This window comes from Dysidea avara, chromosome 6, assembly GCF_963678975.1.
Source record: "Dysidea avara chromosome 6, odDysAvar1.4, whole genome shotgun sequence".
In the NCBI taxonomy this organism is placed as follows: domain Eukaryota; kingdom Metazoa; phylum Porifera; class Demospongiae; order Dictyoceratida; family Dysideidae; genus Dysidea; species Dysidea avara.
Window position 1 is genome coordinate 20,776,813 of NC_089277.1, and position 72,089 is coordinate 20,848,901.

At 37.7% G+C, this 72,089-nt stretch overlaps 2 protein-coding genes and 1 pseudogene across 2 annotated transcripts; all 3 read right to left on the reverse strand.

Annotated features, from left to right (window-relative positions):
- Positions 1-21,731: 21,731 nt before the first annotated feature.
- Positions 21,732-26,807, reverse strand: LOC136259324 (uncharacterized). The gene is made up of 2 exons (XM_066052819.1): positions 26,132-26,807; positions 21,732-21,886 (listed from the first exon to the last, which is right to left on the reverse strand). The coding sequence occupies exons 1-2, from the start codon at positions 26,805-26,807 to the stop codon at positions 21,732-21,734; spliced, it is 831 nt and encodes a 276-aa protein (XP_065908891.1).
- A 5,203-nt stretch (positions 26,808-32,010) lies between these two features.
- Positions 32,011-54,617, reverse strand: LOC136258303 (mitogen-activated protein kinase kinase kinase 5-like). Its single transcript, XM_066051630.1, is given in 8 exon segments — positions 32,011-32,117; positions 33,937-34,055; positions 36,260-36,389; positions 36,391-36,503; positions 38,671-38,698; positions 38,700-38,799; positions 38,877-39,004; positions 54,531-54,617. Coding segments are annotated over 7 exon segments (528 nt in total). The 5' UTR covers positions 38,906-39,004; positions 54,531-54,617; the 3' UTR covers positions 32,011-32,108.
- Positions 54,618-60,406: 5,789 nt separating this feature from the next.
- Positions 60,407-65,835, reverse strand: LOC136259325 (mitogen-activated protein kinase kinase kinase 15-like; annotated as a pseudogene).
- Positions 65,836-72,089: the final 6,254 nt, after the last annotated feature.

Sequence of the window (72,089 nt, forward strand, 5' to 3'; positions counted from 1 at the left end):
AGAAGCATACAATGAGTTGTGATACAAGAAAGTTTACATTACAGCAACAAAGAATAAAATCATTTGTCTTATTTTAAGCTTGACCATTTACTGTATTACTTTCAACATGTCTCACATCTGAGTGCTACAAGGCCTTAAGCCTATAGTAATTTAGCCTATATAGAAACATGCATGAATCACAATTATACACAAATGTCATATTTATCCTCCCAAATGTGTTTGGAGTCTCTTGTTTGCTGGTGGCGTGGCAATCATCTAATATAGATCCATTGTCAGTTGAGAAATTAAGTTGATAAGTAGCTTAATAATGACTATTGCAGTGTAAAGTGTGGTGTGTTGTCACGTTGTCTGTATTATTTAATAATAATATGTAAAAGAAAAGTGTTTCATACTCTGTATAATTTAATTCTCTGTCCAAAAGTGTGAAGGCATAAATAATAACAGTGTACTAATCGCATAGAAAAGAATGCACAGTTTTACTAACTAGCTAACAGAATATCAAGAGCCCAAATCAAAACACACGGTAGTGTGTCGTGTGGCACAAAAAGGCGGCGCGCCACACAGTGAGTATATAACAGGAAGAAAGAAAACGGAGTTTTCACACCTATGTAACTCTGTGATCCCTAATCCGATTGAAACCAAATTTGCTGGAGAAGTGTCGGCTAGTCAGGGGAGTCTACATACCAAATTTGAAGAAAATCGCTCCAGCCAATTCCGAGATAGGAGCGAACAAAATTTCTTCGTTTTTTTCTTCATCTCCTTAATTTCGCACACTTCGCAAAATCCGTCATAAATAGGGTCCGCAAACCAAAATATCGACTTACAAACTATAGTCATGTGTAGGGGTAGGTCTAATCAAGAAAACACTAGGGTGGCAGCAAAATTCGTCCATGTCTTCTAGTGAAAATAACGCGAAATACCTTGAATTCGATCGATTTTTCGCCGTCGTAATCTACAAGGTTATTCTTTTGGGCCAAAACTCTCTCTTAAGCTTTGAGAGGTTGTCCACTCTTACTTTGGAGTATAGGTAGTTTCATATAATTAATTATTATTTGGTAGTGGCGTCGCGTACATCGCCGATCGGCAAAAAAAAAAGACGTTTGGTGATCTGGAGCACAGCAGACTTGCAGGAAATACTGCAACATTTACTGCAGTGATCACCTCCAAGTCAAGTACCTGTGTGCAGATTATGGTGTGGATTGAAGTTTATTGACCATCTGGCTGAGACCAGCCTTGCCCGATTTAGCGAAAATTTCCTCCACGATCCAACAAATACTGCAGTTTCGTGGAAATTAACACCTTTAGGTGTGCTGAAGTAAGGAAATGATTTAATTTAATTTAATATAATTTAATAATTGCTTTACAGAATTGGAATTACATACAGTAAAGGCTATAGTGATTACAGAGACATACAATTCTGAAGGACTACCAGTGTCCTGCACTGGTAGCCTAGAGCACTAACTACTTAACTACAAATACTATACATGCATACATTTATATAATAGTTACAAATAATTATAGTTGGTTGGTGCAGGAGTCTTGGAGCAGCGGGTACAAGGACACAGGTAATGAAAAGTACAGGGGGTATTATCAAAGTTAGCTAAAAAATTATTCCATAAAAATGCTTTCAACTTTGGTTTGATTACATCTAGTGATTGAGATAGGTCAATTATTGGTAAAGAGTTCCATAATCTTGGTAAACGATAAAAATATGATGGGTTGATATGGGCTGTCTTGGGGTATTGCTCAGAGCAAGTATAAACTAACAGCAATGGCTTGATAACTGACGGAAAATTTTACAGTTAGCTGATAACGCAATTTGTTAAACTAAAACTCCCTTGTAATGAAAGTTCTACAGAATTCAGCATAATGTTACTGACTTGATATGATTATAAATCACTGTGAGCACAGTAAGATGATCATTTCTGTAGCAAGGATGGAGTCCAGAGATCTTGAGTGCATGGCCAGATCTAATGGGCAACTAAGTGGCAATTAAGATTCAATGTAACCAAATGTACTATTATGCGGTTTACCAGATTATTATCACCAATCATTTTCAACTACAAGCTAAACAATCACAACTTGGGTACATCAAACCAACACTCCTACCTTGGTGTTATATTGGATAACAAACTATCATGGTCTCCACATATTAGTAATATAGCTGCTAAGGCCAATAGAACATTAAACTTCTTGAAACGCAATCTGAGTTGCTGCTCGTCTAACATCAAAGCAACAGCCTACCTTACGATAGTACGACCGTCAATGGAATACGCTGCAGTCATCTGGGACCCATACCACCATAACAATATTCAACAGCTAGAGAAAGTACAGCGTAGGGCAGCTAGATGGGTCCTAAATGATTTCAATCGATTCAGTTCAGTCACAGCTATGTTACAGCATCTTTCTTGGCCAAGCCTTCAGCTGAGACGTAAAATATCCAGATTACAAGCACTTTTTAAAATTATACATCAAGATTATTCACTGTCAATTCCTCCTCATTTTATTTCAATGACAAGATCCACCAGACTATATCACCCACATCGTTTTATTCTACCAAATTCATCTACCTATTCATACCAACAGAGCTTTTTCTCCAGATCAATTAAAGATTGGAACAACTTACCATCTTCCATCATTGAGAGCAACAATATTGACTCTTTTTCAGCGGAACTGCAAACATTGTATGGAACCCAATAACTGTAATCTTTGTAACTACGTAGCTAAATTCATTTTATGATTGCTTCTTTTTTTTTCCTGAGCATATCAGCTGTGCTGTCTGCTCAGTAACAATAATAATAATAATAATAATAATAATAATAATCTATATAGCTATAGCTATGTAGGTCATGCAGCATAGCTATAATCATGCACACCTTTTTGATAGTTAAATTAGAGCTTATAATTATCTGATCATCTATTTTTATGTGATACTCAGATGCAGTAGCATGCAAGGTCAAATGGTATGCTCCCCAGACAAGTTTTACATGCCTTGAAATCACATCTGCATGGAAAACTATCATACAAAGCCTTGATATTTCCTGGTAGCTAATTTTGTACCAAAGTACCAATTGCAACTTATTCAGTCTCAATCATGTCTATCCTGTGCAAGACATTAAAACATAGTGTTACTTCCATGACACAAAATCTCTAAAAATGAAGTTTAGTTATTTGTGATTTGGAAGAAATTTTAATTGTTATAATGAGATGCCAATCGGATGATTTACTGGAACTTAAAAATTGACATAGTTATAATGGATTAGATCAACATTTAATAAGAGCAGTAGTCATATGTCACTGAATTTAGAGTAATTATCACAATGACTTTGTCATACTAATATAGATCTGTTCACAAAATTCAAATAGTTGAAAATTTGTTCTGGGCTGGGTCCTGATTTTGAAGTTTTTGAGGTAGAATTTTAGTAGTTTGGAACATTACATGGAATGTATAAGAGTGGCCCACACAGATAGGATATACAAATATGTACGTACATTAAACTGTTGTCTTGAAGATTGCTTTTAGGCATACATCTCAACTTTAGATTTTATTTTACATATCCTTACAGTAGTCAGCAGAGCTACTCTTCCCTACCATCAACTATGGAATTGGAGCAAACCCTTGGTTTCTGCTTTTGATACTATAATTATTGCTAATACTGCCCCCATACATATGTATAGGATCAGTATTATACATACCAAATAGTACATTGCATATCAAAATGAAAATGCAGATGCTATGTCTAGACTATACCTTTAACCCTGTTGAGTATATAAATTATGAGGAAGAAGATTTTCAGAAAAAGGCACAATGATTTTACTATACAATGCAATATGCTATCATTAAAATTAATTATATACGTCAATTTACACCAACGCCACATAGCTACAATATGTATAACTTGCATGAAGGAAACTCTCCAATAGAGCAGTCAAATATTCCTATAGAACAGTCAGAAATTGATTTTTTATACATAATGTCACTGACAATCACAAACATGTTTATTTAACTGCACTCAGAGTAGTTGTCAAGTATATATTTCACAACATTTTTGTAAAATTATATTAGTTACGAGAGCCTTGGTTTTGTGCAATAAATCGCGTTTCGCATGCCGTAATTGATTAAAGTGCTCGTAATCTAGCCTTCGCTGGAAGTTTGTACTTGTACTGAGTAATCATTTCCATAATTCAACACACTTAAAGGTGCTTATGTGCACGAGACTGCAGTATTTGTTGGATCGCGGAGGAATTTTTGCTAAATCAATTCAATGTTTGTATCGAATTTTTACCAACTCTCTGGAATGCCATGCCCAGGGGCGGATCCAGAGTCTGGAAAGAGGGGGGAACCTTGCTGAAAAAAGTTAAAGCGCAAAAAAAAAAAAAAGGTCACAACAATAATAGTCAGTTATCCTTTACCAAATATATTATATCACGTATGTTATGTAAAATAAAATCCTATTTATAGCTTCATAAGTAAGCTGCACTGCCTCATGAACATTGTGACTGCTTTATTAGAGTAATTGACTGCTCTATTAGAGTATCTCGATCTTGTATGCAATTTCTTGAAGGGGGGGGGGGGGGCATTTGCCCCAAATGCCCCATCCTGGATCCGCCATTGATGCCTATCCTTAACTTGGATCTAACGTTTCCTCTGCTAAAATCAAAACTAAAAACTTTTCTCTGGGATCATTTTATAACTAACTTTGAAGATAACAACAATTGCTCATTACACTATCTCTGTCCTTGCTCAAGATGCCACCAGTCACGTCCACCCACCTCAAACCTGAACTACTTGTAGAATCTGTATGTATGTGTGTATATAAGTAAGTAAGTAAGTAGGTAAATAAGTAATGTAATGTAATGTACTTTCGCGGCTGTTGGTACATGTTACCAACAGACCTTTGGTGTGTTTACACCATAAAGCAATAATAATAATAATAAATCAGGAGAGGCTGGTCTCAGCCAGATGGTCAACAAACTTCAATCCACACCATATTCTGCACACAGGTACTTGACTTGGAGGTGATCACTACAGCAAATGTTGCAGTATTTCCTGCAAGTCTTCTGTGCTCCAGATCACGAAACGTCTTTTTTTCGTCGATCTGCGATGCGCGCGACGCCACTACAAAATATTAATTAATTATATTAAACTACCTATACTCCAAAGTAAGAGTGGACAACCTCTCAATGCTTGAGAGAGAGTTTTGGCCCAAAAGAATTACATTGTAAATTACGATGGCGAAAAATCGATCGAATTCAAGGTATTTCGCGTTATTTTCACTAGAAGACATGGACAAAATTTGATTTTACTCTAGGCCGTCCTGCTTAGTTTGACCTCTCCGTCAGGTGCACAACTCAGCCTTCCTTTATTTTCGCTGCTGCATCTAAGGCTGGGGTAGCTGCTGCTGCCGGTGAGGAGGCTAAGGATGACCATTATTTGGAAACTGTTGACAACCATGGTGGTGAATTTTATCCCCTGGTTTGCGAGTCGTTTGGTATTTGGACACCCTTTGCTTTATCAACCTTATCCACGATTGCCGACCGTACCACTGTTAAAAGTGGCCAGACAGTTAGCAAGGAAACAATTGCTTCAGCGCTTGTCAGTTACTCTCTGGCGATATAGCTAATGCCAAAATGATCCTGAGGCATTATGGCTTATGCCTAGAAGATGGCATAGACTTGTTGAACTAAGTTATTAATTAAGGTTGTTTTGTAGTTAAGGTAGCTAGTTTTGTAGTTAAAGTAATTAGTTTGGTAGTTAAGCTAGTTAGAATTTTGTATAGCATATTTGTAATAATAATCCATTTCTCCACTACAAACAAATCACCCTGTAGAGAGTTCAGCTACAAACAAATCAACCTGCAGAGAGATCAGCTACAAACAAATCACCTTATAGAGAGTTCAGCTACAAACAAATCAACCTGTAGAGAGATCAGGTAGAAACAAATCACCCTGTAGAGAGTTCAGCTACAAACAAATCAACCTGCAGAGAGATCAGCTACAAACAAATCACCTTGTATAGATCGGCTACAAACAAATCACCCTGTAGAGAGATCAGCTAGTAGCTAGAAACTAGACACAATGTAAGGGGTTCAGCTACAAGCAAATTGAGTTCAGCTACAAACAAATCAACCTGCAGTGAGATCACCTACAAAAAAGCACCTTGTACAGACTTCAGTTACAAACAAATTGCCCTGTAGAGAAATCAGCTAGAAGAATTCACCTTGTAGAGAGTTCAGCAACAAAGAAACCACCATGTATAGAGAGTTCATGCAGCTGCAAACAAATCAGCCTGTAGAAAATTCAGTTACAAACAAATCGCCCAGTAGAAAGATCAGCTAGAAGAAGTTACCTTGTATAGAGTTCAGCTACAAAGAAACCATTCTGTAAAGAGTTCAGCTGCAAACAAATCACCTGTACAGAATTCAGCTACAAACAAATCACCCTGTAGAGAGATCAGCTAGAAGAAGTTACCTTGTAGACAGTTCAGCCACAAACAATTCACCCTGTACAGAGATCAGTTAGAAGAAGTTTCCTTGTAGAAAATTCAGCTACAAACAAATCACCCTGTAGAAAGATCAGCTAGAAGAATTCACCTTGTAGAGATTTCAGCTACAAAGAAATCACCATGTAGAGAGTTCAGCTGCAAACAAGTCACCCTGTGGAAAATGCTAGAAGAAGTTATCTTGTAGAGAGTTCAGCTACAAAGAAATCATTCTGTAAAGAGCTCAGCTGCAAACAAATCACCTGTACAGAATTCAGCTACAAACAAATCACCCTGTAGAGAGATCAGCTAGAAGAAGTTACCTTGTAGATAGTTCAGCTACAAACAAATTACCCTGTTGAGAGATCAGCTAGAAGAAGAGTTACCTTGTAGATAGTTCAGCTACAAACAAATCATTCTGTTGAGAGATCAGCTAGAAGAAGAGTTACCTTGTAGATAGTTCTGTTGCAAACAATTCACCCTGTAGAGAGATCAGCTAGAAGAAGTCACCTTGTAGAGTGTTAAGTTACAAAGAAACCGCCATGCAGAGAGTTCTGTAATAAATATATGTATTATATATATATAAATTGTATATACATTTACTGATAAATTCAGAAATATTTAAAGTATTTAACATCTACTTCATCTTTTCTTCTTCCTGTGGTAAAGGAAAAAGATAGGTTTAAAAAGCGCCAAAAGCCAGCCATAGGCCAGCTTTGGGGTATACAAATACAAAAAGAAGTGAAATCTAATCCAAAACAGCCAAGCTGTTAAAAAAGTGTGCGGCCCTCAAAAGGGCTATGGTGAAAAAAGATGTGAAATCCAAGGTGGCGGCCAAGAAATGGCTGTGATGGTAGGTTAATGGTAAAAATTTTAATAATGACAATTCAGGTGAATTTTGTGCCAAGACCAAGCGTCACCAAAATTCACCTGAATTGTCATTATTAAAATTTTTACCATTAACCTACCATCACAGCCATTTCTTGGCCGCCACCTTGGATTCCACATTTTTTCACCATAACCTTTTGGAGGGCCGCACACTATTTTTACAGCTTGGCTGTTTTGGATTAGATTTGATTAACAGCTAAAACCGCCGAAAATGCCTCCAAATTCAATCTCCTGACACCTAATTTTCGGGGGGTGCATGCCCTAGACCCCCTAGAATCAGCATGCTCGAAGCATGCTTGGTGTGCTTCGCACACTTACTACTATACCACCATAAATTTTGGGCACCCCCAATTGTAACATCCGTCCGCCTCCTATGCAGTGGATATGTGCGCCTTCTAAACTGGAAACCCCCTTTATATATTCCTAGATCCGCCACTGGTAGAGAGTTCAGCTACAAAGAAACTACCATGTAGAGAGTTCAGCTGCGAATTCAGCTACAAACAAATCGCCCTGTAGAAAGATCAGCTAGAAGAAGTTACCTTGTAAAGAGTTCAGCTACAAACAAATCACCCTGTAGAGAGTTCAGCTAGAAACAAGTCGTCCTATAGAGAGATCAGCTAGAGGATCACCTTGTAGAGAGTTCAGCTACAAAGAAATCACCGTGCAGATAGTTCAGCTACAAACAAGTCATCCTGTAGTGAGATCAGCTAGAAGGATCACCCTGCAGAGAGTTCAGTTACAAAAACAAATCACCCTTTAGAGAGATAAGCCAGACAAAGTAACCCTGTTGAGATATCAGTAAGAAACAAATCACCTTGTAGAGAATTCAGCTACAAAAAAACCACCCTGTACAAGTTCAGCTACATTTCAAGTCACCCAGTAGAGAGATCAGTTGCAAACAAGTTATCCATAGGAAGTAACTGACATGTAATAAATGTATGTATTTGTATTATTATATATATATAATTTGTACATTAATTTTACTGATAAAATCTGTATTAGTTAAAGTATTTGAAATCTGCTTCATCTTGTTCTTCTTCCTATGGTAAAGAAAAAATGATAGGTTAAAAAGCCCTAAAGCCAGCCATAGGCCGGCTTTGGGGTATACAAATACAAAAAGATGTGAAATCTAATCCAAAACAGCCAAGCTGTAAAACAAGAGTGCAGCCTTCAGAAAGGCTATGGTGAAAAAAGATGTGAAATCCAAGGTGGCGGCCAAGAAATGGCTGTGATGGTAGGTTAATGGTAAAAATTTTAATAACGACAATTCAGGTGAATTTTGTGCCAAGACCAAGCGACACCAAATTCACCTGAATTGTCATTATTAAAATTTTTATCATTAACCTACCATCACAGCCATTTCTTGGCCGCCACCTTGGATTTCAAATATTTTTTCACCATAGCCTTTCTGAAGGCCTCACTCTTTTTTTACAGCTTGGCTGTTTTGGATCAGATGTATATTTATGTGTACCATTAATAGTGACCCAATTTTGGAAAACCATCCCTTTTGGTACATTGCTTTTGTAGCTAAAATGAGGCACTGGGTGTTTATCTATCTTGTGTCAAAATTTCAGCTTGATATCTTGAATGGTTCCAGAGATTTGGTCAATTTACTGTCTAATACATTACAAGCTAGCTAATTTTTCATAGTAATGCATTGAGTTCTGTGAGTTACTAGTGACAAATCATGATCACTTCGTTTACAAATAATTCCATTCCTACTGTCTAAAAATATGCACAAAGAGACTTCTCAGAATCTGATAGTTAAATCAAGTTTTTCTGGTCCTTTTCTTCAATTAAATAACATGTATCATTGTTTAAATACTTAGTTTTAAGCATTCCATCCCCTAAACAAATCACCCCCATTTGTAAGTTAATTGGTGTCCCACGCATTGTGAAATCACTACATGGTCTGATAAAATCATCCGTATCTCCTAACAGAAAGAAGCTTTGGGTGTGAAACTTCACAGCAAGAAGGTTTAATAGTTGCTTTATCCACAATAATATTATTTGATGTACAAAAAAATCAAATTAAAAAAATTGCTAAAATTTCCAATTGAGTTTTCCTGCAAATTTTGCATGTGCCCAAAAGGATCAAATATTCAAAATATTTGTCATCATAAATCAAAAGCCATGTGGTGTAGGGGACTAGAGATTTGTATAAATGATGATCACTACAGGTACTACAAACACACCAAGTTTCATCAAACTCCTGCTGAATTGGTTTCACATGGAATGACCCATAATTATTTCAAACTGGCTAAAAGAAAACACTTCAGTGCTAGACTCAATAAAATATGCTCAAAATTTTGCCAAAAACGCTTTCAGGAATTTCCCAAAACTTTCACCTATTATGCCGCTCAGGTGTTCCATTATGCTCCTAGGTTAGCAGCATTTCTTACAAAATTGGAACAGTGAATGTTCTATTAGAGTATTTTACTACAAAGTGACTGTTCTATTACAGAGTATTGATCCATTTCCATGGCATAGTTTGAAAAATCCAGCACTCCATCCTATTATGTTTTTATTATTATGCTGGCATATTTGATGCAGCCTACTTAGTGTAAAGTTTATACATTACTTATATTACAGGATACACCAAGATACACCTGGATATAAGCCAGAATGCACCAAGGTACAGTTCTGTAAACCAATCTCTGCTTCTCAACCCATTAAATTGACATCTCTAGAAATGGCAGTGTCTATTATGGCTGCTAATTATTGTGCTTTTAAATAAAAATTACCTCTTGTGACTGCTTTATTAGAGTGTTTGTGGTCATACATGTAGTTAGGATGTTGACTGTTCTATTAGAGTATCTCAGTGTATATGTTATTGTCAAGTTACCACAGAGCTTTTGTTTCCACATAATTCTGCTGTTGTGTTGTACTCGTTGTTCAATACTTGAGAGTTTTTTAAAGAGGTGTTATTGTACCAGTTAATGGATGTAATTATATAATGTATGGGCACAACAGGCTGTTTAAAATATTAAGCACAATTACAACATAACAAGCAAACGTTTGTGATGTTTAGCAGAGTCATGGAAACAACAACTTTGTAGTTCCTTTACATAATGTATGCATTCAAAGATTGAGATACTCTAATAGAACAGTAAACCTCCTAACCACATTTATGACCACAAACACTAATAGAGCAGTCGCAAACATAATAGAAGCTTTAAAGCATGGCACAGTCATTATAGACTCTACCTTTCCTAGAAATTTAATAGGCTGATGGCTTAAAGAATTGTACCTTGGTTGTTGGTGTATCCTAGAATATCCTTAATGAGGTGTTTAAAGCAGTGTGTTCCAATAGTAGCTCCTTAGCAATACACAACAACATAATCACAATGTGCGAAACAACATTTCTAGACATGTACTGACGTAAGTCAGGCCATTGTGAAATTTGAGTGGACATCAACAATTATGACTGGACTTTTTTTGTTTCTCTTTTCCTGTGTTTTTACCAACTTGAATGTTTGCTTATGCAAACATTGGGTCCACCTATATACTGCAGAGCTGATACTATTCGACCACTCACTGACACTACAATATTTTAAAAGGTTACTGGTCACATAAAAGAGCTTCTATGTCAGTTATAAGGGGTTTTGCAAGAATGAGTCAGAAAGACTTCTGTCAAGGCCTTACACTTACTTTAATATTAGGGATGCGGCAATTATGCCAGCACAATTTTGGGCATAATATGTATGTGTGGGAATCAGGAATTACACTAGCATGTTGAGGTGATTACAAAGCTTTAACAGTTACGAAAATCTGCAGATTGTATATATATATATACAATTCCTTTAAAAAAGATTGAGATACTCTAACAGAGCAATCAGAAACTCTGATAGAAGTCACTGAATATTATTTACTCTAATAAAGCAGTCATATTGAAATGAAATACTCTAATACAGCAACCAGCTAAAGAATTCAAGACTATTTGAAGCTTAAACATCAATGAAAATAGTCTGATACAGCAATAAACTGGCATTATTAGCTAATAATTATGGTGGCAAATTTTGGGAACAATGGTCAATTTTCAAAAACATAATAGGTGATTTTTTTAGCACTGCTCAAAAGCATAATGCTCAATTTTTGGAGCATAATAGCCTCATGTCTATTTAATATTCCAACATTCCTTATGCTACTATGGATTAGAAAATATTGTAGGTCTATCCCTAACACAGTGTATGAACACATGTAAGTGAATAATCTCACACTGTTATCTTGTTCATTCTAACTTAAAGTATAAACTGGCTGTACAAGTAATCATGAATACCACACAAATAAAAGTACTAATGGCAATCAGGTTAATACATTTTACTACCGTAGTACAGATGACTGATGCAAGAAGGCTGGCACAGCATAGTAAAGTATTAACCTCAGAGTACACCTTTGGTATGCCTTTGTGGTCACCATAGACCAAAAACAAATAACTCAATTACATGTCAATACCATCACGTCTGGCCTTCTCCTAGCCTAATGTAAACTCTGCTACACTTTGAATGACACTACTGGTATTTTCGGATAAATCCAATAATGGTCTGACACCTGGTATAATTGACCAAAAATTTTCTGGACATTATTTCTCACAATGAATTAAAGAATTCACTAGTTCTGAAATCTTGACAATTCTGTATGCATTATTACAAAGCAAAAACCTATTGCTAAGGAACATAGCATATACATTATATTGTTGATCAATTCCAGCTATACACAGCTAGCTACATGGTTCCTGGTTATGGAAGTAGAACAGCATTAACTTGTCACTACAACTGCATGTAGGCAAATGGAAACAAGCAGATAATATTATTCCTTCTCCATCAACGATGAATCCTCCTTAGTAAGACGAGAGTGCCTCACTTATAAGTCTTCCTTGTGAGTGATTGAGTTAATAGGAGTTTCATTTATTACTCATCATAGTGGACACCAGATCACAGAACCTGTGAAATACATCACATTGTGTAATGAAAGCAACAGTAGCAGCTTGAGTGTAACACTTTAAATTACTCTAATACAATAGTTATCCAACATGACCTTATAACATGTCTGTCTGTATTTAACTACATTTTATAAAATGGGCAAAACTATCATTTAAAGCCTCAGTATTCGCGAGGCTAGTTTTCAGAGCTGTCTACTTTGGGTAGCATAATAAGTACTCTTGGTCCCTTCAAAAGTTCTATCTTGTTTGGAGGGAAAGTCAAAGACAGCTACTACTACAGTGAATGCTCTGATATAATCTCTGGTGTAAACCTCATACAACTACATACATACTACTCTTGGTGAGTTGCATTAGCTCAAAATTGTTCATTTAAAAATAATTGAAGTGCTATTTGGATTGGTTTTCTAAAATCCATATTGAGGAATATTGGAGGGTGAAGTCTTGCATTACCATAATTTGCTGTTTTTCGTTGTAAAATATCTTTCGTATATAAAACTTGAATGAAAGTTTCTCATGCGGATTTGTTTACGCAAGATTGAATTATTCTAATAGAGCAGTCATTCAAGTAAATCATAAGAATATTTTTACATGAAAATTTTTTGCACGAAAATTAAGTGAATTACTGTAATATGTTTTGTTTTACTACACTAAATTTTTTTTCATGAAAATGAATAGCATGGGTAAATGTTTTTCCTCTAAATTTTGGGGCATAATGCATTCATTCGTTCTCAACACCACCACCCACTGTACACACTGTGCACAGCTCGCTTCTGGGCATGAGAGTTGGAAAATATTTAAAAGTTTTCAGCAAAATGATGTAACACATACAGGAATAGATATGCTGTATGAGGAGATAATGAGTTACACATTTACACTGTAGTTTGTGCATCAAAACCAACAAAGGAAAGAAAGCAACAACAATTTCTGACACTTTTGAGTAATTCATTGAAGCTACCAAAGTTTGTTAAAAGGTACTCAAGTTTTAATGGTTGATATTATTGGTTTTAGTGGTAACTATAAGACTTTTGTGATTGGGATTCCTACAATTAATATATGTTGCAGACTAATTTTCACCATGAATGCAGCCATTTTGTGTATATAGTTCTCTAGCTACGTATTTACACTTATAAGCTCCTGATATTTATCAACCCTTCTATTGACAAGAGGTACGACTGTGGCTTTTACACATAGCCCATGTGTAAACTCCCATAACTTAATGGTAAACATAGTTGGGGGTAAAGCGTTACAAATGTAATGCGTTACGTTATATTATTACTTTTACAGTAATGAGTAATATAACGTTTCATGACAAATTAGTGAGTAATATGTAGCGGATATTACATCCGGAAATTGTAATGAATGTAATGCGTTACTTCTTTTTAAGGCGTATTGTATCCAAGCACGTGATTGATGGCAATTTGGGTCCAGACAAGACTGGAGATAGCGTTATAGGCATGGACAAAGAATGATAGTGTATGGGGAGTGCCCTTGAGGCCAAGATACTACAACAAAGTATGCATTTGTGGCTGAACTACACCAGAGAAACACGTGTCTTGCCCATGTCACTTGTAGTTGTAGGCTGGTAAATTGTATTTAGAAGGTTAGACTTACTTTATAGTTTGTAACAAACAAATGTAATATGTAATATTATTACTAGTTACAGCCCTCAGAGTAGCGAGTAATGTGTAACTCGTTACTTTTTTCAGTAAGTAATATGTAATTGTAGCGTGCTACATCGCGTAAAAGTAACGAGTAATATGTATTTTTAGTGTAACAACATATTACTGCACCAATTTCAGTAAAAACACAGTGTTCCTCACAAAGTTTGTAGAGTCGCCAGATGCGTATTTCAGACAGCCAAGAAGAAACCACCTCAGAGCAAAGTTTACCTGTGCGGAAGTTAAGTACAGACTTTCAAATCTAACATGTTGATTGATTTCCCTTTGGATGGGTTTACTCACACAAGTGCATATGTACAAGCATACATAAAATTACTAGGTAGGTAGGCAGGCAGGCCGGCGGGCAGGCAGGCACACACACACACTTTTACGAAAGCAATTTCAGTAAACTAGGTGACCATCCACCAAAGGCCAACTGTAGGCACACCTGGTTTAACAGTTTCTGAACATTTTTTGTGCAATTGATTGAAACTGTCAAAGTTCCTGCAGGCCACTTTGCACATACAGTATGAACGTAAAACGCCACTTAAGTTGATATTTGGTAACTGCAAGCCTTTTGTGATTGGGTCACCTACAAGGGGTGGATCCAGGGTTTGACAAGGGGGTACACAATGACCAGGGTAGTAGGTAGCTACATAAAGCAGGGTGTCTCGGGGGCACAGCAGCCCCTCAGAAGCTATAGGTATTTTACATGTTTCTGGACTGAAATCTTTATGTATATTCAGTATGCCTAGCTCAAAATATTGTGCATGTTACACGCATTTACCATGCAAACCCATGCATGTTTATGGTAACAAGAGTGTTCTATGTATGTGAGGTGCATGTATCATGCAGCATGCATGTTACAGTGATGCAAGTATACAATGACCATTTTCCAGTGCCATGCATGTTGGCATGGTGCATGTAGAATTCCACAATGAAAACTGACGCTTGGTCATCACACAATACAATAGTACTATATAGTAGGAGTTGGTAAGAAATCATATGGTTTCATGGATTATCGCACCTTAAAAATGGCCTTGCAATAGGTTTTACCTGCAAAAACCACCTGGAATGCATCAGCACTGCTGTAATGATGCTGTACCTTGGTTCAACGAAGCAAAAAGTCGAATGTTTTGATGTACAGTGAGTTTCAAAAATTTTTTAATTCACCTGGATTTTGTCTGCCAGCCTGCCTGCTGTAAGACCCAGTTGCACTAGGTGTATGCCTCCAGAAATTTCAGACAGCTAAGGTAATGACGGCAAATTCATGAATCTGTTATTCCGATTATGTTCTGTCCACTGCACCATGCTGTTTGCTTTCATCATTCATTCGCCTTTTTTGTTCTCAAAGGATAATTAATAATTGAGACACTTAATAGTACATGCTACAACACAAACACGTGATTTAATGAAGTGTGAGTACATGTGTGTAAGACAATGGTGAATGGGTGTAGTACCCAAGGAGTTGCCTCTAGCATTTATTAATGCTGGGTAGTCATTTTATGTACCAGTTTAGCTTTCTTGTTGGGTACTAGCTAGCTAATAATGTTTTTGAGGGGTGGATCCACCTCAGGACCCAGACTTCTAAGAGCAAGGGTTCCACTCTTAATGGTGGGCTCTCCAGCAATGTTTTACTGTAAAATCATCAACATTTAGGCCATCAGAAATGCAGATGAAGCCTTTAACAGCTGCTGTAATAGCTTTAAAAGACAAAATGATAATTACTTTTAGAGGTGCTTATTGCGTACAAAGGTAAAAGACAGCTGCTTCAAGTGATATTTAAAAACAAAAAGAGTATAATATAGTTAGCTAGCTAGGCAAAAAAAGTTTACAGACTAGCCATTTTAAAATTAAAAGGAAGTAGGGATTTGTATAATATACATGCTACAAAAGTAAGGAAACAAGCTTAAAATGTTACAGCTGAAATGAGAAATGATTCAACAGTAAAAAGTAAGGAAACAAGATTAGACGATCACTTGCTAAACACACTCTAATCTCTACTTTTGGCTAATTTGATGGTCTCATTTCAAGATGCTAGCCAATAATATGGATTAAAGTGTGTCTCATTTTAGCAAGTACATAGTTGTCTAATCTTGTTTCCTTACTTTTTACTGCTGGATCATTTCTCATTTCAGCTGTAACATTTTTGAGCTTGTTGCCTTACATTTTTGTAGCATGTATATTATATCAATCCCTACTTCCTTTTAAAATTTTTAATTTTTTAAATGGCTAGTTATAAATATAAAATGAAACTTTATCATAGTATGGACTACAAAGGTTAGGGTGTGGCCCAAGAAAACCCCCAAAAAACCTGCCTCATTTTTCCCTGATAAAAATGAGGCAGTATTGGTTTAGTAAAACTAAGCCAACAAAACGCTTTCAAAAAGTTGCTATGGAATGAAAAAAAAATTAAACAGTAATTTCTACTGACTGACGGAGTAACCAACTGACCGACGCCTTCAGGCAAGCATAACTTGATAATGGCTAAGGCTACATACGGGCTTGACTTTTTCACTGTTTCACGTCTCTTCAGCTGGACATATGCCATTTGGTATGTATAATGCATTCTTCATGGACTTAACAGTGTCCTCCTTTCTGTCCCATTCACCTTTACTGACAGTAAAAGGTATGAATTTGGTGGTAGCACATGATAGCTTTCCTTCATAATGGAATCCGTCGGTATTATTTATAGTGGCAACTTTGATTGCAAAGGTGCTTTTCGAACAGTTCTTGCTTCGTAAACATCATGCAATGCGTTTTCCTTTTTAAAATAATTTTTTATATAGCAACTATAGTGGCTTATGCACCTTTAAAGGTTAAAAAAACACTATAATCCACAGAATTGCGAAATTAAATGTTATCAAAATCAGATACCGTGGTTTAACTAAATACTCAGTATATTGCACAGCACTAATATGAACCACAACAAATCAAACAATCAATGATGTACCATACAATAGGTATTACTGCACTTACATCATCAGTGAAGTAGTCAGCACTATGAATACTGATTTAGGATGGTTGATATGGTTTATCTGACTCCAATAGCAACACCTGAAGAATGTGTATTGTGAAGATAGTGAACACTGAATATATGCATGATAATGAATCCAGTACATAGATTACTCAGGAAAAAAAACGACACTGGGTTCAAGTATTTAAGGATAGGGGAAGACTCTTTTGAAAGACATGTACTTCAAAGTGTCACTTAGGAAAATGCATCAGAAATAGCTATTGTAGCGATTGCGATTTAGCTTGCTATTTTCCAAAGTTTACTCCCACCAAAGTTTCCCTCTACATGGTATATCGCCAAAGTTTACTCCTGCCAAACTTTCCCTCTATAACTTTGGTGAATTTTGTAGTGAATCGCCAAATTCGCCAAAGTTACCTCCCACCAAAGTTTCCCTCTATACGGTACATTTAAACTTGCAATGAAGAATATGTATATGTTTGTATTGTAAATGTTACAGTTAGTTCTATATTGTGATATATGTTCATATCGTGACATAAACCTTGGTGATATATGATATAGAGTCTTTCTATATTGTGGCAGCACTAACACACAAACACACACCCAGACATACACACATCCAACACACACACTCACAAATAACTAGCCATACACACCAATATGTAAGACACTTTCTTGGTGCGGAAAGACAAATAAAAATACATACAACACACACACACACACATACTTATAGGAAAACAATTTCAATAAACCATGCGAGTGCCCACAAGGCCAGCTGTGGATGCGTGCCTGGGTTAAAAAAGAAAGTAATATTTAAACAAGTTGATGTTGTGCTACTTCTAAAAACCAGGCACCATGCAGCTAGCTAACTCACCTGGAATTAATCATAGATAGTATATGCTATTATGAATTAACCAACTATGTATTAATATTTTACCATAGGGTAGTTTTGGGTTGTGCAATCATATTAATAGCTAATTATTGTGTTTTGTAATTGATGAAATTTTTGTAATTCGTTCAATCACATTGCTATGCACTGCTTCTTAAACAGACCGCTTTTACCAACAAACACACAGAGTATCTTCTAAACTGTTTGACTATCATGTTTTCCCCACAAATTCTCTTGACAAAGCCTCAAAACTGCTCTTCATTTTCGTTCGCGTACGTAAGGGATGTGCCCTCTTTCAACTTGAAGCGATAGGCTATTCCTGGTAGTGTACGAGGCCTGCACCATTGTTCTTCAGTTGTCAAATGCCTGAAAACCTCAAAGGGAAGGTAGTTTTAAAAGTCTGAGGAAAGCTGCCACACCCATATTTCAGTCCACCAAAAAGAAACCACCTCAGAGCAAAGTTCACCAGTGCAGAAGTTTAACACCGACTTCATTTTGCTTTTACTTATTATGTAAAAGCTGTTTTTACCATTGGTTAATGATTTTGCTCACGTGGGTGCGTACAGACAAACATAAGTAGATAGGGTACACACACACACACACCACACACACTTTTACGAAAACAATTTCAGTAAGCCAGCTGTGGGTGCGCGCCTGGTTTAAAAAATGGGTATGTATAATTGTAATCAATGCATGTAACCTTCTTAATTTCACAAGCAAAGGTGTATATTAATAGCATAATAATACTTGTTTAGCTTTACCTGTTAGCTATTAAAGAGATTTACATCTATTGTAGTTACACTGCGAACCATGTCAAACAATGTTGTGGAAGAAAATAGATACACGAGTTATTAAAAGATATCATAGAGAAGCAACAATTTGTATCTTTCTAAACTGCACACAAACATACAGCATATACACCCCCTCCAGTACTTACATCATAGAATAGTGATTTACCAGTTGCCGTTTCTACCACAGTACACTCTAGTGACCAGATATCGGCAGGAGGACCATACCTTTTCTGTCCAGCTGTGATCACCTCTGGAGCTATAAACTGCATCGTACCTGAATATTACAAGGATGTGACATCACTACCTATTTGAAATAATGAAATGCTGCATTATATCGGTTAATAGCATATGAGACAAGGATGTGATAATATACAACTAATTCACTGGAAATGAATACGACATACACAAATACAGCACCTTAATAGTAATACCATTTTGCAAGATTTGCATTGGAAAAAAACGGCAAGTTTCTGAAAATTAATTTGTACATCTTGTCAAAGACGCATTAAATTATACTGTTCTTTTTAGGATACAATTTTAATAGATTCAGTAAGAAATATGAGAATGGCAACTTCGTTGTCTCTGATGAAAACATCTGGGCCATTTTAGCCATACACCATTCACCAGGTACTTGTAGGTGTAGTTGAGCCAATACTTTAAGGTAGGTTCAATTTTTAAGCATATGGTATGTACAAAGCCAATGTCACAGTTATACTTGGGAAATTGTATGATGTGTCACACTTCAAAACTGTTATCTATTTTACTGACAATGCTGTAATGAACAACTCCCAATGGATAAGCTAATGATCCAATCAGAAAAGAGGAAGGATGGTTAGACAGCACAACTAGTTTATATCATGTGACCACATCACATGCGAAATGATCTCACCATACGCTTGTTAACAATAATGGCTAATTCAACACAGAACATAATGTGGATAGCATGCTGTAAAGGCAGTCAGTACCCCGGCTAGCATATATAATTATCCACTAAAATCCTTTTTTTTTTTTACAAACTAAAATAATAGAAACCTTTGTTACTGACAACAGATTATCAACTAGTGTATTGAGAAACTACTATATATTGAAAGTATCATTGTTATCATATGCATGTGATATTGTATAGAGTAGAATACTCCTTCACTTTCATTATGAGTGAATAGAATAATATCAGTGTATACTGTATGAGATAAGTGAGGATAGTTCTGAGTGGAACCTCAAGACTGACAATAAATCAGAGAGAGACAGACAGACAGACAGAGAGAGAGAGAGAGAGAACAACCAAAGTAATAGCAGTACAATAAGGATGTACTGATTTGAACTATATGAGTTTGAAAGTCTCACAAGATACACCCTGAGGCAAACTAAAGTACACAACAAAGTAGTAATACACTGTACAGAGATGAAGCTGTATATTTACTGTTGTAGAAACCTTTGGAATACTTAAAGTAGTTCTACCCATGAAATTTGAAACTTTAGAAGCAACCATACAACATAGTACATACAACTGCTTCTCTGGTTAGGATATTCTAATAGAACAATCAGGAAGTCACACAGGAAGTGACTATACACCAGGTAGGAAATGGTAAAGGTTAACAGGAAGGAAGCAAGAGATTAGCAATAAAACATCATATGTGACCCAGTCTGGGAAAACCGGGCTTATCACCTATTTAAAAGTACCGAGAAACGTTGGTTTTAAGTATTTAGTGTGTTGTAACTCGCCAATGGTTGAAGCTATGTGCACCAAATTTTCATGAGGTTGACTATATCAGGCGAGCTGCAAATTGGGTGGGAGGTGGGGGCCTGGAAGGCGGGAAAGATGGTGTTCAAAAATGTAAAAGGAAGGCATAGGGATGAATTAGGCCAAGTTTTGGCCATTGAGGTCTCAAAATTGGCTAAAATGAAAGGAAATTCATAGCAGAGGTACTTATTCAATACCACAGAGCTGTACAGCCACATACAGTCATCCCCAGGATGACCAGAGCTCCATTAAGGTCCCACACCACGCGTATGGATTGCCACTGTGCTTGGGGAAAAGCAGCCAGCAAGACTAGACCACTCAAGTCTAGCTGATTTTGATCATGGTATGGATAGTTTGTTTATGTAGCTTTGTGTCCTGGTTGAAAAATCGAATCTGCTGACATGGGCAATAAGACCGGTTTTCTCAGACTAGGTCACATAATATGATAATCTCTTGTGGCATAGTATTAACAATTTCTTACATAACTCATCATTCCTGCTTATGGCAGAAAGAGAAGTGGATCATTCCTTTTTTGTACTTTATCATTTGAAAGTGTTCAGAGCAGATTTGGTTGGCTAAAAGTTGAAATCACTGAAGTTTGAAAATTGCCAATATGTACACACTAGTGCTGGGCGGTATTGAAAAATAGCAAATGGTATACCTTCCATAACAAATATCACAGTATTACTAAGTTTCGCAGTATTAATGCAAAAGCCATTCGTATTAAAGTAACTGCCATTTACCTCAACAAAAGCACCAAATACCCATGGTAGGTCAGCATACCTCAGGTACAAATTACCACAAACAAACTTGTTTACATAGTTTGGTTAGCTGACTACATCAGCACCTACCTACAAACATTGTCACATGTCTGGTAGCCTTCTAAATATGGGATGAAACAAGCCCAAAGGGAGGCCATAGTGCCCAGACGGTATGGCAGTATTTTAAAAAACAAAAAAAAAACAGGCAATATCAAAACCGGTATGACTTAAATACCGCAGATTACTAACAATACCAGTAGAGTATATCACCCAGCTCTAGTACGTACTGTATATCAGGAACCAACGTTATTGATCTGTACATTTAGAACTTGGTGTAGCTGCTTCACTGCAGGCTTGAATACACACTGCATGAGGTTAACTATGTACGTACTTGGAGGGCTAGGGTTGCATTCTTTATATGGAAGTACATTGGAACCATGTAAAATTGATGCTCTACACTACAACAAAGTGTCGTGATTACACAGGTGTCCTCAAGTGTCCATATTCACTACTTACCCTTAAAAGAAGCCATCTGGTGTTGTAGTCCAGCTAGCCTCTTATATGTTCCAAAATCAGATATCTTTAGTTGACCAGTGTACATTTTGACTAGTATATTATCCCCCCTTGATGTCTCGGTGAACTATCGAACTGCTCTCGAAGGTACTTGATATCATCCATGATCTGTTTAGTATAGAACTTGATGGTACCTTCATCTTCCAACAGTGGTCCACATTCATTGGTGCGTAGGTCTGACAGGCTACCTGTTGTGATAGGATGTATGTGTAAACTCCTGTATGTACATACTGTAGGTCCTATGCATGGGTAAATTTGGCTGTTAGAGTGTGTAATTTCCAAATAAGGAATCACAAAAGTTGCTTTTTATAGCACAGTACACAACAGTCATGTTTGAATTCGCTGGTTTACTCAGCAAAATTGTCCATAGTAGGAGACAATGTTCTTGTGTTGGAGGTGACAATGGAGTCTGATCTCTTCCTCCAGTGACTGGAAGTCTATACTAACAAAAATCTACAGTAAAGGCAGTCTAGTGATGTGCGATATACCACATTATCATTATCATGATAATTTTTGATATCGTTATTGCATTGAATTTGATGTGAATTATTGCAAATGTTGATTTTGATATTTCATTGATTAATTAGATATTAATCGTTATATTAAGATAAAGTTACAGTATTTTTGTCTGTGATGCACAATCCCATTAGAAATGAAGGTCAGTTCTGTGTAATTTAGCCATTTTAAAAGCTTATCTACCAGTTTCCTAGGCTTGATGGTAATAGTTAGTGCTATACAGTGCTCCCTCTATTATCCAAACTCATAGGGCCCTAAGAGGCTTAGATAATTGAAAAGTTCAGATAATAGAATCCCATTCATTTATATACAGAGCCCTGTACAAATACTCTAATAGAACACACACTTTAGACAAAATACTCTAATAGAACACACACTTTAGACAAAATACTCTAATAGAACAGTCACCACCATAGTTTGGATAATCGAAAATTCAGATAATCAGTGGCTGGATAATTGAGATAGTACTGTATAATGGTTTTAGTGAATCGAATGTATTTAAAACATATTTATAAATATCGGCTGCCCATGCAATTAATCCGCACACTATTTAATTAATTATGAAAAAATTGAACAATATTTTACTGATTATTGATCGATATCATATCGAAAACAGAATCCTGATATTGCACACCATGACAATACATGCACTGCTAAAATCATAACTACACAGCATTGTTCTCAAAGGGATTTCTGTGGATGAATGAGTGATTAAAGCTGACAGCTTTATTAGAGTATTTTGATGTTTCACTAACAAATCAGCAGTTAAGTAGTGAGACAAACTATTACCTGGAGATAAAGGTTAACAAGTAAAACCATTCTATACCACAGGAGGTTGGATGTGCTTAAGCGGCACTAAAATAAATTATGCAAAAATTGTTACCTCAATGTAATGCAGTGCATCACATTGTTGTGTTTATAGAATACGTACATGACAAGTCTGGTAAAGTTGTATACACCAAATCACAACTTATTAATTTCACCCAGAATTCAAACAACTTTTACAAAACAAAGTACATTGTCTTGAAGCTTACATGAAGCATGTTCTGAATATCTAATAATCCCCAGTGAACCCCATTGTTTTTCAGTTTGTATTGCAACTATTGAGGGTCACATGAGATACCAAATAAAACAATGCAATTAAGAGTAATATATTTAGGTAGCAGTTAGAGCGTGTCCAACCTCCTGTGATTCTACACAATGTCACTGTATGGTCATTATCTTACATGATAACAAGGTACCAGTATATAAGTCACACACATAAAACACAATACACACATGTATGTGTGCATACAGTTGATCTTATCGTACCCAGTATCACTGATTTCATTGATGGTCATTTTTCTCTTGGTGACAAGATCGATGGCAGAGTAAATAGCTCCAAATGATCCTTTATCCAACACCACTCAGTCACCATTACTGTCCACTTCATACTCATACTACAGTGTGATGTGGTAGAGATAACAAGTGTGTAGTGACCGACTGTGTCAGTTATGTGTCAGTTTGGATTGATAATAAATCTCATATATTCCATACCTTCAGGCACAATTTAACGTACGCTAAATCTAGGTATGTCAAATGAGTATGTATTCTTAACATGCAGTGATGTAAAAAGGTGATTAACTGTGTCATGTAAGTATGCACGGTTGTTATGGCAGTTGTGCTTCTGTTAATGTTACCACAGAAACAGTCATAGAAGAGGTAACTAATTAGAGTTTAGTATACAATACAGTTATACAGACAACGTGTGGGGTCTATCAACCTTCAGGCACAACAAAGCACTAGTGAACTACAGCTTCAGGCTTTCAGAGGTTTATAAACTCCACATTGCGTCTGTATAGTGCCTTGGCATGATGTATGTTCAAATACTCTAATAGAACAGTCAACCTCTTAACCATCTGCATGACCACAAACACTCTAATAAAGCAGTCACAAACATACTAGAGGTAATTTTTGTTCAAAAGCATAATAAACACAAATCTACTGCCTTTTTTAGAGGTTGGACTACAGAAATGTACATTGGTACATCCTGGATGAAGTGTTTGACTCACTAGCACCTGTAGTGAGCTTGCAATTAAGGTAAGAGATGTTGACGAGTGTAACTTTTGTCTGTGACATTCTCCACTAGTATGCATGGCTCCAGCAGCCATAGTAATCTGTTCGTATTGATTTCATTTTGTGAGAAAGTTTTTTTTTTATATACTATCATTTTACTGAGTTTTTAGTGCAAGGGATTAATAAACTTGCTAATTAAAGGGTATGGCACCCATTTCACTTGTGAGTATTCATAAATGGGATGAACACTTGTGAGCAAAATGGCTGCCACACTCTTTAATTGGTATACAGCTAACCTATGGGCTTGAGAGCTGGAAAAACACTTGAAAGTCTTCAGCAAAATGATGTAACACATAGAGGAACACACTACGAGTATCTTTCTGATATATGCTGTATGGGGAGATGATAAGAGTTACGTATTTACATGGTAGCTATGTGTGTATACAAAACCAACAGAGAATGGAAAAAGTAAAAACAACTTTTGAACATTGTTTTGTGCTAATCAAAAACCGTCAAAGTTTCTGCAAGTGACTTTGCATATATTTATGTGAATTCAGGGCTGCCCAGAGAAATTAAGGGGCCCAGGACAGAGTTAAAGTGGGTCCCCAGGTTTCCACTCTGAATCACAACTTCACCCGAGCTGTAAGTTGAAGACCAAAAAACAAAGTCATTACACAAAGTCATTACATGCTGACAATGACAATAGGTACTCCTCACCAACCCACCAACCATATCTCCTTATTTATAAGCTTGCTACACTGTTCCTCTGAAGAATACTGTGACTGCTTTATTAAAGTACTAGCTGTAGTACCTGCCCTATCGTGCAGGGCAGTATGTACAATGACATGGAAATTAAATGAAATTACAGTTGGTAATATACTATTATACATACTTTATATAAAAGACTAAGGAAACAATGTGGTGTAAGGATTGCATGAATGCAATAATTGTGGAGAAGTGCACTCTTATTGGAATATTTTGTGACTTAAGTTGCTCAAATTCTACCATCAACCAAACATACCATGAATTACTGTAATCTGCACTACAACGATTCTGTTATGACAAAATATAACGGCTTTATAAAATATAACAGCATGGGCACAGAGTGGGGGCTAGCAAGAAATAATAATAAATGAAAACAAAAAATTTTGAGTCATCCAGCTCATGGAAAAAACCTGACAGCCTTTTCTTTTGTTTTGCTGCACAGGAAAACCCGAAAAATGCTCCACTCTGCTTTGTATGCATGTGTAGAAAGAGTTCAAATCATTGCTGCAAAGTCTATAAATAGCTCCCATTTTCACAACGTGCCCCACGTTGTGAAGAACAGTCTGCCACGGGACCGTGTCATTTCACTGTGTAGCTGCAGTCATCCCTCCTCCGAGCAAACCATCCAGGATATGCATAAAGACAAAAGAATAGAAAAGATAAATAGTTTCACACATACATAAATATACAAAGCAACCATCTGATACATTTTTTTACCATAATACCTTCCTTACCACCATCCACAGGTGCTGATCCACAACATCACAAAGCAGCAGTAGCAGCAGACAAACCTAACTAAAGTGCATGTGTTTGCCTATCTAAAAACCTCACTATAGACTACATTACGTGTTTTGCAATCCCCTCTAACTAAAAGTGTCAATCTATCTGCTGAACCTACCCTAGATAGTGCCACATAAAGCATGCCGTGTGTGAAGCTTTTGTCCGTCAAATCTAATCCTACAGCCTTAAAAGTTTGGCCCTGGCTTTTGTTAATGGTCATGGCAAAGCAAAGTGCAATTGGAAATTGAAGCCGTCTAAATTCAAAAGGCAAAACCGAGTTACTCGCATGCAGGGTGAGTCAGGGTTGATGCTCCCACAGGGCTCATGTACCATGTTGGAAATCACGATCTGATGCAGCTCAGGATCAACCATTGGATCAGGGATCTCAGCACAGATGACGTCATCAATCTTATCTGGAGTGATCTTGTGCTCTGGAATAAGCCATTGCAGCAAATGGCAATGTGGCAAACCGCGCTTTTGCCATTCTGTTGAGTAGAGCCAAGCCCGTGGTTTCCCAAAAATCATCTCCATTGTGAGCATCTCTAACAATTTCTTCACCTTAAGCCTAAACACACGGGCCACTAAGTCTGGACGGTCCAGAGGTTCTTGACCTGGTAGTAGATTGTTCCTAATCTCTGGCCAATTAGGATTGGTGGTCATGGTGATAAAGAGGTCGGGGTGGCCATACTTCCTAACGTAGGTCATTGCATCCTGCTGACACTCATGCATGTAGCGTGGTCCACCAGTAAATGACGACGGCAGGATCACCCTACGACCAACATTCCTGGGGTCACCATCCCCATCTACCATTGCATCCCGCAAATCCTGGTAGCAATCAGCACGTAGTGCCTTTTGCTCACGCCTGAGAAACTGTAAGCGCTCAGTTTCAATCTTACAGTAGGCGTCATACAGGAATTGCTGGAAAAGCCTTTTAGCCTTAAGCAATACAGGTACTTGCTGCCTGACCATGATGTGGTAGCGGTAATACACCATGGCTGTCAATTTCCTACCATTAGCCAATTTCAGGTTGATGTGCCATCCATCGGTGCCATAGGAAAAGAGTAAAGGATACTGTAAAGGATCATACCCCCTATGAAGTTCAGAAATGCGCTGCAAAGACCCATCCCTATAGTGCAAAACTATGTCCCTATTATTTACATTATCATTAGGCATTAGCACTCCTACCTCGTCACACATCGGGCTATTGTACCTCCTAGCATGCTCTCCTACAGGCCGTTTGTTCTCATTAATCACTACCCTAATATTTGCTGGCTCATCATGCTGCTCAAATATTTCTTTAGCTACCTTAATAAGTTGAACATAGTGATTATCGTCATGCAAAAGCTCAGTAATACCCCTAACTATGTCAAGCCTTAACCCATCAACTATCCCACATCTTGTAGCTACTTCAGTTTGCTGGTTGTTGATAAAATAAATTTGGGAAAATTTAGGAGACTCACCTGTTGATGGAACTAAACTACCTATACGATGATAGACTTGACCCTGTACTCTAAAAGAAGGATTGAAGCCAGCCATAGCTATCTCGTTACAGCCAAAGCTTGTCATTTGAAATGCACTATTATACTTACGTATGCTAGCTAGAAAATGTTTACCTGCTGTGTTTGTACCTTCATACAGGTGTCTCAAGAATGACTGGGGCTGTGGAAATGCCTCTAACTGGACATTACCCTTCAAGCAACAAAGGGATTCGGTCTCCTGGGGAAATTTTAATGCGCCGCAGTGTGTGCATTCTACACTAAGTGTGCCTACATCTGTAGTGTTGAAGAAGTTGTGTGGCTGATAGTTAAGCCCCCTAAGGCTTGGGTGTGTGCTTGCACGTACCTGTTGTCTGCGTGCTGTGTTAGCCTGCTGCTCCAGAGCTCTGTAGAGTGGATCAGCTCGAGCTTGTTGATGGGAAGCTGTATCTTGTTGTTGCTCCTCCCTCCTTGTTACTGGGTCTTCACGCGCAAGTCGACGGGCAGCTGTTTCACGCTGCTGTTCTTCTTCTCTGGTGGCCTGGTCCGCACGCGCAAGTCGACGGGCAGCTGTTTCACGCTGCTGTTCTTCTTCTCTGGTGGCCTGGTCCGCACGCGCAAGTCGACGGGCAGCTGTTTCACGCTGCTGTTCTTCTTCTCTGGTGGCCTGGTCCGCACGTGCAAGTCGACGGGCAGCTGTATCACGCTGCTATTCTTCTCTGGCCGGGTCCGCACGCGCAAGTCGACGGGCAGCTGCATCGTGGATCCGTTCCTGTGATCTTCTTTCTTCGTCCTGGCGGGCCACACAATGGGCTTCTGCGTCACGTTGTCGTCGTCTCTGTTGTGAGTCAAGTTCACACCTAGCACTGGATGAGGTGGTAGCTCCAGTTGAAGCCTCCTGGTGGCACAGTATTTGTCATTCTGCTTCTTCCCGTCTCTTCTCTGGATCCAATCTTTGGTTCTGCTTGCGTCTCTTTGCTTGAAACGCAAAAAAAGTAGACGATCGTTTTCGCTTAGGTGGCATGCTCGGACATGCTTACACAGCACATCAAATGAATTTGAATTAGAAATATCACGTGTGTACAGTTGGCAAAAACACATGCAGTACAGTGCAAAAAAAGGTGTACTGAAAAGGTGCCCAAAACGAAAAAAAATATTAACACCAGCTGGACTCGAACCCACAACCTCGCGCACGTAAGACAGACACCTAAACCATTAACCTATCTACTTCACATTGTTACAGCAATATTTTTGTCTTATAAAGACTTGTACAAATGGACTGAGATAGGTGTTTACTTGCGGTTTGCATGCGGTTTATAGAAAGAATTCAAGCGAATTTTAGTCTACACACCTGCTTTCAACGGCCCCTAGACGACTAACGATAGCTCGCACGAACTTTTCGAAAGCGTCATTGTTGAGCTCAATAATCAGCGCTTCCGTGACGCCAAAGACGCTTCCAAACGCGCAGCGGTTTGAGAGTACAATGCGTGACATCAAATGGAATGCAGACAGACAGACAGACAGACAGACAGACGGCTTTTCACTCTTATAATATAGATTTAGATCTTTTAAACAGGTATTCAGGGAGCCCTTCATGGAGCCTCCTGGGGCCCCTTTCAGGTGGGGTCCGGTGCAAAATGCCCCAGTTGCCCCCCCCCCCCCCCCCCCCCCTCCCCTTGTGGGTGGCCCTGTGTGTATGGCACCACTCAAGTTGATAGGAAAAATATTTGGTAAATTGAACAACCTGTCTATTGGACAAGTAAAATTTGATGGTTCCTGTTGCTTGCAGTGGCCTGTGCTAATCATACACTGACTACATTCAAAGCAATATTCATGGTAGCTTGAGTAATATTGTATAATATCTGCATCCAAGGCCAAGACCACAGAAACGTTATTACAGTAACTATCTAGGAAGAGCCATTTGCAATTAATTGGTAGCTAGAACAACACCTTCCAGGTGTCTCTGGCTTCACTCTGGCTTGTGTATGAAAAATCTGAAAGTATAGAGAAATGATCAGCTACAGCTGCACCATGCTCAGTAGTTAACTATAGTATATCTTCCTATATTGGCTAGAGTTTTGTTAGAATAAGCTGTGTAGATTCTCCCGTAGATTTTGCTCTCTACCTAGCTAACTGGATATTTAGCGAATATAAATTTGATGGTTTCAGTGAAAATTCACCAACCACCAAATTAATTAAAATCCGTCAAATTTCTGCTTGTCCTATACCACAAACCATGCATTACCATCAGTGCAATGACTATAGTGTATATAGTACATTGTAGTGTTAGGTGTTTACAAATTCCTGCTATTAAGCAACCCTTTGATGGCCAAGAAGTGCTACCGTGGCTTATACGCATAGCCCCGCGTGTAAAATCCCATAACTTAATGGCAATTACTGTACCAATTCCATTAAAAACAGTGAAGTTTTATCATCACAAGTACTACAACAAAGCTGCTTAGATGCATATTCTGGTAGTGTACAAAACAGCTCTTAGATATCCACTGTATATAATATGGTGGTTCACTCTTCTGACATTATAATGCATACCAGTACATTACCATTCTAAAAGTAATTTTCGAAGACTTTAATTAATTATTAGTAAATGACTAACATGTATATAAAACAGGTGTTTGTCACCTCACAGTTATGCTTATAAAACAGTACACATGTACAGACGGACAGACATAACTGATATTCTGTGGGTTATTGAAGGGGAACTTCCACTCATGAATCACACCAGACTTATTACCTTCAGGTGGAGCATAGTGCCACAAATCTATTTTAGTACAACGAATGATTGTATGATTGTACTATATATTAGAGTAATTGACATAGAATTCTGTATGTAAACTAACCAGAAGTGCTACTTCTACACATACACATCTTGCCTACAGCACATTCAAAGCTAGCTTATACCAGCTGGCATCGTGCCACAAGTAAAGTCACAAGTCATAGAAAAACACTGCCGTGTGTGTGTGTGGACAGAAAATACATCACGACGGGTTATGTTGAGAGGCTGATACAGCACAAGGTAAAGCCAAATGCATGTATTACACCCCCTTGAGTGCTGTATTTTTCATACACACAAGCATAGGCTGTGTTTAAAGTGATACATGGTACTTCCTGGTTGTCTTGCTTTAAATGATTATCTTGAGTACCCGAATCACTTCAATTAGACTACATATCAGTAAATTGTCATATGTGACTGGATTTTGGAAAAACGATCCAAATCGCACATTAGAAGTTTCGAGATAAACGGTTTTAAAGAATTGAAGCCAGCATAACTCTCCCAGGATAGCAAGCACGCGTATGAAATTTACACAAAAGATGCATCAATCTGTTACCTTTCAAGCCACTTCCAGTACTTGTAGTTGCTTGTACAGTTTCCCGCCAAATAAGATAGAAAATCTGAGCAGTTGGACGAGCGAAGTAGTATCACGAGTGCTCACAAAGGGGTGGAGGCTGGGGGGTGGCGGGGAGGGCAAAAGATAGGCCTCAAAATGGAGGCAGACTACGATTGGAGTCCATACACGAGATTACAGGGCTGTGCTGGCTCCTTAGTGGCTGATATGTAGCAAAATCTACAGAGAACACATCTGGCCAACATTATAAGGCTGTCCACCAGTAAACCACTGATTCTTGCCAAGCCAGGTCCTTCACAAGGCCTGAAACCGCCATTTGGACACTCCACACCACCCAGAAAAGACGTCTATTAAAACCAACCTCGTGTAGTTTGAGTAGTGCTGAGGGTCAAAACTTGTAGTACGATAGTGTAGCTATCCACTGGTGGTGTTAGTTTGATTTTGCCTGATGTGCGATTTGGTTCGGTTCTGTAAAATCTGGTCACATATGATCTATTTTTAGTGGTAGAACAAACTGGTAACATTAGTTTGGCTAGTTTCAGCATTTGACAATGTTATGCATGTGATCCATCGTGTTATCTGCATGGGTTGTTGCTTCGACTTTTGGTGATCAGACTATTAGTATTCAAGTAATCCATTTTTAATTGTAGCATAAACTGGTAGGATTACCTTATGCTGTTTGAATGGGGACATTCCTTACAAACATTTTCCACATAACTGTACTATATTTGTCAAGTGTATTGTATTTGCCCAATTAGCTACATAACTGTACTCAATGACTCATACAGTACAGTTATGCAGCTAATTGGTACTGTACCATAACAAAAGGTTATATCATATACGTAAATAACTGGTTGTTTAGGCATAAAAAAGGTAACCAATGTGAGAACAATAGCAAGTGTAATGAACGAGAGTTCAATATACAAGGGCATGCTACGAGAGGTTGATAAACTTTTAAAATTGTATCTAACATTTCCAGTGACAACTTCTACTGCTGAACGCTCCTTTTCTTCCCTCAGATATGTGAAAACTTATCTCAGAAGTACCATGACAAGTTCCAGATTAAATAATTTGTTCCTAGGAGTATTAGAGAACTAAAGGGAAAGTGGTAATGGCTACAGGAAAGTGGCCTTTATGTAATCAGATCGTTTCTTTCTTAGTTGTTTAATCAAGAGGCATTACAAAATCCACCTCTGAGGCCATTGGTCTAACTTACATAACCTATTATATTTTTAAAGATGCTTTTCAAGCAACATACTAGCTGCACTCCTACTGTACTCAGGTCCAGGGTTTCAAGTAAACCAAGTATACAAAAACTTAGATTCTTTGATACTAGTAGCATAAACTAACCAATGTGTCTCAGATCAGCTGAAGCAGCAAGTGACTTCCCAGATATCACCAGTAAGGTAGCTAGACCGATGCCGGCATACTCGTTAGGTTGGACTTGGAATCCTTCATGATACCTAACATGGAGAAGAGGAAATGTATTCACCCATAATGTGTCCTAGCATAAAACACTCAACAACAAAAGTCCATTTCTATATTTTATACCAAAACTTTAACTAGGCACACAAAGACACATCTTAGGATCATTGTTCAACTATCCCTCTAGAGACCTGCAGGGAGGCAACAAGTTAGCCTGTGGCACAGGGAATCAGAAACTTGAACCTGAAAACTGTGCTGAATGCAGAAAAATCCCAAACCAGGTGGTAACTTGATCTACAGACAGCTTGCAGTATGGGCAAGTGCCTGAGGAGCCACACAGCCTGGGATCCAGGATTTCCTTTGCAGTACTTAACAATCATGACTTCTCATTTTTTTCATTAGGATTGATCATTGTTCAACTATAACTCTGCAGGGAGGCAACAAATTAGTCAGTATTTGAAAAGAATAATTGAATTCTGCAATGGCTGATTAATAATACAAGCTGAAAATTTTTCTAGGCCATAGCATGATGGCACAAAAATTATGAGCAATGGAATTACAAGTAGGAAAATTTTATGTGTCTACATGCCCTAATTTGCAAGCCTGGTCACAAATGATGCCAAAGTTACATAGCTTCATGTACAGAGTCTGTATCTCATAGTCAAGACCCAATATGAACATGTGTATGTACGTAGCTTAGAAGATGATAGGAAACTTTATGGTGAAACATAACACAAGACTGACATATGGTGAAACATAACACAAGACTGACAAGAGAGTTCATACAAAGTTAACAATAAAATAAGCATCCATCCAAGTCAATATGAAAAAAATTCCACAACAATTACTCCCTATAAAGCATAACATTACCTTTCTTTGTGTTAGTGATGCATCACATTACATCATATGTCAGTACTTAGAAATTAGTGCAGTTATGTGGTATTATGTATAGTGTTGCAACTTCTGGAGGAGTTCAATGGCCTGTTACCTGAATTGCTAACCCAGTACAATGTATATCCAATACACCTGTAGACAGCTTCATTGATTTGTTGAAATTTCATATAATAATTTTACACAAGATATTTACACATTGAATTGTTGAATGGCAACAAACACAAAGAGAGTTTAGTTTGAAGTACCACCTTATCATGGAGGACAAATGTGAAGCACAGATTTAAGGCATGTCATCAAGGCTTTATTACGCATGTTACAGGACCTGACAATGGCTAAGGAGGTCCTAATATGTGTGAAAAGTATTGAAGTAGGTTACTAAGGTGGTGTTATTTTAATGGAAGGTAGAAATGAAATGCTGATGATTAGAAAGTGTTACACACAGAGGATAAAGCCAAAGATGTACGGTGAAGTTCACCAGTCTGAAGCTGAGGATTAAATTAAAGCATTCCTTTATGTACCAGGTAGCAGATTACTTTAGATGGACAAGTTTTGGTCTGAGCAATCAGTTTCATCATTTGGTTGGTAAAAAATTATGAATAATTCGTAGCTAGCCAAGTATTTCAGCTTGGCACTGCAATATGAAAAAAGAAATTAAAATGTTAAAACATCATTACGTATAATTGTGATCAATGCATGTATGTAACCGTTGGTAATTTCACAAGCAAATAAATGTGTACATAAATAGCACAATGTTTAGCTATCAAAGAGTGTGACAGCTATCACAGTTACACTGTATTATATAACAGGTTATAGAGGATTATGTCAAACAATGTTGCAGAAGAAAATGAATTTATGAGGTATTTGAAATACAAAATATGTCATAGACAAACAACAATTTGTACTATTTTAACACTACATACAGACGGACAGACATAGTATTCCTTGGCCACAAGTAGTACTTACATCATAGAAGGATGATTTACCAATTGCCATTTCCACCACAGTACACCCTAGTGACCAGATGTCAGCAGGAGGACCATACCCAGCTGTGATCACCTCTGGAGCCATAAACTGCATCGTACCTGAATATTATTACAAGGATATGACATCACCCAGTACACTACTTATATGGTAATGAAGAATAATAACATGTACAAATGCTTCAAAAACGTCACATTATATTGGCTAAAACTTTTAAGTTAGACAATATTCCAAAGAGTTTTAGTTTCAAGATTCCAATGTGTTACATTATCAAGGCTGCATTAGCTTTTTTGCGGGATAGCAGTTCCAGTGTTTTATTAAAATATTACACATTGTACGAAGAAACCACAATAATTTTAAGGACGTACAAAGATAAGAATTACCTGAATAACATACTGTATGAAACACAAGGATGTGACACCTAGTTCACTGGAAATGACTATGACACGCACAAAATAATACAGTACATAAGAGTAATGCCATTCTGACAAATTTGTATTGGACAAAACTGCAAGTTTCTGAAAATTAATTTTAACATCTATTCCAAGGTGCATTAGATAGAGTACTGATTGTACTGTTCTTTTTAGTATACAAGTTTCAGCAAAAAATCATGAGAGAACAGCAAGTTTGTCTCTGATGAAATTATCTGGGCTACTTTAGCCATAAAATTAATCACCAGTTCCTTGTATGCATACGGTTGAGCTGATACTTTCAATTTTTTTAGGTGCATCCACACACTACAAAACAGTACCTGTATTTTGGTAGTAAGAGCTACAACAAAAGATATGTATTGTCACTGTGTCACACTACTATCATATGACGTGTCACACTTCAAAACTGTTATCTGTTTTTACTGACGATGATGACTTTTCTAGTAAACAACTCCCACCCCACAAAATACTACTCCAATCAGAAAAGAGGAAGGATGATCAGAAAATACAACTAGTTCACATCATGTGACCACATCACATGCAAAATGATCTCACTATATGTTTGCTAAACATCATGGCTAATAAAACTATCAACACAGAAAATATAATGTGGTTAGTGTTGAACAGGCAGCTACCATCTGAATCCCAGCTATCAACATGTGATGATATACTATTTTAAATCAAGAAAAGTATTAGCACTACTCCATTACCATGTTTACACTGAGTATGCAAGCTACAGACATTTTTGGTTGTATTCGAAGAGGCCACCAAACTAATTTGAGCCATAGCACATAACTAGTGAAAATTTTCTCTAAACTAAAATTATGGAACATTTAGTTTCTGACAATTGACTGTCAACTAGTGTGTTGGGAGAGTATTGAAAATTTCATTGTAATCATATTCGTGTGATGTTGTGTAGAGTTTATCTTCATAGAAGATAGAACGTTAAGACTAAACTTATTAGACAAAATCAGCATAAGAAATAAACTGTGTACTGTATACGTAAGAGTGCATTGATTTGTTCTATATGAGTTTGATAGCCTCACAAGATACTAGGTAAACTAAAGTACCCAACAATAAGTCTATGGAACATGCAATTTTGTACACTACATAGAGATGAAAATTTATTTAACAGTTAAATAATCTATGTATGACATGCATCCAATGGTTAAACCAATGTTGTAGAAACCTTTGGAATATTCAAAGTAGTTCTACTCATGAAATTTGAAGCTTTAGAACCAACTATACAACATAGTACATACAACCGCTTTTCCAAAATCCGCTCTGATTTGCACATGACATGATGACAAAGCAATTAGTATACTCTAATAGAACAGTCATGAAGTTAAACAGGAAGTGACTATGCACCAGGTAGGACATGATAAAGGTTAACAGGAAGGAAGCAAGAAATCACCAATAAAACATCATATGATAATCTCTTGTGGTATGCTATTAACAGCTACTTACGTACATAACTCATCATGCCTGCAAATAGCAGAAATAGAAGTGGATCATTTCCTTTTCTGTACTTTATCATTTGAAAATGTTCAGCAAATTGGTTGGCTATATGCTGAAAATTGAAAATAGCCAACCGTTCTAGCTGTGGTAAAGTATATACGTATTATATATTGGGAACAAAAATATTCAAATGTTATTCTTCACATTTACAGTAGAACTTGGTGTAACTGCTTCACTGGAGGCTTGACCACACACTGCATGTAGGTAACTACAGTGTATGTAAGTATGTATGTGGAGAGTTAGGGTTGCATTCTTTATATGGAGGTACATTGGAACCATGTAAAATTGATACTCCACCCTACAACCAAGCGTCGTGATTACACAGGTGTCCTCAAGTGTCCATATTCACTACTTACCCTTAAAAGAAGCCATCTGGTGTTGTAATCCAGCTAGCCTCTTAGATGTTCCAAAGTCAGATATCTTTAGTTGACCAGTGTACATGTTGACTAGTACATTATCCCCCTTGATGTCTCAGTGAACTATCGAACTGCTCATGAAGGTACTTGATACCGTTGATGATCTGTTTAGTGTAGCACTTGATGGTACTTTCATCTTCCAACAGTGGTCCCCATTTGTGCTTCAGTAAGTCTGATAGGCTACCTGTTGTGATGGGATGTATAAAAGTAAAAGCCTGTATGTGTGCCTGTAGGTATCGAGCATGAGTAAATTTGGTTGTTAGAAAACTTCCATATAACGTCCAAATTTCAAAAGGTACTTTTTATCATACAGTACAATAGTACTGTATAGTAGGGACCACAAAGGAGTAGGCATGGCTGACAAAATAACATCACCCAAAAACCAGCCTCAATTTTCCCAGATGACGATGAGCACTATTGGTTAGATCGAACTAAGCCCAAAGAAGCTTTCAGATTGAGCTGAAATACCTTCAAAAAGTTGTGATGGAATTTAAAAAACAGAAAAAAATTATTTAACAGAATTTCTACTGACTGAGTAACTGACTGACTGACTGACTGAGTAACTGACTGACTGATGCCTTCAGACAAGCATAACTCGTTAATGGCTAAGGCTATGGGCCTAATTTTTTTCACCGTTTGACATAGCTTCGGCCCGAGAGGTGCCTTTTGGCGTACCACAGTATGTATAACGTATTCTTCATGAGTCCTCCTTTGTGTCCCATTCATCACTGCTGACAGCAAAAAGTGTTGATTTGGTGGTAGCACATAATGGCTTTCCTTCGTTATTTTTCATAGTAGCTATTTTGATTGTAGGGGTGGTTTTTGAACAGTTTTAATTTGTACTGCTGTGTAACGAGTTAAACATAGCTGACAACAAACCACAGTGGTCCTTCACATTTCAGATGATAATTGATATAGCTGGGGAGCGCGGCACCATTTCTTTATTTCGGTATATGCATGGATTACAGAGGTGCTTTTCAAACAGCTCTTGCCCTGCGGGCTTGTTTCATCCCATATTTAGAAGGTAACCAGACATGTGACAATGTTTGTAGGTAGGTGCTGATGTAGTCAGCTAACCCAAACTATGTAAACAAGTCTGTTTGTGGTAATTTGTACCTGAGGTTTGCTGAATTACCATAGGTATTTGGTGCTTTTGTTGAGGTAAATGACAGTTATTTTAATACCAATAGCTTTTACATTAGTACTGTGATATTTAGTAATACTGTGATACTTTTTTATGGAAGGTATATCATTTGCTATTTTTCAATACTGCCCAACACTAGTTATGAGTTGAACATAGCTGACAACGGAGTGTAGGGATACTTCACTTTTCAGATGATAATTGATATAGCTGGGGCATGCAGCACCATTTCAGATGCAGTATGCGTGGGTTCACCAGTCATAATAATTATTAACAAAAAAAGTTAACAAACAAGTACACAAAAATTCAGAATTTTCAGCTAGAGTAGGGACCATAGCACATCAATAAAAAGTACTGAAACAAGTTGGAGTAGTCCATGATATTAAATCACAGTAAAACAATAAGAAGTGCTATATCCCTACTGTGCTTTTCCATTACAGTATTTTGAGCACAGTATAGGGATATATATTGTTTTACTGTGATTTAATATCATGGACTACTCCGACTTGTTTCAGTACTTTTTATTGATGTGCTATGGTCCCTACTCTAGTTGAAAATTCTAATTTTTTTTGTGTACCGTATAGCGGGAAATTTCCGGAGGGTGTAATTTTCGGATAATGATCATTGTGAACTATTTCGGAAATAAATTTTCGGATAAACACCACGATCAGCACTTGACGGAAATATACGGAATTGTGCTCTGGCAAGGCAGGTAAAGACTTCTGTGCGCCATCAGGTCATGGATTACGCATAGATTATAGAGAAAGCACTATTTCCGCCTTCTCTTTTCCTGTGTAGCGACACCCAATATTCACCACGTGGTTTCCCATTTTCCTGCTTCCACTGGCGTATCTCCATCATTCTGGTGACGCCTGAATTGGCAACAACAAGTATAGAACTAGGGGTTGCCAACAGGTAAATAAGAAATACTGGTATCGCCACTCTGTTTACACACCTTGAAGTACTTGAGGAGCGCTATGTCAACTCACGATTTTACCTAAATGTAGACTATGTATGAATAAACAACTTCGGAAAATTTATTTTCGGAAATTATTTAGTTTTCCGAAATATCCGAAAATTACACCCTCCGGAAATTTCCCGCTATACGGTATTTGTAGTACAATACATACATGGCAGCCATGTTTACAGGGTTACATTTTCCCTTGTTTGATGTGCTCCTGATCAAATAAACGTCACATTTATAACTTACCTCCAGGCACCTATTCCATGAAGATCTTTTAACACTCCATTTTCAGTCAGTGTACCATAGTAGGAGACAATGTTCTTGTGTTGGAGGTGACAATGGTGTCTGATCTCTTCCTCCAGTGACTGAAAATCTCTACAATAACAAAATCTATAGTAAATACACTGTACAACTACTGACATGTGTATCTATATGACTGCCTTAAATCTTACCCAGTATCACTGATTTCCTTGATGATCATTTTTCTCTTGGTGACAAGATCAATGGCAGAGTAGATAGCTCCAAATGATCCTTTACCCAACACCACTCAGTCACCATTACTGTCCACTTCATACTCATACTACAGTGTGATGTGGTAGAGATACCAAGTGTGTAGTGACTGATTATGTCAATTTACTGTAGTCTGTTTTGGGTGGGTAATAAATCTCAAATACTCCAGGCACAATTTAACATACATATGTACGCACAAAATTTAGGTTTGTCAGATGTATCTGCATTCTTAACGAGCAGTGATCTAAAGAAGGTGATTAACTGTGTCATGTAAGCATGCACGGTTGCCATGGCAGTAGTACAGTTGTGAAAGATACAGCTGCTTTTGTTGATGCTATTGCACAAACAGTTACAGAAAAGAGGTAACTAATTATACGATACAGTCTAAAACAGTTATACAGGTACAATGTGGAGTCTATAAACCCTCAGGCCATAAATGTCTAGGAGTGCCCGGACAAATCCCTTTGTCCTATTTTATCCTTTGATATTACAGAATGTCCCAAGACAAGTCCTTTCTGTCCTATCAGAGAATGAAGGTCTTCCCAACCTATATTCACCCATACTGTCCCAAGTCCAAGTAGTCCCTGCAAGACCTGGGACACTAAAGGACATCCCAAGACACTCGTGGTGTTATTTACCTATTGTGTCCCATGTATAGTCCCTGTGAATTCCTTAAGTGTCCTTGTTGTAAAGACTCTCTCTAGTCCCAGTTCCCAATGGTCCTTTTTATCCTAGGACGTGTTGGGAATTCTTTAAGTGTCCTTGTTGTAAAGACTCTCTCTAGTCCCAGTCCCCAATGGTCCTTTTTATCCTAGGGCATGTTGGGAATTCTTTAAGTGTCCTTGTTGTAAAGACTCTCTCTAGTCCCAGTCCCCAATGGTCCTTTTTATCCTGGGAATTCCTTAAGTGTCCTTGTTATAAAGACTCTCTCTAGTCCCAGTCCCCAATGGTCCTTTTTATCCTAGGACGTGTTGAGAATTCTTTAAGTGTCCTTGTTGTAAAGACTCTCTCTAGTCCCAGTCCCCAATGGTCCTTTTTATCCTAGGGCATGTTGGGAATTCTTTAAGTGTCCTTGTTGTAAAGACTCTCTCTAGTCCCAGTCCCCAAATGGTCCTTTTTATCCTGGGAATTCCTTAAGTGTCCTTGTTGTAAAGACTCTCTCTAGTCCCAGTCCCCAATGGTCCTTTTTATCCTGGGAATTCCTTAAGTGTCCTTGTTATAAAGACTCTCTCTAGTCCCAGTCCCCAATGGTCCTTTTTATCCTAGGACGTGTTGAGAATTCTTTAAGTGTCCTTGTTGTAAAGACTCTCTCTAGTCCCAGTCCCCAATGGTCCTTTTTATCCTAGGGCATGTTGGGAATTCTTTAAGTGTCCTTGTTGTAAAGACGCTCTCTAGTCCCAGTCCCCAAATGGTCCTTTTTATCCTGGGAATTCCTTAAGTGTCCTTGTTATAAAGACTCTCTCTAGTCCCAGTCCCCAATGGTCCTTTTTATCCTAGGGAATTCTTTAAGTGTCCTTGTTGTAAAGACTCTCTCTAGTCTCAGTCCCCAATGGTCCTTTTTATCCTAGGGAATTCTTTAAGTGTCCTTGTTGTAAAGACCCTCTCTAGTCCCAGTCCCCAATGGTCCTTTATATCCTAGGACATGTTGAGAATTCTTTAAGTGTCCTTGTTGTAAAGACTTTCTAGTCCCAGTCCCCAATGGTCCTTTTTATCCTAGGACATATTGGGAATTCTTTAAGTGTCCTTGTTGTAAAGACTCTGTAGTTCCAGTCCCCAATGGTCCTTTTTATCCTAGGACATGTTGGGAATTCTTTAAGTGTCCTTGTTTTAAAGACCCCCTCTAGTCCCAGTCCCTTTTTATCCTAGGACGTGTTGGGAATTCTTTAAGTGTCCTTGTTGTAAAGACCCTCTCTAGTCCCAGTCCCCAATGGTCCTTTTATCCTAGGACGTGTTGAGAATTCCTTAAGTGTCCTTGTTATAAAGACTCTCTCTAGCAATGATCTTTTTTATCCTAGGAGTTGTTGGGAATTTGTCCTTGTTGTAAAGACTGTCTCTAGTGGGTCATTCCATGTCAAATCAACAAGGAATTTAGGGTCACCTCTCGGATTTTGACGAAACTTGGTGTGTTTGTAGTACCTATGGTGCTTATCACTCATGCAAATTTTTAGCTCCATACATTCCATAGTTTCTGATTTATGACCACAAATATTTTGAATATTTCATGAAAATTTGGTCCATCTCTAGTTACAAAATCAACTGCAACTTTGTACTGTGTAAATATTTTTAAACACGCTTTTCAGTGATGGAAGACTGTTGATTGACCTTTCCAGTGATCCCTAAATTATGGGATATCTACTTAATTATGGTTCAAAAGTACTTCATTGAAAACTTTAATCCCTTATATTTTGAAAAATGCTGCTTGAAATTTTTCGAATTCTTTTGTGAATAATGATTGGGTCATAGTCTATGTTTGATAAAATTTTTGTGGTGGGACCACAATGGGCTCAAGAGATATAATGAATTATGTTGTGGTATGCGGTGGAATTTGTAGTCTATTATTGCTGTATTGGAGTGTACACCTCCAATAACCACTTACAACAAGGCCATGCCAAGTTTGTCTTACAGAGTGAAAGTGTCTAGGTGCATCGCAACCTGTATTAATGACCACCTGTATTGAAAGACCATCTATAAGCTGTAGCTAATTTATACTTTAATTGGATATTAATGTATAGCACCAAAGCATCAACCCTTTCTAGCAAATGGTCCTTATTAGACAGGTTGACTATAAATGAGATTATCATGCGTCCATAAACACATTAATGTTGTACCATCTCTTCAGTTATACCTTATTTATTAAGTAAAATCTTGCTGTAGTGCACTCACATACATATCCCCACTCTACACTATTCAAGTTACGTACATGGCTGCATAGGTACAATAGACCTCCTCTAAAAGGATACCTGGGCACCTTAATAGCCTCATGATCTTACTTTATAATTGTACGTACATTTTGGGCCCAAGACAAGTCTGTGGTTTCTCAAAAATGAACACTTCATCAATGGTCCAGGGAATAGAAGAGTTACACTATATACAGTAGATGCATTACTTGTACCAAGAGTTTTTATATTATTAACACTTGCTTGCACCTCAATGTGTGATTTATAGTACTGTAATTACTAAAATGGTTTTTCAAAGTATTTTGGGTTGACGCTTTGAACATCAGTACAGGCAAATGTTAAGTATGTGGTCAGCATGTCCTATGTGAGTATGTGCATGAGTTTATGACTTGATCTTCAAAGTGGTCATGAATGTAAAGTAATGTAGTAATTAATTTCACATATTGAGGTACAATTAATGCATGTATGGTAAAACCCCTCCATTGCTAGGACCATAATAAAGTGCTCATATTACAGAAGCCACAGAAGTATCTTGGTCTAAATGTATGTGCACCACTATATATTATAGAGTGGGAGTACAGTGTATAAACAGGTGTCCTGGTTATCAAGATATCCAGGTATCCCTTCTGAGGAGTTCTATTATATGCATCTATGTAGCCACATACGCAACTTAAATATGGCTAAGTCCACTACAGTGGTATTCAACTTAATAAAGAAGGTATTTGTAAAGAGATAGTACATTTACATGATGTTCATGGACACATGGTGGTCAGATCTGTAATTTATAGTCAACCTGTCTAATAAGGACCATTTTTGGATTTGCTAGAAAGGGTTGTTGATGCTTTGGTGCTATACATTAATGAAGTATAACTTAACTGCAGCACATAGATGGCCTTTCAATACAGGTGGTCATTAATACAGATTGCAATGCACCTAGACACCTTCACTCTGTAAGACAAACTTGGCATGGCCTTGTTGCGAGTGGTTATTGGAGGTGTACACTCCAATACAGCAATAATAGACTGCAAATTCGACCGCATACCACAACATAATTCATTATATCTCTTGAGCCCATTGTGATCCCACCACAAAAATTTTATCAAACATAGACTATGACCCAATCATTATTCACAAAAGAATTTGAAAAATTTCAAGCAGCATTTTTCAAAATATAAGGGATTAAAGTTTTCAATGAAGTACTTTTGAACCATAATTAAGTAGATATCCCATAATTTAGGGATCACTGGAAAGGTCAATCAACAGTCTTCCATCACTGAAAATTGTGTTTACAAATATTTACACAGTGCAAGGTTGCAATTGATTTTGTAACAAGAGATGGACCAAATTTTCATGAAATATTCAAAATATTTGTGGTCATAAATCAGAAACTATGGAATGTATGGAGCTAAAAATTTGCATGAGTGATAAGCACCATAGGTACTACAAACACACCAAGTTTCGTCCAAATCCGAGAGGTGACCCTAAATTCCTTGTTGATTTGACACGGAATGACCCTAGTACCAGTCGTCGATGGTCCCTTTTATCAAAGACATGTTGTGAATTTTTAAAGTGTACATCCTTTTGCAGTAGTATAAGCATTTCATATGGTTTGCATATGCTTATCCAAGAAAAGGGTCAATAATACTTGATATGGTTTCTTTGCATGAAGATAACTTTGATCACTAGACTTGCATAGATGGGGCCGATTTTTTTCTTTTGTGTGTGGATTGGGAAAGTGGTAGGGTAAAATTTCTGTGTAGTGTTCTACCTGTTCTACGGTGAGTACTAATTTGCAAAGCCGTTCTTTTCTCACAGTTTCAACTCAGTAATGTGTTGTGGTCATTTTAAACGAACCATCAAGTAGCTATACAGTATTTCACCTTACACAATGAGTTTTGATAAAATTTAACCTGTATCGCTCACATTAGCATTGCCATAGTGTACACGGAAGCAGAATCAATTGTAATAGTAAGTTGCAGTCCAGCAAACTATCTCATAACAGAATCACAATATAGCATTATTGCCCTTTATAATATATACTGTCATTAAAGCTTAATTCTGGTCACTTCACTGGATACTGATAGAGTAGGATCTTCTAAGCAAGTGTTTCCAGGCTGATTCTTCATCCTTGAAGCCATATCTTCACCAGTGAACATGAGATTTTCACTCTATTTGAACTAAAGTATGGTAGTTCTATAGATGCTGCATGTATTCTGAGTGAAGTAGTTTCATTTCAATCGAAGGAATTATGAGCCTGTGATACACTTCGAAAAACATACAAGTCTGTACAGGAACTAATCACCTGCTCTATGATGAGTACTGATTGGCGAGGCCATTATGATCATACTACAGTTACAATTATGTGTTCAGTGGTTCATCTTGGAATTGTAAAGCAGAATTTGAGTGCCCTTGAATGCTATAGCAGGGTAAGTAAACAAAGCAGTGTTAAATAATGGTATACATAATATGCTTTGATCTTTGGAAGATAATGAAGTCTTTAAATCCACCAGGTTTTTAAATGGTCAGAGACCTGCTAGCAGAAAGACCTCCATTACAAATCTCACATTCAATCATTAAAGTGCCATGCTCTTACAAGCATATTGCTGGCTAATAGCCAGCTGTGGGCAAGCAGTCACCCTAGCCAACAGAAGTGTACCCACTTCATTCATTTTATAAGCATGCCTAGAAAAATTTTATTGTGGGAGATAGAATCTAATGTTGCAGCTACGTTTGTTATGATGAACGGACAGTTCTAGACATATCATGGAAAAAATTGTTTAATGTGCATCTTCTATTAAGCTATGAAGGACTTTAATGTTGATGTGGTCCATGTACATCGTGCTTGGTCTTCATATTGTTGTGGCACCATTAGCAGCAATTTGTAACAACTTGTCACCATTATAATCAATTAAGGCTGCGTCTTTACAATAGACACACTTCTGTAACATCATAGGCACTGACAACAACTTGTTAATTTCCTTGTCAATTCATGATATTATCTGCACTATCACTGCTGCGATCCAAGTCTGTTCTTGAGCAAGGAACCTACAATAAGGTGTGAGCTTTGATTTCTCCAGCTCTTTGACAAAAACATGTTCAGTCTTTTGCATTTATTTTAACATTGAATGAACTCATAATCCAATCCCACAATGACTCCACCTACATAGCTATTGCCCATGTAAAACGCTGCCATTATCAAAGTCAATTAGAGACCACACCCTTGGATCTATGTGTTTTAAAAACCTCGGTTTTGCCTGGTTTTTAAGATCCTTGTACTAGGTCTCTAACCTACACTTTATTACTGTGCTACAAAATTATAACTGAAATACACTCATACAAATCATGAACAAAGCTCTGATTGACCTTATCAGTTATCTCTAGACCATAACTGTATTAAAGCAAATTGTAGTAGAAAGCGAACACTTGTCGGAACCAGAGGAAACACATGCCACTTGTGAGTTTGCTACTGTAGAGTGAAATAGTGACCTCATTTGGTCTCTATTCTTGTGACGGCATGCGGTCAGGTAGGCATGTGGGCAGGCAAGGGGACCAAAATTGGGTTTCAAGTATTTTTAAACTCAATCTACAGTTCTCTGCATTTTCTTGTTTTAAATGCTGAATTGATGTCACTAAGACTATTCCATAAAAGCGGTTCTATGATGGCTTTTTAACAGTGGTATTTTGGTGCACACGCCAACCATGTATTTTAGGAGGAACCCTACTAAACACTACTACCATCCATACTTATTAGATAATGTGCAATTCATTCAACATGTATAATGACAAGGTGCATGTAAAGTGATTTGGTTACTTGAAATGCTTAAGTCAGCCTACATCACACAAAGCTGAAGTAACAGCTTACTTCACACTTGTGAGACCTTGAATGTTGTAATATCATGTGATTAAGAACATTAATAGTCATTGCAATGGAGAGCTGCAGGTGGATCAAAAGTGCCATTTTGTTACTTTTCAGTTGACTAAAATCAGTGATGAATACATATCTAAAGGAACTTGGCTTTGGAACTGATACATAATTATGCTTGTGCTGTGATGCTATATGCTATCCTAAATCAATTTACTTCTATCCAGCGTTATGGTTATACGTATGTGACTGAGTCTGGGAAAACCAGTCTTATCACCCATGGCAGCAGATTTGATTTTTCACCAAGAACACAAAGCTACATGAATAAACTATCAAATTTCATCATCAAAATCAGCAAACTTCAGTTATTGCTGGCTGCTTTTCCCAAGTACAGTGGCGATCCGTACAAGTGGTCTGGGGCCTTAATGAAGTTCTGGCCACCACGGGGATGGCCTGTGTAGCTCTGTGGTATTGAATAAAGACTTGTGCTGTAAATGTCTTTTCATTTTAGCCAGTTTTGATATCTGAATGCCCCATAACTTGACATAATCTATCCCTACACCTTTCTCTTTAATTCTTTAATAACCCCTTGCCTTCTTCTGGCCCCTGCCTCTCACCCCTTTGGAGCTAGCCTGATACAGTTAACCTCAGTTTAAAATCTATCTCAAATGGCAGGAAACTTAGCTGTTGGCTACTTGTACGGTGGATGCTCTGGAAGGTAAGAAATTGGTGTAAAACATGTGAAAATTTGGTACTCATAGCTTCATCCATTGGTGAGCTACAGTACATGGAATACTTAAAACCAGCATTTCTCGATACTTTTATAGACGATAAGACCAGTTTTCCCAGACTGGACCACATTTTCAGATGAGAATAATCTTCCAGATCTTTGACACTTCATTCACTACCCTTCTCTATTTATGCTATTCGCTACTCATTTTTAACCCAAGAGCACCCCCACAGTGGGTACACACATGCGTTCCTGTAATTGAATTGTCAAAAACTGTGTGTCTGCTTGTTTGCATGTTGGTACGGCAGTCCAACAGCAACGTGAGCAAACAGGCTTTGAGCTACAGAAATAAACCTTCACTCAATGCATAAAGGCTGTTTACCTACTGTATTAAAGGTTAGCCATCTGTTTTAGTCAAAGGGGTGTAGCCGGTGAAATAATGTGTATAAAAGTTCAGTAGGGGCTAGCCTACTGTACATAACAGGCATATAGTGACTGAAAAACAATATACAGTAACAGGCCTTGTAAGCTACTGTAGCTACAAGGAGTGGTGTACTTTTCAAGTTAAAAGGAAAAATGACCTGAATCATGAGCATCCATAAATCAGAGGAATCATCATACATGTTACTTGTAAACATCTTTTTTGGATATCAACCAATTTGCAAAAATGCTTGTACAAATGTCAGTGACTATGTATGACACTTGCATGGCAAACAAGATAATATACAAATGTGGTAATACGCATATAGCTGGACTTCTGTGAAGACATTCATTTAAATTCTCTCTCCACTTTGCATTATAGCAGCTGAAGTATCATACACAATAATGTACCACTCTGCGTGGATTGGACTGCTGCAGACCGCAGCGAGTGCATTATAACTTATAACGTACTGGTTGCAGTTTTGTAGACCGCAACAAGTGCATTATAAGTTATAATGTTGAATGTGAATCTTTCACCCCACTTGTTTTTCCACTTCTGGTGGCATGGGAAAGAAGCTACTATTTTCTACAACCATCTTGCTGATCTTGTATCCTAGAAGCATGGTACCTCCTACCACCAAACACTCTCCTGGATGCATTGTGCCATCTCATTTTCTTTATTACGTTCTGCTGTGCTGGCTATTCGAGGGAGCAGAAAGTTGCAGCCATCAGAGCATCCTGCTATCTCCATTGAACTGCATTTGGTGGAGAGCCGAATCAGCTAATTACAATAGTGTTTATACATTTGCTGTGTTATTATGTCTATTTGTCATTATAAGTTATAATACACTGACCGCAGTGCAATATACAGATATTGCACTGACTGCAGTTTTGTGCAGCATAGCACAAGTGCTGATGGCCAAGACCACTACGATACCTCACCAAATAGGTGGAAAGACACTTCACAGATCACTCGAATTCTTTTATAGCCTGACATGACATGTAAAGGTCGATTGTGGGCCAAAACGTCACCAATACGTATGGTGTTTACCAAGCAGCCAATGGCGATCGAAAAAGCCAATGCAGTGGCCACAACTCTAGTCTACATATATATAAATGTACTTATACACCTTACTAGTCTGGTGTCATCTTAGCCCAGATTAAACTGTAGTCCACTTCGACTATTATGACTCAATAAAACTATTATATTCTAAATAATACTCACCTTTACATTTGATTGTGGTAACCAGTTTTTGTCATGCCACCAGATTCGAGTTTAGCCAGTGTGAATAGTAAGATTAAGACTAGTATCGTTTAGTAGTTAGGTTTTGTTTACTCAAACTGTCTAATTATCTGCTATTTTTCGTTCAAGAGAATCACTATGGCGATTAGTCTAGCGCTTAGTCTAGCGCTTAGTCTAGCGCTTAGTCTATATGGCGATTGAGTGATCACGCTGGCATGCTGAGCACTACATGATGAGAGTCGAACAGCAAATGCAAGTTAGTGATATAACCAAGAGTAAATAATGGAAAACTTCCATTATTTACTCTTGATATAACCCATAGCATACTAGCTTTCAATATCTCAGGTGGCTGCAGTACTGTAGAGGGAACGTCATTGCAACGTTCGGTTTGGTTACCCACAATCAATGTTAGAAACCTGGCCTTTATAAGTGCTACAGCTGTCTTGTGAGACTCTCCCCACCTATTAGGTGAGTGGTACATAACAGTTATACAACGTGCACTCGTGCTCTGCCTGTATAAACGCACTTGCTTTCGGGCCTGACGGTCCTCAGGCTCATGCGTTTATATCAGGCAGAGCACTCGTGCCCGTTGTATAACTATATATTATGTGATTTTTGACTGGTGTTATTGCAGGATGATGAGCCTGTATAGACTTGTCCTTAGTGACCTCCCAACTATTCCCTGTTCAACTAACTTCATCATAATTCTCTAGTAGGTTTCTATCCTTCTGAAAGCTTCTCACTAAGGACCCAAGTCTACCAAATGCAATATTCACATTCTCATTCTTCCATGGCCATGATATCTACCGGCTATTCTCAAAACAAATAGTGGAATTTGATTAACATCTAATACACTGTAAATGATGTTTAGAACCAGAACCACTTTCCTGTAATATCATACAGGATGGTAGTAGTGTATATTAGGGATTATGAAGAACTGGGCTTTTCCAGTGAAAAATATCTCCCTAAAACCAACCATAATTTCTTTCATGATAGCTTAGCAGCATTGGTTAAACCAGGCACATCCAAGCCCAAAAATGTCTTCAGACTAATCCCAAACCCTTCCAGAGATGTGCCTTTTTGCCAACCACAGTATGTACAATACACACATCATGGACTTGCTTTGTGTTCCAGTTCTTTTCGCTGACAAAGCAAGGTGTCAATTTGCAATAGCGTGATGCGGCTTCCCTGTGGCTGTGTTGACTTATTGCCTGTATTTTCCATAGTGACTGGATTGATTGCAGGGATACTTCTTGTACTATTCTTCATTTGTAATGCTGTGCAATGGGTGAAGCGTATGTGAAAACAAAATGTAATGGCCACCTCACCTTCCATTATGTAATTGATTGTTGGGACATACATTCTGATGCAAATTACTTTCACGGCATTCCTGGTGTCATTCTTTATTTTAATACAGTGAATTATGTTATAAATACATGTAGAAAGAAAAATTATGAATTTTAAGCTGGATTAGGATTGAAGAAAAAAGTAGTGAAACAAGGGAACAGCTATTAAAAGTGGTGAAACAAGGAAGATTACCTATACCTGCAGGTATTCTAGTGGACATTAATCCCTAATGCAGTCAATGGTATAGATTGAAGTTTAAAGATTAAATGTCCACTAGTATATCTGCAGGTATTAGATAACCTTCCTTGTTTCACCATGTTTTAGCTATTCCCTTGTTTATACTTTTATTCCTTAAAATTCCTTCTACTTGTAAATAGATATATTGAATCTTTGAAGATATCAAAAACAATCTGATGGCGGTGTCACCTTTCTGAGTACCCAAAAGTATTCACACCCTATTAAGAGGTCAACATTTGTTGGCTCTGTACTGCTAGAAATGGTATCAGCCATTTATCCGGTAAAAGGGTCAGTTTATCACATTACTGCAAGCATAGTTGTCATTACTCAAATAAAACGAACAACAAACATGTCGACATGTTGAAGTATTTTTGCAGCAAAAGTTGACAGAGAGACCAACTCATTATCTACTGGAGTTAGCTTCAACTTCTTAACTATGTATGTAGCTGGTCAGTCATAAAGGTACAATGAGTTACTGAGGTTAAAGTCACAGCATGTACTTCATCCATAGCTTGTAGTGTTACATGTTCAATAATCAGTTGAAGGTTTAATAGTTTGTGACAAGGTCAACATTTTCTAGTAGCTACAGTAACCTTGCTCTCTCTTACTCGAAATTAATGTTACTCTTGCTTCCAAGTCTTGTTATTTAATGCATTTTTGGTAGTGACTAAAACTTCAATAATCAGTTTTGTCATCCATCACTTGAGTATACTACTGTATTTCTGTTGTTCTTCTCTTCACAGACACTAATTTCCCTTTGTGACTTACATACAACTTGAAACTTGTAATAAGAACAAGTTGATGTTGTGCTACGTACTTCTAAAAACCAGGCGCCATGCAGCTAGCTAACTCATCTGGAATTAACCAATAGGTTTTTGGTTGTGCAATAATACATACATGTATTTAATTTATTGTAATTCTCGGATTTCGTAATTCATGAGATTTTCGTAATTCTTCAATTATGTTGCTATACACTGCTAAGGATGTGCTTGTTAAACAAACCGCTTTTAACAACATACACACAGAAGTATCGTCTAAACTGTTTTATAGCTTGACTATTGTGCTTTTTCCTACAAATTCTCTTGACAAAGCCTCAGGGCTGTTCTTCATTTTCGTTCGCATATGTAGGAGATACGCCCCTTTCCCAACTCGAAGGGATAGGCTATTCCTGGTAGTTTATGAGGCTAGCATTGTTGTTTCTCAATTGTTAAATGCCTGTAAAACCCGAAGAGAAGGTAATTCACAAAGTCTGAGGAGACTCACCACACCCATATTTCAGACCGCCGAAAAGAAACCACCTCAGAGCAAAGTTTACCTGTGCAGAAGATTAGTACAGCCTTCAATTTGCTTTTATTTACGTAAAAGCTGCTTTTACCATTAACGATTTTGCTCACGTGAGTGCATACAGACAAACAGGTAGATAGATAGGTACACACACACACGCACGCACGCACGCACGCACGCACGCACGCACACACTTTTACAAAGGCCAGCTGTGGGCACGCGCCTGGTTAAAAATATACTGTAGAGATTTCTGAATATACAGTAGAACCATTCACTTTTTAAATACATTGAGCCCTATCCACTGTATCACCACTATGTACCAGCTGTCGGAATCTAGATTTTAACAATACAAAACAATGATCTAGTCTACAACAGAATATCACTAAACCCATAACCCTAGCTAACTGCAATTACTAGCTAAAGCAATAACCCAGACTTTAATTTTGGACTGCTAGAATTGGTGTCTTTTATGATGGGCCTCCTACTAATCTTTTTTTTGACTCACGTTGAGCATATCTTTGAAGATGACACCAATGGTTACGACTGGACTATGATCCATCACCGCAAACAGAACTTGAACCTTCGCCTTCAATATGTGCATGTGATACAGTACGTATTGTATAAGACATACTGTATGCATACTGTGTGCACCATGCTAGTCTTTTATGTAAGCCAATAACTGAATAAGAGATCAACCAGGAAGCATTAGTTGCTCTCTTGAGACCAAGCTTGGTGTCTTTTCACTATCAGCTCAGTGTGATGCTGCATGTCTACAGCAGAACTAGTACATCAAGTCAGCAAATGGTTTAATGGAAAATAACCCAACAAAAACAAACTGGAGAAACATGAGACTGAAATACAAGGCTTGTGATGAATACTGCAACAAAGACTGGTCAAGCATTATTCAAAAGTGTAAAAGTGGTTACTAAATTAACGTTTTATGCCCATACACATATATTATAATGGGATTATTTTCATAGGTAAGCTGGTAGCTCCAACAGCACAACTTTTTGCAAAGAAGAGATTGTGGTTGACAAAATGCACTTAAGTGGCATTTGGACGACTGCAACCCTGATAGGTTTGAAGCACTTAACAGTAGGAATAAACACTACAAGCTACTTTTGGATTGTTAAATTCAACATTTTATATCCTGGGCATGGCTCTCCCACTACTACCACATAGCCAGACACGTGGTTGATTTCATTTAGATGCCAGCAATTGGCTATATAGCCATTCTTCATTACAAGAAAGAAAAAATGATATTTACAAAGACAATATGCATTTACACAAAACTAAAGCTCACAAATAGCAAAATAAGAAAGAGCACATTCTTTTCCTTTTCACCTTCCTTACGTGATTTTCACTACTAAAAAGAATAAACCAAGTGCATCAACATGTAAAAATGTTTTAAAGAAGTGCAATCATAAACAAGCTTCAATGTTATGATAAGAGGCTGGCTTAGGATGTCATTTAGTGTCTCAGGTCTTGCAGGGAGTTGGGACACTGATAAAAAGTGAATAACGTCAGGACTGTCTTAGAATGTCCTTTGATGTCCCAGTTCTTGCAAGGACTACTTGGACTTGGGACACAAAAGGTGAATAACACCAGGTTTGTCTTATGATGTCCTTTAGTGTCCCAGGTCTTGCAACATGTCCTAGGACCATTGAGAACTGGGACTAGAGAGAGTCTTTACAACAAGGACACTTAAGGAATTCCCAATATGCCCTAGAATAAAAGGACCATGGGACTAGAGAGAGTCTTTACAACAAGGACACTTAAAGAATTCCCAACATGTTCTAGGATAAAAGGACCATTGGGGACTGGGACTAGAGAGAGTCTTTACAACAAGGACACTTAAAGAACTCCCAACATGTCCGAGGATAAAAAGGACCATTAGGGACTGGGACTAGAGAGAGTCTTTACAACAAGGACACTTAAAGAATTCCCAACATGTCCTAGGATATACAGGACCATTGGGGACTGGGACTAGAGAGAGTCTTTACAACAAGGACACTTAAAGAATTCCCAACACGTCCTAGGATAAAAAAGGACCATTGGGGACTGGGACTAGAGAGGGTCTTTACAACAAGGACACTTAAAGAATTCCCAACATGTCCTAGGATAAAAATGACCATTGGGGACGAGGGTCTTCACAACAAGGACACTTAAGGAATTCCCAACATGTCCTAGGATAAAAGGGACCATTGGGGACTGGGACTAGAGAGAGTCTTTACAACAAGGACACTTAAAGAACTCCCAACATGTCCTAGGATAAAAAGGACCATTGGGGACTGAGACACTAGAGAGAGTCTTTATAACAAGGACAATTAAGGAATTCCCAACATGTCCTAGGATAAAAAAAGGACCATTGGGGACTGGGACTAGAGAGGGTCTTTACAACAAGGACACTTAAAGAATTCCCAACATGTCCTAGGATAAAAAAGGACCAATGGGGACTGGGACTAGAGAGGGTCTTTACAACAAGGACACTTAAAGAATTCCCAACATGTCCTAGGATAAAAAAGGACCATTAGGGACTGGGACTACAGAGGGTCTTTACAACAAGGACACTTAAAGAATTCCCAACATGTCCTAGGATATAAAGGACCATTGGGGACTGGGACTAGAGAGAGTCTTTATAACAAGGACAATTAAGGAATTCCCAACATGTCCTAGGATAAAAAAGGACCATTAGGGACTGGGACTAGAGAGAGTCTTTACAACAAAGAATTCCCAACATGTCCTAGGCTAAAAAAGAACCATTAGGGACTTGGACTAGAGAGAGTCTTTACAACAAGGACACTTAAAGAATTCCCAACATGTCCTAGGATAAAAAAAGGACCATTGAGGACTGGGACTAGAGAGAGTCTTTACAACAAAGACACTTGAAGAATTCCCAACATGTCCTAGGATGGAAATACTTGACTATAGGCGAATACACTGACTGTCCTTGGATGTCCCTACATTGTAGAGGACAATTTCAGACTAAAGGACCTGTCCGGGCAATCCTGGACCACAATATGGAGCTTATAAACCCCTGAAGGCCTGAAGCTGTAACTCACAAGTGCAGGGTGGGCAGTGTCTGTATACTGCCTTGACATGATGTATGTATTCAAAAAGATAGAGATACTCTAATAAAACAGTCAACCTCTTATCCACCTGTATGATTACAAACATTCTAATAGAGCAGTTGCAAACATGTAAGCATCACACTAGAGATTGGCTTACAGAATTGTACATTAGTACATCTCAGATGAGGTGTTTGACTCACTAGCACCTGTAGCGAGCCTGGGATTAAAGGAAGAGATGTCGAGGAGCATGATTTTCATCTATGACATCCTCCACTGGCATGGCCCCAGCAGCCATAGTAATCTGTTCATATACTAATGTCATTTTGTGGGAAAATGTCTGCTATCATTTTAGCAAGCGTTATAGTGAGAGGAATTAAGGAACTTGGTAATTAAAGGGTGTGAACACCCATTTCGCTCACGAATATTCAACTGAAATAAAATGGGATAAATACCCACAAATATACAATTTAAGTTGATTGTGCTTAGTCCCACATAACGGTCTCACTTGTAAGTCTTCCTGGTGAGTGACTGAGTCAATAGGGGCTTTCCCTCCTTTGCTCATCATAGTGGACACCAGATCATAGAACCTGTGATGTTATCAAATTGTGTAATGACAGAATTAGGGACAAAGAATTACCATATGGTACATGTACCACACATGTTACATGCAATTTACGTTGACTTGCATGACCTCCTAAACATGCATGCTGTCAATCTATTGTATTAGTCATGTTTCATGTAACATGCAGGGAATTGGAACACTTTTCCAGCATGTTACATGCATGGGACACTTTTCCAGCATGCTACATGCATGTGCCATGAATTCCAACATGTCCTGTAACATGAGTGTCAACATGCAGGCAATGGTCAAAAGCTGGCATGCATGGCATGGCAAATACACATGAGTTGTACATTCATGTCACACTGATGTCACCCTTACAGTAACATGCATGTCATTGGATCACATAGATCACATGCATCCCACATGCATGTGGCACTTCTGTACTGCTAAACATTCATGTAGGTGCCTGTGAACATGTATGTTACATGGACAATATTTGGAGTAGGGTACTGCTGCAGCAGCTTGAGTGAACACTTGTGAATTACTCTAATACAACAGTCACCGTTAAGTACAGAACAAAGTATGACACAAATGACTAGGTATCACTTGATAAGGTAGTGGTACAATGGTGGGTGGCCTTGTACAGTTGATCAGATAATATTTGTATTGATTTTGTGCCAGTAAGGAGCTAACACAGCCTTATAATTTTGACTCTATCCTTCAATCATTCTTCACATCTTCACCCATTCATTGTAAATTCTAGGTGGTACCCACCCTACCACTCCAGTTGGAGTACTTGCGATAGTGCTACACTTCTCAAATTTTCAATTCTATTTGGTGATGAATGAACCTCACAAGCACTTGTATGAGATTTGCATATACCAGAGATGCATCAATTAGTTAGAGCATTCACTGTACATAGCTACCTTTTGATTTCAGGTTAAAACTTTGAAACTATTTACTGAAGTGTAATTAGGATCGGTTTTGTAAAATCTAGCTACAATTGAGGGCTTTTGAAGGTGGTGTTCTGTTTGGCACAAAAAATTCTCATGATTTATGAACATGCAGTATCATGCACTTATTTGTTAACAACTTTTCCACAACCCACTACATGATGTACAACTCACCTCTGGGCTAGAGAACTGGAGGAGAAGAACACTTGAAAGTCTTCAGCAAAATGACGTACCCCATAGAGGAACACACTACACGTCTTTCTGATATATGCTATATGGGGAGATGATAAGAGTTATGTATTTACATGGTAGTTGTGTGTGTATACAAAACCAACAGAGATGGGAAAGTAAAAACAATTTATGAACATCAACTCAATGAAACTGTCAAAGTTTCTGCAGGCCACCTTGCACATACGTATGTGATCAGCACCAATCAAGTTGATATTTTGGCAGCTAGGAACCTTTTTGTAATTGGGACATTTCCTATTAACAGTACCACAGGGTATATTGCAAGTCTCAAACTGAATTTTCATCATCAGTGCAACCACTGTACACAATAGTCAATTGTTGAATACGTACTGTAGCATTTGGTGCTTATACGTAAGTTCCTGTTATTAATCAACCCTCTACTGGGGCTCACACGCACACAGACACATACACATACACACACAGAGACACAGACAAAACAGAGACACAGACAAAACAGACACACAGACACACACACAAACATTTTCTTAGTAAGCTCATTCATTAATAGTACCCTTTGTTGTACAACAAAGCTGTTTAGATACATGTTCACAAAACAGCTCTTAGATATCCACTGACTATATACCATGGTGGCTCACTCTTATGACATTATAATGCATACCAGTACACTTCTCTTAATACTTAATTATTATTTTTTTATTTTTTTGTGATACACCACAGTGCACAAACATACTGTATGTGTAGATATCAAAGGTGCACCAATATGTGACCGGATCTGCAAAAATCCTGACACAACAGTGCATTTTTTCAAATTCCTGTTTATTAAATATTTATAATCTACTTATCCAAGTATCCAAATGTCCAAAGATTCAGCCTCATACTTTTAGAGTTACAGTCCTACAAAGTAGCAACAACTCTGTTTGCACAGCAAGCATAGGGAAAGCAAATTACAGGCACTTACTAAAACGATTGCAACTTACAAACGGATTAAAGTACTGGGCTGTAATTTCCACCATCATGTTCGCCATGGATAGGGGGAATCAATTACTGTGTAAATTTGTCCTTTATCGCCTTTCTTCACTGTATACAAAGGTGAAATTCGTGAAGAAAAATCGATCATGCACGTTTGCTGTAAACAAACGCTCATAACTTGTGTATCCTTGGGTCTACTGCAACGAAACAAAGATGTTCCAACTCCTCTTGAGTAGGCAAATAAGATGATATCTAGGTTTTATTGTTAGTACCTTCCATAAATAAGAAAGAGACATTCAAAAAATTTACAGAATTTTTTTAATAATACGCAAATATTTCACTCATTGTTTTCAATGCTTTATAAATTTAGGCCTGTGTTATTGTTGGGTTTTCGCAAATCCAGTCACATATGAATGTTAGCTGATATTCTTATAAACAAGCCAATAAACAAAGCTGATGCAATACGGTAGCATAGACGTTTTCTCTAACAATTTGCTATCTAAATTCAGACAGTAGGGGACCTTAATCAACAAACAAGTGTTGCTACAATAAAGGCTATATCAACCTTGGTATTGCAAATTGGTACCAAATCAGCAACTTGTGTAAAACAAGCAGCAGCTACAGATATACATACATTTATGGGAACCCATGCTCCTATAACTGATCCGATTATTGGCACACTTCTAGTAGGTATAATCACACTGACGGACAGACAGACCTGATATTCTGCAGGTTATTGAAGAACTTTCACTCTGGATCACACCAGACTTATTATCTTCAGGTGGAGCATAGTGCCACAAATCTATCCTCTACAAGTAGTACAATGAATAACTGAGTTATATGTGACATGCATGTGAACAAACCAGTATGGAAAGTGTAACTAGTAGTGTTATCCTTAAGCATACACATCTTGTCTACAACACATTCTAAACTATAATTTAATCTGTTTGTGGTTATACTAGCTGGAATGGTGCCACGAGTGAAGTTGCAAAGCCACTAAAAGCACTTTGATAAGAAAGAGCTGTACCAATGATGTATGTACGTATCATACTAGGGTTACTTACAGCATCAGTGAAGTAGTCAGCACTATGGATACTGATGTAGGATGGTTGATATTGTTTATCTGGCTCCAACACCTGAAGAAAGTGTAGTGTGAAGATAGCCAACACTGAATATACATGTATACATGAATACAGCACAGCAAAAACACAATACATGATCATGGTTTAAGGGTGTAACTAATCACTGGACTGGACTACTGGACTGACATATTTTTGGTTTTTTACACATTCTGCGGTTGGTTTTATTGAGTCTTGCTAGCTAAGGACCTACAGAAAACTTGCAGTCTGCTACTAAAATGATGAGTGTGAGGAGTGGAGTAAGCAAAAACTGACTTCTCACTACTTGTTATGCTCTCCAGTAACAGCATTTATACACTTCTTAGTATTGTGTTTTAGAGATCGTAATATATAGCAATAGCTAACCAAAAGTCATGTTACTCTGTTTGTGCTACCTATGATACACCCGTATCCTTGAACTAAATAGCTCAGACACAACCTAACCTTCCAGAGACAATCTATTGTAGCTAAATTTGTTCCTACATGCAATATACAAACTCACAGCACAACTGTAGGTTTTTTCTGCTATCATGATTAGTTCCTACATGTGCTGGTTGGTGTACTATAATATGTGACCAAATTTATAATTTATTAGCATTGTACAAGCTTGCTACCATCTCCCAGACATTATCATTGGTTAACCATAACTAGCACATTCCCTGCAGTATACTGATAAGGAGTATAGGTATATGTACTGTAGAAGAACATAATAAATAGAGGTGAAATCACTATAAGTCAGTTTTTGCTTACTCCACTCCTCACACTCATCATTTTAGTAGACTACTAAAAGCCCTTAGTTAGCAAGACTGAGTAAACCAACCTCAGAATGTTTAAAAACCAAAAATATGCCAGTACAGTAGTCCAATCCAGTAGTCCATGCAGTCCAGTGATTAGTTACACCCATGGTTAAGGAGAAGATCCTTTTTAAAAGGACATGTACAGGCTTCATACTTGTCACTTATGAAGTGATACACTGATGGTGAACCAGAAATAGCCATTAAATGCGACATATGTAACAGCCACACATGTACATACATGCACAGAAATGCACACAAATACATAATGTGGACAAACACACACATACTGACACACAACACAAGCAGACATATGGACAGACACACATACAGGGAACTGTATTCCAGATGACTCCTGTTTGATGGCTCCAATGAAGAACTCCATCCAGAAGCCAAACAACCTCTTCTCCCTACTAACCACTTCTTTTTCACTAGGAGCACAGAACTTACTGATCAACTGAATGTTGTTAACTGTTCACTTCAAGTACCTGTAAAGGACATGTGTAGAACAGTACAAACCTGTATACTGTAGATACAGTAGCTAGACATCAAACCACCACTGCATGAGTTGGAATTTAGCTCCCTACTTCCCACAGATTTAGTGAGTTGGAAAACTTCCACAGCAGAGTACAACAAAATACAATTGTTTGCCCATAAGGAAAACAACTACGTAATAGGTTCGTAGGTAAACTGGCCATCTAAGAAGTATAGTAGCAATGCGTCTCCGAGTCTCTTGACAACAATAATTGTTTTGCTTTGTCGGTGATAGCCATATTACTGAGAAACAAGTGTGTAGAGGAGAGGTGGACTTTAACAGCATTTGAGACATGTACAGAGTAAGAGACAGGGGTATATTGACAATGTATAAGAAAATATTCTGTGTAAGGCAGTCGCACACGTCCTGTACAGAAATTAACACTTACCATTCCAGAGGTTTCAACTTGAACATACACAGAGCAGCTTGGTTGGTCTTAGTATGGTTCTCAGCTAGTACACTGATATCAAAGAATGTGACTACTATCCAGTAGTCTTGTTGGGACTCCAGGTCTCCTTTACAACCAATCAGAGTGTTCAGGGTCATTCCTATGAGGTGAATGACAAATGTATATATTAGTATATATAACAGGGAGTATTAGAGAACTAAAGGGAAAGCTTTTATATAATCAGATAAGGTGTTATAGTTTAATCCAGAGACATTACAAACACCACCTCTGAGGCCACTGGTGTTACTTACGTAGCTTATTATAGTTTGAAAGATGTTTTTAAAGCAACATTTATAAGCTGCACTCTTACTATACTCTGACAGTATGCCATACTTAAAAAGTCTATAGGGTTTCAATTAAATTAATTCTCGGATACCAGCAGCCATAAACTAACCAATGTGTCTCAGTTCAGCTGAAGCAGCAAATGACTTCCCAGACATCACCAGTAAGGTAGCTAGCTAGATTGATGCCGGCATACTCATTAGGTTGGACTTGAAATCCTTCATGATACCTAATAAGGAGAATAGGAAGCATATTCACTCATCACATTATACAATGTGTGTTTTAGTATAAAGTATACTGACAAAAAAAGTATTGGACCTTTTCATGTGACTGGATCTGTGAAAACAGTTGTACATTTTTCAAATTCCTGTTTATTAAATATTCATAATCTTCTTAGCCAAATGCATGCTCTGGCAAAGTTTCAGCCTGACATAGCAATAACTATGGGAATTACAGCCCCACAAAGTAGCAACTACAGCAAGTACATGGAAAATAAAATACAGGGGCTTACTACAATGATTGTAACTTACTAGCAGAATGACACATGTTGAAATTTGCACGATTGTGTTCATGATGAGTAGGGGAATCAATTAATGGGTAAGTTTTGTTTGTATCACCTTTCTTCACTACAGTACATACAAAGACAAAATTAGTGAAGATAGATCAATCACGTACTATCTTATTGACGTGCCATAAACAATCTCAAAAAACTTCCGCATCCTTGTGTCTACTGCAACAAAACAAAAAAAAAGAATTCAAACTCCTATTGGGTAGGCAGATAAGATGATATTTCAAGGTTATTATTGTTAGCCCCTTTATTCACTAAGAACAAAATGCTCAAACAAATCACGTTTTTTGTTTTTAAAGAATAATACTTCACCCATTGTATTTCATGCTTTATAGTTAAATTTAGGCTTGCTTGATTGTGTCGGTTTTTCTCAGATCCGGTCACATATAAGAGATATTTATACCCAGCTTTTAAAAGGAGACCAGTGACCTTGTTGTTCATATGAGGTTAATATCGAGGTAGACATGTAGACTACAAGGTTAGTACTATACTCACATACTCACCAGTGTATATAACCTTGTCCCTACACTCATTGTCAGTATAGTCAGACTCCACAAACTTGTCCTTGTAAATTCTACCACACAAACACAAGAAGTCAGGTACATGATTCTCCTGATGTTTTACTGTTCCTCCATCACAAATAGGGCATGATCCTTGTCTCCCGGCTTGTTACGTCTACAACAGTGAGAGTGTGATACACACAGATGTGGGTGTGATACACAGAGATGTGGGAAATGGATTTTCATGGTGTACACAGAAGACAATGACTATTTCAACCACAAGTATATTTGGCAATGACATAACCACATTAATGGAGATATGTACAGTTGGTATTGAGAGAGAGATGTGGTACATAGAGAGGTACAATCACATCCGATGACTATAGATAAACCATCTTTACAAACATGCTATTATAAAGCATTGTGACTGTACTATAAGAGTCTAGTATTACATCATTTCAATAGAGTACACAAGTATACCAATTAAATATTTTGGGAAATTAAAGGAAAAGAAGACAGAAACGTAAAATTTCCTTCCTCTCTGCTATAACTAAGTTAGCCCCTTAGGTTCTCATTTCTGTTGTGCTACAATATCCACATACCTGTTGAGGGCGAAGGCATACCACATTGGTATGGGAGGTTTCTGCATCTGTTCATGATTTGGTAACTTATCCACAAAGTCTGTCATCGACTCATAGTCCTGTACATAATACACAAGTACACATGATGATGATGATTAAACAGTCTCTACATGGTATAGTGGATCCACAGGCTATTGGCTAACTAAATTGTTGTGATGTCTTAGATTATGATATTACACATTTTCCTCATGTGGCAGAGGGATAGGACCAGCTGATGTGTGCTGTTAGGCATAGCATACTTACTCAATGATAACTACACAAACACACCAACCCACCCACCCACCCAGCCACACGCATGCACGTACGCACACACACACTATACCTGGATGTCCCTATAAGACAACAACAGATTTAAGAGGATCTCAGCAGTGAAGAGACAATTAGGATCTTCATCAATCATATCCCTCAACTACTTCAGCTCCTGTAGTGACAATATGGAGTGTACCGTGTGTTCTGTTAGAGATCTTATGAAGTGTATTAGAGGGAACAAAGCGGTTAGGCATGTTGGTGAGCTAGGGGTGTGTATTGTGTTGTACTGTGTTACCAATGTAGTGTGTGTGTGTGCATGTGTGTGTGCATTCGTGCGTAGTGTGTGTGCGTGTGTGCATATGTGTGTGTGTGTGTGTGTGTGTGTGTGTGTGTGTGTGTGTGTGTGTGTGTGTGTGTGTGTGTGTGTGTGTGTGTGTGTATGTCACCAAAGCGCATTGACAGGTTCCATGATATAAATGATAAACAATACTGTGCTTACCAATTTTAACTCTTCATCTCTCAGTTTTTCTTGTCACTTACGTAATTATTTTAAGAAGAATTCCTTGTACTGTTTCCTAGCAACATAACAACAACCTAAACATTATAATACACACATATGGACAGACATGGGTGGACTTAATTGTTCCAGTGTAATACATTCAAGTCAACTAGGGCTGAGTGATACTGCCATTTTAGTATCACGATCGATACTAAACCCACTATTCCCGATACTGAATAGTTCACAATACTTACAAATCAATCAATCATAGCTGATGCTACATAGTGTATTCCTCAGTATTCCTGCAGGATGCTTTAAAAGTAGCATCAAACTAGCCACTATCATCCTTGTTTACAGTAACAGTTTTTGTAACATGTGCTTTGAGGTTATGTTATGGTGTTCACACCTCTCTGCAGGGGTAACCAGGTTATGACTTACAAGGATTCTCTTGAGCCTAGTACAGCATAACAAATGGCTTTTTAATGACAATAATGTACAGGCCTGGCATCATGATAGTTAATAACAAAATATCGCGATATATCGCTAAAACGGTAGTATCACTCAGCCCTAAAGTCAACAGCACCAGACTCTCAAAATAATGTACAATTAAATACTCAATGACTCTCCCAAGCAGATATGAAGTTAATTCAAAAAATTAATCTGTTCTATCCCCATACCTCCTGTACTGGTATGCAGTAAAACTTAACATAGAACGCTAATAGCATCAGTAACTTAATCACAGAATCTGGAAGCTTAATATAACATTGACAGGACTATTGTTACTTGTAAAGATCAGTTTCCCAAAGTTCAGTATACTTACCTAGCAGCAATTTGAATATCTTGTAGAACTTTTCTGAAATGCTTGCTGAGGACCACCCCACACTGTGGACTATCTGGTTGGCTGTTGCCACTGTTATCAGCGAATCTAGCCACTCCTTCCTCATCCACACAATAAGGAATGTAAGTGTATGATGTACCAGACAACTATATTAGGAAGCAGTACAGGCTATTTTAAGAACTTATATGTATGTACACATTATGTACTGTATGTAAAATATTATGGAGTACCACATACTTACATACATACATTACATGATATAATTTTGCCCTCTTGTAATGAAATTATAATACATGGTGACAACACAAAATTAAGGTTCTTATGTCAGAAAGAGGGAGTTCACTGCAAGGGAAATATCAACAAGATCTTTCTGAGGTTGACCTGTGGTAGAGTAGCTGCCATGGGAGACACGTACAGTAATAACCAGAGATAGTTATGGAGAATGACAACCAACAACAAAATGAGATGCGCACATTATATTACTGGTTCTGTTTGTGGCAAAGAGTGAATTAATTAAGCTATAGTCTTTTGTAAGGAATTTCTGTAGATTTCCTCATACCTTCTACAGCAAAGAAAACAAGTGGTGTGACCGTGTGAAAGATGCCTTTCTATTTCATAAATACATTGTTGAGATTTCCATTTTTCCGAGTTTTCTCCATCAAGAGACTGGAACAACTGAGCAGTGATTTCACCAGGTTGACAACATACGTAAACATCAAGGGCCATGCGATAATGGTAAAACCTATGTGTATCTTGATAAATGACAACCATTTCATCTTGATAAACAATATTATCTCAATAATGATGTGACAATGTTTGTAAACATGATTTTGCATATTTGTTGACATCAAGTCAAGTAGCCATGTTAAGTCACAACTTTTATCATTTCCCCAACTAGTTTGACACATTTCCATCCAACCATGGTTGATTTACAACAGATTATGAAGATTTACTATTATCTTGATAAGCAAATTTGTCATTTTATTTACGATAAGTGATTTAGGTGTCCCGATAATCTCTTTATCTAAATTATCTCCCAGCCCTTACCGATAACAAACATTTCAGATCTCACATCAGTTTTTTCAGAGCAGCCAAAAAAGTTCAATAGAAACTAGGGAAGTGTGCAATATACTGATATGTCAATATAAAACTTACTATCATGATACCAATATTAAAATGTTCATACCGTGATTGCTATATACACGACAGATTACTGCATGATTTTATTGGCTGGCACACAAAGTTTGTCAACAGTAGTGTGAGTACCTCTTCTACACTGGATGTCTCAAGGTACATACCCACCTATGCAGCCAGCTAAGTGTACATGTCTTTCACATTTTAAATATAAATATGTGATAAGCTCAAACAAAGTGTGCATTCTAACTACTGTAACTTGTAATTCAATTTCATGAGAAATACATTTTTTCTGGTCCAATACTGTGATATATATCGTATTGTGATATCTTTTTTAAAGTGATATGTGACCCGCTAAGCGAAAACCCGACTTGTTTGCATTTTCCTTGAATTTCATTTTATGACATTTCTGTTGTCTAGAGGGAAAAGCTAATGGACTGTTAAAGTTTCAGCCATTTCTGGTGAGTGGTTTTGGAGTTATGGCAATAGACAACAAGAAGAGCAAAACAATCGATTTGTACAGTGCTTATACGGAAAAAAATTACTGGCATTTGTTTAATCAATCAAAACTCTCGAATGCAATGGGATATGGAGTTGGGACTTGTGCCATTCTATTCACCATGAACTGGGGCATTCATCAAGGTATAGTTTTAGACTTAAATACACCCATGCTATCAAAGAAGAAAGCTGTACAAGCTTACAATGGCACCAATAAAGTTATGTTTTACCGCAATGTAAACAAACACACATAACTCACGCTTGCTCCACGGTACAGAAAGATATTTCTACTCTCCATAAAGAGGCAGATCCACTGCTATATTAGATTATTCAATTTGAGTCTCCTTCACTGTTTACTGAAGCAATTAAAACGTTGTATAAAATCATTTATGATGCACGCATATTTACTCAATGTATTTCAATGGAATTTATCTCTAAAACAGAATTATACACACAAGGCAGGTTTCGGCTCAGCAGGTCACATATGTGATAGCTAGTGATTCACACCCCTGGCTGTAAAGTACACAGAACACTAAGTACTGTGTGTACACACACATTACTGTACTATACAATTAGTCACACACCCCTGTAGTTTCGTAGTATAAATCAGGGGCACATTGGCTGTCACCTGACTAAAGCAAACCAACACTGGGACACCTGTACATTACACAGGTGCTGAGAGTTAGTGCAGGCATGGGGCAGGGTTAAAAGGCTATGTCTTGACACACAGACACAGGCACACACACACACACACACACACACTGGGAATAGTACTAGCTGTAGGAAGATTTTCTCTACGGCCTAGACCAGACTTGGGAGTATCTTGACCAATATAAGTCACCATGTTTTGTTTCATGTCAAAGTTCTCTCTCAGTCCAAGATGATAGGACAAGACAGCTTGATAGGACACCTCTGTGATATCAGCCACAGCTACATCAGCACTGTAGAACTTTTCCAACACTGATGTCTCCCCAAAGTCTAACTTCTCAAATAGTATACGTTGACAAGTTATACCCAGGTTCCTTGGCAGCAGATTATAGAGCATCCAGTCCCTTCAATCCTTCCATTGTGTCTGGATAGACCGCTACGATAATTGACTGATTTCCACCAGCATTATGTACGGCCGAAAGTCACTTGAGCCATAGATACTACGCTTGAGCTGAACAAACAGTAGGCATCAACTAAATTGTACAATTTAATCACGTGGGTTAGTTGTGTTTCCGATCACGTGCATTGGAAGTGAGACAGCCTCTAGGCTCGCCTCTAGGGCAGCCACTTTAGCTACATGCATATGGCAGCACCACGGAAACGTGTAACTGTAAGTGTGCACATTATTAACTGTAGTTTAGAAATTATCGTAGTTTTCCTAGACATATGTTAGCTAGTGCGATCATGGCGAGTGTCAAGAGTTTGTGTGGCAACCCTCATACTCCCCCCCTCCCCACACAACATTTTCTCCGACATCTAGCCTCGCATTTAGCTGCCGCGAATAAGCGGTACCACAGGTGTGACGGCACGTGGAGGAATTTATTACAGTTGTTTGTTATTTCAGCACAGATATAGTCTCGCGGCGCCCGACCCTAAAAAGAGGGTCTGGTGAAACTCTGTACAAAAAGTTTGAGTTCTGGAATGTTTATTGGATGACGTTTTACGTGCTACGTTAGTGCACTGTTTACGTCACAACATCCATTCAACCAGATCCGCTTACAGCATCACCAAACTAATAGCGCTACTTTATTTATTCAACATTAAAACGAACCCAACAGAATTGTATAGCTGTTTTCTCAATGAGTTTAAGCTGCAGAGTCACCGGATGTAATTAACAGTAAGCCGCGAATCTTTTGAAATGTACGCATTACATAATCAATTTGAAATGGAGCGATCTGATTGGAGCTTCCAACATTCCGGCAGCGCCAAACTTTTTGTACACAGTTTCACCAGACCCTCTTTTTAGGGTCGGGCGCCGCGAGACTAGCACAGATACTAACTGAAATCTGTGATTTCAGTTATTATCTACTTTACCGGTTGGCACTGGAGGGTGTACACAGAAGGCAGAGCCTGCTAGAGGTGTTTACCCACAGCCTAGGAACCTAAGCGAAAATCTTTTACTAGCTAACTGGCATGTTGGGAATGGTAGCTACGCGGAATGGTATTAAACTAGTTGTAAAGCGCATACTACAAGGGGGTGGCACTCCGATATACCCTGTACTCCGATCTTCGTCCTCGGTCAAAGTGGCCAAAATCGAAAAATAAGCCTTGACCCTTGACTTACGCTAAAATACGCGCTTGACTTTTGACCGAATTCTTGCATATTTTCGTAAAATCACGGTTGTGTTCAGTGTAACTCTGAAAGTATCAATTGTGGTATACACTTTACAAACGAAGCTTGTCTTTTGACATACTGCAAGTTTCTTGCTTGACTTTGACTTTCGTTTTGACCGAGGACGAAGACCAAAGTACAGGATATATTGGAGTGCCACCCCCTTGTACTACTACCATGAGTTTATAATATACAATGTTAAGGGAGAGTGTCAAACTGCCAATACAGCCTGTACAAACACACAGAGTAAAATATTATTAGACTTTTGAAAGTTTTGATCCAATTGACACATTTACTGGTGGAAACCGGCATGTGTTGAGATGGTGAAACCTTTGTACAAACCAAGGTGTTGATATTCTATCTTACTCAGTGTATTTTCTGGAATGTACTCCTGTTGGACACTCTCTCTTACTACTTTATATTATGAACTCTTTGCTACTACTCATTCACATGATGAATAAAATGTTCAGTTTACTGCATAATGAATAAGAAGAGAATTTGCATGCGGGCAGGAAATGGGAAACAATGAATTTTCTTGGAGTGGCCTAAGGCCAGGCAAACTTTATTACTTGTTTCTCATCCATTAAAATTCTAATTTCCATGCGGGCGGGAGCTAGGTCATACACTTTAGCACCTTTTTGCTGAAGCAGGAAGAAACTTTTTCTGTAGCTAAAAATGATGTCTAGTTTGCTAAATGAAATGTTGGCACATGTTATCAATTATAGCAGTAATGAATTTAGAAGATATTGATGTGGGTGGGTGATGAGAAACTTACTATAAATCAACTATGCCTGGCCTCATAGCGATGCTACTGTTTTCTTTGCATGCGGACAATTTCTACTATTCCATTGTAGCACTGGTAGCTTCTCCTTATGTAATAGATTCTTGATTTTTGCCCTTTTCATATCAATAACATGGTCTTCCTTGCTGTTTTCAAACAAGGAAATGTAATTTCTGCATACTTTGGTTAACGGACATGAGGTGTGGTTCATCAGTTTCCTCAAAAGGTGATTCAATTGATGTGTAAGTATAATTTGTGTAGTGATTAAGGGAGAGCCAGAAAGGAACTTTGTATTGCAAAATGTACATGTTCAGAATGCATGAAAAAACAGGTTTTCAGCATGTTTTCTCTGTAAACTAGCCTGCTAAGCAATCAGTGTAGTTGGAGTATTATTAAGCATCCTTCATGGCACAGAATGATATGTTCCAAATTTAGTGAGTGTAACAATTTTACATGCATGCATCTTGCATTGGAAAAGGAATGATGAGGTATAACTCAGATATTAGATTATTTAATGCATATATATATGTAACTGGATTCTGGAAAAACTATCCAAATCACACATTAGAAGTTTTGAAATAAATGGTTTTAAAGAATGCAAGTCAGCATAACCTGCCAAGGATAGCAAGCATGTGTATGAAATTTACACAAAAGATGCATCAATCTGTTACCTTTCAGACCACTTTCAGTACTTGTAGGTGCTTGTAGAGTTTCCTGCCAAATACGATAGAAAATCTAAGCAGTTGGACTGGTGAAGTAGTATCACGAGTGCTCACAAAGGGGTGGAGGTTGGGGGTGGCAGGGTGGGCAAGAGATAGACTTCACAATTGGAGTCCAGACATGAGATTAACATGGCTGTGCTGGCTCCTTAGTGGTTGATATGTAGCAAAATCAACAGAAAAAAAACATCTGGCCAACATTATCAGGCTGTCTGCCAGTAAACCACTGATTCTTGCCAAGCCAGGTCCTCACAAGGCCAGAAACTGCCTTTTGAGCTCTCCACACCACCCAGAATAGATCTGTTGAAACCAGCCTCAAGTACACTGTAAGTTCGGAAATATGAATGTCATACAAAATGGCCATTCATTCTGTATTGGCCATTTTGTATGACTCCTGTGGCAATTTTGTATGATATTCATATTTCTGGATTTACAGTGTAGTTTGAGTAGTATTGACTCAGGGTCAAAACTACTCAGGAGTGCAATAGTCAGGAAGCACAGTACTGTAATTTGCTTTTTTTTAATTGTAAAATAATTTCATATACAAAATTTGTATGAAAACTTTTACGCAAGAGCGAACTACTGTAATAGAGCAGTCATTCATGTAAATCATACGAAAATATTTTTAAGCAAAACTTTTTGCACAAAAATAAAGCGAATTATGGTAATAGAGATCGCCTATGTTTTTTTTGTCAAAATCCTAATAGAACACATAAGCTTCCCCAACTGCAAAAGAAGACTTAGAAGTTCATTTTGAAGAAGTACAGGTCCACTGGAAAACATGAAGTCAAAAGAAACCAATAAAAGCACTAACTGAAATATGCCATTTTGTTCATCTTCTTATTACTTTTTCCTGCAGGCTAGAGCAAAATGCAAGTACTTTTTAAGGGTAAAAATACATAAGTTTTATTCATTTCTTTCTTCACATCCACCATGACCTATTTTGCACATATTACAATGATCACACCTATTCTCAAGCAAATTGCTTCTTGTAGGTCATTGATCTTCTGACTTTGTCTTTGCAAGGGTAACCAATGTTTTATTATGTGTTAATAAGTATGCAATCTATTCATGTTAACAAGTTCATTTGGAAACCCTTACCTATATTTAACCACAGTATACAGTAATATTAAATTCATATCAGAGCAACAATGTTGTTGTACATGTGTATATACTACTGTATACTTGACTTATTGTGATCACATAGCTGCACATGTACAAGTGTGCATGCATAAAATTAATAAACTAGAAGCCATACTATTGCTGACCACAGCATGCTATACACTGTCTATAGTTGGATATGTCAAACTGTATAGTCCAAAGCACATTCAATAGTAAGGAAACAATACACTGGTGTTTGCTAATTCTGATTGTATTAGTTGACTTCCTAACAGCTACTGTACATGATGATCAACTTGATATACGTGTTTAGTGTTGTGTAATATCAAGCACCACCAGCACCTCTTATTATCATGTTAGCTATCCAGGTTTTATTAAAGTAATTTTAAAAATTAAAACATGGGAATAGAGATCACTGAAAAATTAGTCAAACAAGCCAGCATGTTAAACACATAGATTAAACACACACAGATCTAGGCTTGAGTACATTATGCTTTTTAATTTACCTATTATTCTTTCTGGGAATTCTTTTTTATTCAGCTATTATTCCCAAAATTATTCCCAAATATTCCTGGAGTAATTCCTGGAATTGTAAAAGTCAAATGGGTATTCTTCTGCAACTGAAAATATAACCACTTGCAAGCATAAAACTATACCCAAAGATCGAGATACTCCAATAGAGCAGTCACAACTAAACTTGTCGTCTCGATTTTTTTGCCCGATATTGTGCTATCAATATGTTCCTTTACGAAGTTTTCTGCGATACTACATGAAAAATGTGTGTGAATTCTAATTAATTATTCCAGAAGATCACCATATTATTCCAGAATTATTCCTTACCACCGATTATTCCAAAAATTATTCCGGCATAATGTACGCATGCCTACAGAGATCTTTATTTGGACTCAAATAAATATTTGTACAGAAGCATTCTCAGTACCTATCTGCCTCTGTAAGCAGGCTGTACGACCAGGTGTTCTACAGACCTTCAGTGATTCTGATGTAAAGAACAATAAATAAATTATTCATTCATGCCTATACCACATAGTATAAAACAACAAAATTGGCTCTTTAGAATACTTGTAGCTATATATTAGAATTTAACAAGAAACTGTAAATTAAATGCATACACTGTCATAGGTGATGCAAGGTACAAAAACAGGACAAAAATGGTGGTATGGTATGTGAGGAGGGATATAGTATAGTCTCATCCCTAACTTCCCATGTGCTTGAGTGCCTGATCAGGTGGTGCCCTTGGTTCACTTTCTTGGTCCTATAGTGAAATGTTGGTACAAGCATATAGTTATTGTGCTCATTCATGCTTACATCCAAACAAATAAAGTTTTCAGCCGAGTATTTTATTTTATACCACTCTGACACTTCAGATCAAAGGAAACCACAGGGACAGGGTTATATTTCACATTATTGCCCTAACGACAGAGCGATAAATAAGGGCGATATCATGACTAGGCCTGAGTCAAATATGCTCAAAATTGTGCTCATTCATGCTTACATCCAAACAAATAAAGTTTCCAGCCGAGTATTTTATTTTATATCACTCTGACACTTCAGATCAGAGGAAACCACAGGGACAGGGTTATATTTCACATTATTGCCCTGATGACAGAACGATAAATAAGGGCGATATCATGACTAGGCCTGAGTCAAATATGCTCAAAATGTTGCCCAAAATGTTTTCAGGGATTTCCACATTTTTCACCCATTATGCTCTTTCAGTGTTCTTATTATTGTTTCTAAGTTATAATCAACATTTGTGACAATTATCATGGAACATTTTAATCAGTGAATGCTCTATTAGAGTATTTCACTATAAAATGACTTCTATTAGAGAGTATCGATCTAAGGAGCTATTTACAATGCATTGTGCAGCTTCCACTGACTGCTCTATTAAGGAATATCAATATAAGCTCCATAGTTTGAAACATCCACCTAATATTCCAGCATTATACTATAGCACTCCAGCCTATTATGCTTTTTATTATATGATGGCATATTTGATGTAGACCTAATCATTCATGGCATAGCCCCGACCACAATGCCTTTGATGTTGAGGTTTCTACTTCTACAAAACATCAGTTCCTTCGACTCTTTGAGTTGCTTAAAGTTTTGCATTGTGGGTTTGAGTTTAGCATATAGGCTTATCTGGCCAAGCATTCTCTTCAAGCAAAAATAATTGAATGAATCATCATGATGTATTTCAGCTGCTACGCACCAATAAATAATTGATTACAGTGTCAGGGATGGTTTTCTATACAGCACATTTCAACCATGTGACAAGAATGCTTACTCAATAGACATTCTCAAGG

Excerpts from the sequence above, each read along its gene's own strand:
- LOC136259324 (XM_066052819.1), bottom strand. The coding sequence starts at position 26,807 with ATGGTGTATTACCGCTACCACATCATGGTCAGGCAGCAAGTACCTGTA. Across the intron at positions 21,887-26,131 it reads CAACATGGTACATGAGCCCT|GTAGCCTGTCAGACCTACGC; the intron begins GTGGGAGCATCA and ends CTATCACAACAG.